Consider the following 72,089-nt stretch of genomic DNA (forward strand, 5'->3'; position numbering starts at 1 on the left):
CAGGCACAAAGTGAACCTCCCCCCACACCGTTCCATCACACACTCCCGGGGTCAGACACATGGTGAAACTCCCTCCACACCGTCCCATCACACACTCCCGGGGTCAGACATAGAGTGAACCTCCCCCCACACTGTTCCATCACACACTCCCGGGGTTAGACACAGAATGGAGTTCCCTCCAAACGGACCCATCACACATGTCCGGTGTCAGACACAGAGTGAATCTCCCTCCACACCGTCCCATCAAATACTCCCGGGGTCGGGCACTGAGTGAATCTCCCTCCACACCGTTGCATCAGACATTCCCGGTGTTAGACACAGAGTGAATCTCCCTCCACACGGTCCCATCACACCCTCCCGGGGTCAGAAACAGAATGATTCTCCCTCCACACCTTCCCATCACACACTCCCGCGGTCAGACACAGAGTGAATCTCCCTCCACACCGGACCATCACACTCTCCCGGGGTTAGACACAGTGTGGAGTTCCCTCCACACGGTCCCATCACACCCTCCCGGGGTCAGAAACAGAATGATTCTTCCTCCACACCTTCCCATCACACACTCCCGGTGTCAGACACAGAGTGAATCTCCCTCCACACCGGTCCATCACACACTCCCGGGGTCAGACACATGGTGAAACTCCCTTCACACAGTTCCATCACACACTCCCGCGTTCAGACACATGCTGAATCTCCCTCCACACCGTCCCATCACACACTCCCGGGGTCAGACACAGAGTGAATCTCCCTCCACACGGTCCCATCACACCCTCCCGGGGTCAGAAACAGAATGATTCTCCCTCCACACCTTCCCATCACACACTCCCGCGGTCAGACACAGAGTGAATCTCCCTCCACACGGTCTCATCACACACTCCCGGGGTTAGACACAGAGTGAATCTCCCTCCACACCGGACCATCACACTCTCCCGGGGTTAGACACAGTGTGGAGTTCCCTCCACACGGACCCATCACACCCTCCCGGGTTCAGGCACAAAGTGAACCTCCCCCCACACCGTTCCATCACACACTCCCGGGGTCAGACACATGGTGAAACTCCCTCCACACCGTCCCATCACACACTCCCGGGGTCAGACATAGAGTGAACCTCCCCCCACACTGTTCCATCACACACTCCCGGGGTTAGACACAGAATGGAGTTCCCTCCAAACGGTCCCATCACACATGTCCGGTGTCAGACACAGAGTGAATCTCCCTCCACACCGTCCCATCAAATACTCCCGGGGTCGGGCACTGAGTGAATCTCCCTCCACACCGTTGCATCAGACATTCCCCGTGTTAGACACAGAGTGAATCTCCCTCGACACCCTCCCATCACACACTCCCGGGGTCAGACACATGGTGAAACTCCCTCCACACCGTCCCATCACACACTCCCGGGGTCAGATATAGAGTGAAGCTCCCCCCACACTGTTCCATCACACACTCCCGGGGTTAGACACAGAATGGAGTTCCCTCCAAACGGTCCCATCACACCCTCCCGGTGTCAGACGCATGGTGAAAATCCCTCCACACGGTCTCATCACACACTCCCGGAGTTAGACACAGAGTGAATCTCCCTCCACACTGTCCCATCACACACTCCCGGGGTGAGACACAGAGTGAAGCTTCCCCCACACCTTTCCATCACAGACTCCCGGGGTCAAACACATGGTGAAACTCCCTCCACACCGTCCCATCATACACTCCCGGGGTCAGACACAGAGTGAATCTCCCTCCAAACCGTCCCATCACACACTCCCGGGGTCAGACACAGAGTGAATCTCCCTCCACACGGTCCCATCACACCCTCCCGGGGTCAGAAACAGAATGATTCTCCCTCCACACCTTCCCATCACACACTCCCGCGGTCAGACACAGAGTGAATCTCCCTCCACACCGGACCATCACACTCTCCCGGGGTTAGACACAGTGTGGAGTTCCCTCCACACGGTCCCATCACACCCTCCCGGGGTCAGAAACAGAATGATTCTTCCTCCACACCTTCCCATCACACACTCCCGGTGTCAGACACAGAGTGAATCTCCCTCCACACCGGTCCATCACACACTCCCGGGGTCAGACACATGGTGAAACTCCCTTCACACAGTTCCATCACACACTCCCGCGTTCAGACACATGCTGAATCTCCCTCCACACCGTCCCATCACACACTCCCGGGGTCAGACACAGAGTGAATCTCCCTCCACACTGTCTCATCACACACTCCCGGGGTCAGACACAGGGTGAATCTCCCTACACACCGTCCCATCACACACTCCCGGGGTCAGACACAGAATGGAGTTCCCTCCAAACGGACCCATCACACCCTCCCGGGGTCAGACACAGAGTGAACCTCCCCCCACACCGTCCCATGACACAGCACCGGGGTCAGACACAGAGTGAATCTCCCTCCACACCGTCCCATGACGCACCTCCGGGGTCAGACACAGGGTGAATCTCCCTACACACCGTCCCATCACACACTCCCGGGGTCAGACACAGAATGGAGTTCCCTCCAAACGGACCCATCACACCCTCCCGGGGTCAGACACATGGTGAATCTCCCTCCACACCGTCCCATCACACACTCCCGGGGTCAGACACAGAGTGAATCTCCCTCCACACGGTCTCATCACACACTACCGGGGTCAGACACAGGGTGCATCTCCCTACACACCGTCCCATCACACACTCCCGTGATCAGACACAGAATGGAGTTCCCTCCAAACGGACGCATCACACCCTCCCGGGGTCAGACACAGAGTGAATCTCCCTCCACACCGTCCAATGACGCACCTCCGGGGTCAGAAACATGGTGAATCTACCTACACACCGTCCCATCACACACTCCCTGGGTCAGTCACAGAGTTAATCTCCCTACATACCGTCCCATTACACAGCTCCGGGGTCAGACACAGAGTGGATCTCCCTCCACACCTTCCCATCACACACTCCCGGGGTCAGTCACACAGTTAATCTCCATACATACCGTCCCATGACGCACCTCCGGGGTCAGACACAGAGTGAATCTCCCTCCACACCGTCCCATGACGCACCTCCGGGGTCAGAATCAGAGTGAATCTCCCTCCGAACCGTCCCATCACACACACCCGGGGTCAGACACAGAGTGAATCTCCCTCCGCACCGTCCCATCAAACACTCCCGGGGTCAGACACAGAGTGAAGCTCCCTCCACGCCGAAACATCACACAATCCCGGGGCCAGACAAAGAGTGAAACTCCCTCCACACCGTTCCATCACACACTCCCGGGGTTAGACACAGAATGGAGTTCCCTCCAAACGTTCCCATCACACCCTCCCGGGGTCAGACACAGAGTGAACCTCCCCCCACACCGTTCCATCACACACTCCCGGGGTTAGACACAGAAAGGAGTTCCCTCCAAACTGTCCCATCACACCCTCCCGGTGTCAGACGCATGGTGAAAATCCCTCCACACGGTCTCATCACACACTCCCGGGGTTAGACACAGAGTGAATCTCCCTCCACACGGTCTCATCACACACTCCCGGGGTCAGACACAGAGTGCATCTCCCGCCACACGGTCTCATCACACACTTCCGGGGTTAGACACAGAGTGAATCTCCCTCCACACCGGACCATCACACTCTCCCGGGGTTAGACACAGTGTGGAGTTCCCTCCACACGGTCCCATCACACCCTCCCGGGGTCAGAAACAGAATGATTCTCCCTCCACACCTTCCCATCACACACTCCCGGTGTCAGACACAGAGTGAATCTCCCTCCACACCGGTCCATCCCACACTCCCGGGGTCAGACACATGGTGAAACTCCCTTCACACCGTTCCATCACACACTCCTGCGTTCAGACACAGAGTGAATCTCCCTCCACACGGTCTCATCACACACTCCCGGGGTCAGACACAGGGTGAATCTCCCTACACACCGTCCCATCACACACTCCCGGGGTCAGACACAGAATGGAGTTCCCACCAAACGGACCCATCACACCGTCCCGGGGTCAGACACAGAGTGAATCTCCCTCCACACGGTCCCATGACACAGCTCCGGGGTCAGACACAGAGTGAATCTCCCTCCACACCGTCCCATCACACGCTCCCGTGGCCAGACACAGAGTGAAACTCCCTCCACACCGTCCCATGACGCACGTCCGTGGTCAGACACAGGGTGAATCTCCCTACACACAGTCCCATCACACCCTCCCGGGGTCAGGCACAAAGTGAAGCTCCCCCCACACCGTTCCATCACACACTCCCGGGGTCAGACACATGGTGAAACTCCCTCCACACCGTCCCATCACACACTCCCGGGGTCAGACATAGAGTGAACCTCCCCCCACACTGTTCCATCACACACTCCCGGGGTTAGACACAGAATGGAGTTCCCTCCAAACGGACCCATCACACATGTCCGGTGTCAGACACAGAGTGAATCTCCCTCCACACCGTCCCATCAAATACTCCCGGGGTCGGGCACTGAGTGAATCTCCCTCCACACCGTTGCATCAGACATTCCCGGTGTTAGACACAGAGTGAATCTCCCTCCACACGGTCCCATCACACCCTCCCGGGGTCAGAAACAGAATGATTCTCCCTCCACACCTTCCCATCACACACTCCCGCGGTCAGACACAGAGTGAATCTCCCTCCACACCGGACCATCACACTCTCCCGGGGTTAGACACAGTGTGGAGTTCCCTCCACACGGTCCCATCACACCCTCCCGGGGTCAGAAACAGAATGATTCTTCCTCCACACCTTCCCATCACACACTCCCGGTGTCAGACACAGAGTGAATCTCCCTCCACACCGGTCCATCACACACTCCCGGGGTCAGACACATGGTGAAACTCCCTTCACACAGTTCCATCACACACTCCCGCGTTCAGACACATGCTGAATCTCCCTCCACACCGTCCCATCACACACTCCCGGGGTCAGACACAGAGTGAATCTCTCTCCACACGGTCCCATCACACCCTCCCGGGGTCAGAAACAGAATGATTCTCCCTCCACACCTTCCCATCACACACTCCCGCGGTCAGACACAGAGTGAATCTCCCTCCACACGGTCTCATCACACACTCCCGGGGTTAGACACAGAGTGAATCTCCCTCCACACCGGACCATCACACTCTCCCGGGGTTAGACACAGTGTGGAGTTCCCTCCACACGGACCCATCACACCCTCCCGGGTTCAGGCACAAAGTGAACCTCCCCCCACACCGTTCCATCACACACTCCCGGGGTCAGACACATGGTGAAACTCCCTCCACACCGTCCCATCACACACTCCCGGGGTCAGACATAGAGTGAACCTCCCCCCACACTGTTCCATCACACACTCCCGGGGTTAGACACAGAATGGAGTTCCCTCCAAACGGTCCCATCACACATGTCCGGTGTCAGACACAGAGTGAATCTCCCTCCACACCGTCCCATCAAATACTCCCGGGGTCGGGCACTGAGTGAATCTCCCTCCACACCGTTGCATCAGACATTCCCCGTGTTAGACACAGAGTGAATCTCCCTCGACACCCTCCCATCACACACTCCCGGGGTCAGACACATGGTGAAACTCCCTCCACACCGTCCCATCACACACTCCCGGGGTCAGATATAGAGTGAAGCTCCCCCCACACTGTTCCATCACACACTCCCGGGGTTAGACACAGAATGGAGTTCCCTCCAAACGGTCCCATCACACCCTCCCGGTGTCAGACGCATGGTGAAAATCCCTCCACACGGTCTCATCACACACTCCCGGAGTTAGACACAGAGTGAATCTCCCTCCACACTGTCCCATCACACACTCCCGGGGTGAGACACAGAGTGAAGCTTCCCCCACACCTTTCCATCACAGACTCCCGGGGTCAAACACATGGTGAAACTCCCTCCACACCGTCCCATCACACACTCCCGGGGTCAGACACAGAGTGAATCTCCCTCCAAACCGTCCCATCACACACTCCCGGGGTCAGACACAGAGTGAATCTCCCTCCACACGGTCCCATCACACCCTCCCGGGGTCAGAAACAGAATGATTCTCCCTCCACACCTTCCCATCACACACTCCCGCGGTCAGACACAGAGTGAATCTCCCTCCACACCGGACCATCACACTCTCCCGGGGTTAGACACAGTGTGGAGTTCCCTCCACACGGTCCCATCACACCCTCCCGGGGTCAGAAACAGAATGATTCTTCCTCCACACCTTCCCATCACACACTCCCGGTGTCAGACACAGAGTGAATCTCCCTCCACACCGGTCCATCACACACTCCCGGGGTCAGACACATGGTGAAACTCCCTTCACACAGTTCCATCACACACTCCCGCGTTCAGACACATGCTGAATCTCCCTCCACACCGTCCCATCACACACTCCCGGGGTCAGACACAGAGTGAATCTCCCTCCACACTGTCTCATCACACACTCCCGGGGTCAGACACAGGGTGAATCTCCCTACACACCGTCCCATCACACACTCCCGGGGTCAGACACAGAATGGAGTTCCCTCCAAACGGACCCATCACACCCTCCCGGGGTCAGACACAGAGTGAACCTCCCCCCACACCGTCCCATGACACAGCACCGGGGTCAGACACAGAGTGAATCTCCCTCCACACCGTCCCATGACGCACCTCCGGGGTCAGACACAGGGTGAATCTCCCTACACACCGTCCCATCACACACTCCCGGGGTCAGACACAGAATGGAGTTCCCTCCAAACGGACCCATCACACCCTCCCGGGGTCAGACACATGGTGAATCTCCCTCCACACCGTCCCATCACACACTCCCGGGGTCAGACACAGAGTGAATCTCCCTCCACACGGTCTCATCACACACTACCGGGGTCAGACACAGGGTGCATCTCCCTACACACCGTCCCATCACACACTCCCGTGATCAGACACAGAATGGAGTTCCCACCAAACGGACCCATCACACCCTCCCGGGGTCAGACACAGAGTGAATCTCCCTCCACACCGTCCCATGACACAGCTCCGGGGTCAGACACAGAGTGAATCTCCCTCCACACCGTCCCATCACACGCTCCCGGGGTCAGACACACAGTGAATCTCCCTCCACACCGTCCCATGACGCACCTCCGGGGTCAGACACAGGGTGAATCTCCCTACACACCGTTTCATCACACACTCCCGGGGTCAGACACAGAATGGAGTTCCCTCCAAACGGACCCATCACACCCTCCCGGGGTCAGACACAGAGTGAACCTCCCCCCACACCGTTCCATCACACACTCCCGGGGTCAGACACATGGTGAAATTCCCTCCACACCGTCCCATCACACACTCCCGGGGTCAGACATAGAGTGAACCTCCCCCCACACTGTTCCATCACACACTCCCGGGGTTAGACACAGAATGGAGTTCCCTCCAAACGGTCCCATCACACCCTCCCGGGGTCAGACACAGAGTGAATATCCCTCCACATCGTCTCATCACACTATACCGGGGTCAGACACAGAGTGAACTCCCCCCACACCGTCCCATCACACATGTCCGGTGTCAGACACAGAGTGAATCTTCCTCCACACCGTCCCATCAAATACTCCCGGGGTCGGGCACTGAGTGAATCTCCCTCCACACCGTCCCATCAGACATACCCGGTGTTAGACACAGAGTGAATCTCCCTCCACACCCTCCCATCACACACTCCCGGGGTCAGACACATGGTGAAACTCCCTCCGCACCGTCCCATCACACACTCCCGGGGTCAGACATAGAGTGAACCTCCCCCCACACTGTTCCATCACACACTCCCGGGGTTAGACACAGAATGGAGTTCACTCCAAACGGTCCCATCACACCCTCCCGGTGTCAGACGCATGGTGAAAATCCCTCCACACGGTCTCATCACACACTCCCGGGGTCAGACACAGGGTGCATCTCCCTACACACCGTCCCATCACACACTCCCGTGATCAGACACAGAATGGAGTTCCCACCAAACGGACCCATCACACCCTCCCGGGGTCAGACACAGAGTGAATCTCCCTCCACACCGTCCCATGACACAGCTCCGGGGTCAGACACAGAGTGAATCTCCCTCCACACCGTCCCATCACACGCTCCCGGGGTCAGACACAGAGTGAATCTCCCTCCACACCGTCCCATGACGCACCTCCGGGGTCAGACACAGGGTGAATCTCCCTACACACCGTCCCATCACACACTCCCGTGATCAGACACAGAATGGAGTTCCCACCAAACGGACCCATCACACCCTCCCGGGATCAGACACAGAGTGAATCTCCCTCCACACCGTCCCATCACACACTCCCGGGGCCAGACACAGAGTGAATCTCCCTCCACACCGTCCCATCACACACTCCCGGGGTCAGACACAGAGTGAATCTTCCTCCACACCGTCCCATCACACACTCCCGGGGTCAGACACAGATTGAAACTCCCTCCACACCATCCAGTCACAAGGTCTCAAGGTCAGACAGAGGGTAAAGCTCCCTCCACAGCGTTGCTGTTATTTCTGCTCACTTCCACCGGATGTCGATCTCAGTTTCTCTACGTCTCTTCGAGTACAGGTCAGTCGTGTGGTTTCTCAACGCTTCCAGCCGGTGACTGCAAAGTCACACCCCTCCACAGCCCGAGCTGCCCTTCCCCTCTCTCCACTGTTTGACCTCTGGTCTCACACACGTATTATCTCTGAGAGAGAGACACTGTTGGAGTCGACAGGAAGTGAAAAACTGGTGATTTGTGAGAGGGAGAGAAAAGGGAGATTCGTTCTGTTTCTGAAACCGTTACTGTGTTATCGGATTGTGAGGCGGCAGATTAACTTTGTGTCTGACCCCGGGACCGTGTGACTAGACGGTGTGGAGGGAGCTTCACTCTTTGTCTGATCCCGGGTGTGTGTGATGGGGCGGTGTGGACGGGAGCTTAATGCTGTGTTTGATCCGGGAAGAGGGTGGTGGGACAGTGCGCAGGAAATCTTCGTTCCGTGTCTGACACCGCAAGTGTGTGATGGAACGGTTTGGAGGGAAGTTTACTATGTGTCTGATATGGGCTGTATGTGACGGGACGGTGTGGAGGGAATTTCACTCCGAGTTTGGCCCCGGGAGTATGTGATGGGAGTTTGACTCTGTGCTTAACCCCTGGTGTGTGAGATGGGACGGTGTGGAAGCAACTTTACTCTGTGTCTAAAGCTGTTTTTTCGAGCTAGGACTGTGCTTTGGGATGTTGACTCTGTGTCTGATCCCGGGAATGTGTTTGGGAAAAAGTGTTTTGGGATCTTCTATTTATGTTTGACAACAGGATTATTTGACAGGGCAGTGCAGAGGTAGTTTCGCTCTGTCTCCAACCCAGCGAGTCTGTGAAATCGGACGGGAGGAGTATATCTTCACTTTAGAACTGAAGCCGTGAATGTGTGTTGGGCCGGTGGGAACGATTCCCTCAACCCTGTCTGACTACAGGCGGATGTAATGGACGCTGTTCAGAGAGATTCACTGTCCATTGGTCCTATTTTCCAGAGCAGACGATGGGCCGAAGCAGCATTGCACTAACTCAGCTTCAAAGCGTCTTGAAATAAGTTCAAAAGAGAAAGAGGTATGTGTGAACTACAACAGACTGAAGCTCCCTCCACTCCATCCCATCACATAATTCGGGTATCAGACGCATAGAGAAGCTCCCCCTATACCATACCGTCCTATCACGTACTCCCGGGGCCAGTCACACCGCGAAGCTCCCTCCACACGGTTCCACGACACACTCCCGGGGTCAGACAAAGGGAGAAGCTCCTTTCACAACGTCACATTACACAATCCCGGTGACTAACACAGGGTGCAACTCCCTCGGTACCGTCCGATCACACATTCCCTGTGTCTGTCACACTGAGAAGCTCCCTCCACACGGTTCCACGACACAATCCCGAGGTTAGACACAGGGTGAATCTCCCTCCACACAGTCCCATCACACACTCCCGGGGTCCGACACAGAGTGAATCTCCCTCCGCACCGTCCCATCACACACTCCCGGGGTCAGACACAGAGTGAATCTCCCTCCAAACCGTCCCATCACACACTCCCGGGGTCAGACACAGAGTGAATCTCCCTACACACCGTCCCATGACGCACCTCCGGGGTCACACACAGGGTGCATCTCCCTCCACACAGTCCCATCACACACTCCCGGGGTCAGACACAGAGTGAATCTCCCTACACACCGTCCCATGACGCACCTCCGGGGTCGCACACAGGGTGCATCTCCCTCCACACAGTCCCATCACACACTCCCGGGGTCAGACACATGGTGAAACTCCCTTCACACCGTTCCATCACACACTCCCGCGTTCAGACACATGGTGAATCTCCCTCCACACCGTCCCATCACACACACCCGGGGTCAGACACAGAGTGAATCTCCCTCCACACTGTCTCATCACACACTCCCGGGGTCAGACACAGGGTGAATCTCCCTACACACCGTCCCATCACACACTCCCGGGGTCAGACACAGAATGGAGTTCCCTCCAAACGGACCCATCACACCCTCCCGGGGTCAGACAAAGAGTGAAACTCCCCCCACACCGTCCCAAGACACAGCTCCGGGGTCAGACACAGAGTGAATCTCCCTCCACACCGTCCCATGACGCACCTCCGGGGTCAGACACATGGTGAATCTCCATCCACACCGTCCCATCACAGACTCCCGGGGTCAGACACAGGGTGAATCTCCCTACACACCGTCCCATCACACACTCCCGGGGTCAGACACAGAATGGAGTTCCCACCAAACGGTCCCATCACACCGTCCCGGGGTCAGACACAGAGTGAATCTCCCTCCACACGGTCCCATGACACAGCTCCGGGGTCAGACACAGGGTGAATCTCCCTCCACACGGTCCCATGACACAGCTCCGGGGTCAGACACAGAGTGAATCTCCCTCCACACCGTCCCATGACGCACCTCCGGGGTCAGACACAGGGTGAATCTCCCTACACACCGTCCCATCACACCGTCCCGGGGTCAGACACAGAGTGAATCTCCCTCCACACGGTCCCATGACACAGCTCCGGGGTCAGACACAGAGTGAATCTCCCTCCACACCGTCCCATCACACGCTCCCGGGGCCAGACACATGGTGAAATTCCCTCCACACCGTCCCATCACACACTCCCGGGGTCAGACATAGAGTGAACCTCCCCCCACACTGTTCCATCACACACTCCCGGGGTTAGACACAGAATGGAGTTCCCTCCAAACGGTCCCATCACACATGTCCGGTGTCAGACACAGAGTGAATCTCCCTCCACACCGTCCCATCAAATAATCCCGGGGTCGGGCACTGAGTGAATCTCCCTCCACACCGTTGCATCAGACATTCCCGGTGTTAGACACAGAGTGAATCTCCCTCGACACCCTCCCATCACACACTCCCGGGGTCAGACATAGAGTGAAGCTCCCCCCACACTGTTCCATCACACACTCCCGGGGTTAGACACAGAATGGAGTTCCCTCCAAACGGTCCCATCACACCCTCCCGGTGTCAGACGCATGGTGAAAATCCCTCCACACGGTCTCATCACACACTCCCGGAGTTAGACACAGAGTGAATCTCCCTCCACACTGTCCCATCACACACTCCCGGGGTGAGACACAGAGTGAAGCTTCCCCCACACCTTTCCATCACAGACTCCCGGGGTCAAACACATGGTGAAACTCCCTCCACACCGTCCCATCACACACTCCCGGGGTCAGACACAGAGTGAATCTCCCTCCACACGGTCCCATCACACCCTCCCGGGGTCAGAAACAGAATGATTCTCCCTCCACACCTTCCCATCACACACTCCCGCGGTCAGACACAGAGTGAATCTCCCTCCACACGGTCTCATCACACACTCCCGGGGTTAGACACAGAGTGAATCTCCCTCCACACCGGACCATCACACTCTCACGGGGTTAGACACAGTGTGGAGTTCCCTCCACACGGTCCCATCACACCCTCCCGGGGTCAGAAACAGAATGATTCTCCCTCCACACCTTCCCATCACACACTCCCGGTGTCAGACACAGAGTGAATCTCCCTCCACCCCGGTCCATCACACACTCCCGGGGTCAGACACATGGTGAAACTCCCTTCACACCGTTCCATCACACACTCCCGCGTTCAGACACATGGTGAATCTCCCTCCACACCGTCCCATCACACACTGCCGGGGTCAGACACAGAGTGAATCTCCCTCCACACTGTCTCATCACACACTCCCGGGGTCAGACACAGGGTGATTCTCCCTACACACCGTCCCATCACACACTCCCGGGGTCAGACACAGAATGGAGTTCCCTCCAAACGGACCCATCACACCCTCCCGGGGTCAGACACAGAGTGAATCTCCCTCCACACCGTCCCATGACGCACCTCCGGGGTCAGAAACATGGTGAATCTACCTACACACCGTCCCATCACACACTCCCGGGGTCAGTCACAGAGTTAATCTCCCTACATACCGTCCCATTACACAGCTCCGGGGTCAGACACAGAGTGAATCTCCCTCCACACCTTCCCATCACACACTCCCGGGGTCAGTCACAGAGTTAATCTCCCTACATACCGTCCCATGACGCACCTCCGGGGTCAGACACAGAGTGAATCTCCCTCCACACCGTCCCATGACGCACCTCCGGGGTCAGACACAGAGTGAATCTCCCTCCGAACCGTCCCATCACACACACCCGGGGTCAGACACAGAGTGAATCTCCCTCCGCACCGTCCCATCAAACACTCCCGGGGTCAGACACAGAAAGGAGTTCCCTCCAAACTGTCCCATCACACCCTCCCGGTGTCAGACGCATGGTGAAAATCCCTCCACACGGTCTCATCACACACTCCCGTGGTTAGACACAGAGTGAATCTCCCTCCACACGGTCTCATCACACACTCCCGGGGTCAGACACAGAGTGAATCTCCCTCCACACCGGACCATCACACTCTCCCGGGGTTAGACACAGTGTGGAGTTCCCTCCACACGGTCCCATCACACCCTCCCGGTGTCAGAAACAGAATGATTCTCCCTCCACACCTTCCCATCACACACTCCCGGTGTCAGACACAGAGTGAATCTCCCTCCACACCGGTCCATCCCACACTCCCGGGGTCAGACACATGGTGAAACTCCCTTCACACCGTTCCATCACACACTCCTGCGTTCAGACACAGAGTGAATCTCCCTCCACACGGTCTCATCACACACTCCCGGGGTCAGACACAGGGTGAATCTCCCTACACACCGTCCCATCACACACTCCCGGGGTCAGACACAGAATGGAGTTCCCACCAAACGGACCCATCACACCGTCCCGGGGTCAGACACAGAGTGAATCTCCCTCCACACGGTCCCATGACACAGCTCCGGGGTCAGACACAGAGTGAATCTCCCTCCACACCGTCCCATCACACGCTCCCGTGGCCAGACACAGAGTGAATCTCCCTCCACACCGTCCCATGACGCACCTCCGTGGTCAGACACAGGGTGAATCTCCCTACACACAGTCCCATCACACCCTCCCGGGGTCAGGCACAAAGTGAACCTCCCCCCACACCGTTCCATCACACACTCCCGGGGTCAGACACATGGTGAAACTCCATCCACACCGTCCCATCACACACTCCCGGGGTCAGACATAGAGTGAACCTCCCCCCACACTGTTCCATCACACACTCCCGGGGTTAGACACAGAATGGAGTTCCCTCCAAACGGTCCCATCACACATGTCCGGTGTCAGACACAGAGTGAATCTCCCTCCACACCGTCCCATCAAATACTCCCGGGGTCGGGCACTGAGTGAATCTCCCTCCACACCGTTGCATCAGACATTCCCGGTGTTAGACACAGAGTGAACCTCCCTCGACACCCTCCCATCACACACTCCCGGGGTCAGACACATGGTGAAACTCCCTCCACACCGTCCCATCACACACTCCCGGGGTCAGACATAGAGTGAAGCTCCCCCCACACTGTTCCATCACACACTCCCGGGGTTAGACACAGAATGGAGTTCCCTCCAAACGGTCCCATCACACCCTCCCGGTGTCAGACGCATGGTGAAAATCCCTCCACACGGTCTCATCACACACTCCCGGAGTTAGACACAGAGTGAATCTCCCTCCACACTGTCCCATCACACACTCCCGGGGTGAGACACAGAGTGAAGCTTCCCCCACATCTTTCCATCACAGACTCCCGGGGTCAAACACATGGTGAAACTCCCTCCACACCGTCCCATCACACACTCCCGGGGTCAGACACAGAGTGAATCTCCCTCCACACCGGACCATCACACACTCCCGGGGTCAAACACATGGTGAATCTCCCTCCACACCGTCCCATCACACACTCCCGGGGTCAGACACAGAGTGAATCTCCCTCCACACCGTCCCATCACACACTCCCGTGATCAGACACAGAATGGAGTTCCCACCAAACGGACCCATCACACCCTCCCGGGGTCAGACACAGAGTGAATCGCCCTCCACACCGTCCCATGACACAGCTCCCGGGTCAGACACAGAGTGAATCTCCCTCCACACCGTCCCATCACACGCTCCCGGGGTCAGACACAGAGTGAATCTCCCTCCACACCGTCCCATGACGCACCTCCGGGGTCAGACACAGGGTGAATCTCCCTACACACCGTCCCATCACACACTCCCGGGGTCAGACACAGAATGGAGTTCCCTCCAAACGGACCCATCACACCCTCCCGGGGTCAGACACAGAGTGAACCTCCCCCCACACCGTTCCATCACACACTCCCGGGGTCAGACACATGGTGAAACTCCCTCCACACCGTCCCATCACACACTCCCGGGGTCAGACATAGAGTGAACCTCCCCCCACACTGTTCCATCACACACTCCCGGGGTTAGACACAGAATGGAGTTCCCTCCAAACGGTCCCATCACACCCTCCCGGGGTCAGACACAGAGTGAATATCCCTCCACATCGTCTCATCACACTATACCGGGGTCAGACACAGAGTGAACTCCCCCCACACCGTCCCATCACACATGTCCGGTGTCAGACACAGAGTGAATCTTCCTCCACTCCGTCCCATCAAATACTCCCGGGGTCGGGCACTGAGTGAATCTCACTCCACACCGTCCCATCAGACATACCCGGTGTTAGACACAGAGTGAATCTCCCTCCACACCCTCCCATCACACACTCCCGGGGTCAGACACATGGTGAAACTCCCTCCGCACCGTCCCATCACACACTCCCGGGGTCAGACATAGAGTGAACCTCCCCCCACACTGTTCCATCACACAACCCCGGGGTTAGACACAGAATGGAGTTCACTCCAAACGGTCCCATCACACCCTCCCGGTGTCAGACGCATGGTGAAAATCCCTCCACACGGTCTCATCACACACTCCCGGGGTCAGACACAGGGTGCATCTCCCTACACACCGTCCCATCACACACTCCCGTGATCAGACACAGAATGGAGTTCCCACCAAACGGACCCATCACACCCTCCCGGGGTCAGACACAGAGTGAATCTCCCTCCACACCGTCCCATGACACAGCTCCGGGGTCAGACACAGAGTGAATCTCCCTCCACACCGTCCCATCACACGCTCCCGGGGTCAGACACAGAGTGAATCTCCCTCCACACCGTCCCATGACGCACCTCCGGGGTCAGACACAGGGTGAATCTCCCTACACACCGTCCCATCACACACTCCCGTGATCAGACACAGAATGGAGTTCCCACCAAACGGACCCATCACACCCTCCCGGGGTCAGACACAGAGTGAATCTCCCTCCACACCGTCCCATGACACAGCTCCGGGGTCAGACACAGAGTGAATCTCCCTCCACACCGTCCCATCACACGCTCCCGGGGTCAGACACATGGTGAAACTCCCTCCACACCGTCCCATCACACACTCCCGGGGTCTGACATAGAGTGAACCTCCCCCCACACTGTTCCATCACACACTCCCGGGGTTAGACACAGAATGGAGTTCCCTCCAAACGGTCCCATCACACCCTCCCGGGGTCAGACACAGAGTGAATATCCCTCCACATCGTCTCATCACACTATACCGGGGTCAGACACAGAGTGAACTCCCCCCACACCGTCCCATCACACATGTCCGGTGTCAGACACAGAGTGAATCTTCCTCCACACCGTCCCATCAAATACTCCCGGGGTCGGGCACTGAGTGAATCTCCCTCCACACCGTCCCATCAGACATACCCGGTGTTAGACACAGAGTGAATCTCCCTCCACACCCTCCCATCACACACTCCCGGGGTCAGACACATGGTGAAACTCCCTCCGCACCGTCCCATCACACACTCCCGGGGTCAGACATAGAGTGAACCTCCCCCCACACTGTTCCATCACACACTCCCGGGGTTAGACACAGAATGGAGTTCCCTCCAAACGGTCCCATCACAGCCTCCCGGTGTCAGACGCATGGTGAAAATCCCTCCACACGGTCTCCTCACACACTCCCGGGGTCAGACACAGGGTGCATCTCCCTACACACCGCCCCATCACACACTCCCGTGATCAGACACAGAATGGAGTTCCCACCAAACGGACCCATCACACCCTCCCGGGGTCAGACACAGAGTAAATCTCCCTCCACACCGTCCCATGACGCACCTCCGGGGTCAGACACAGGGTGAATCTCCCTACACACCGTCCCATCACACACTCCCGGGGTCAGACACAGAATGGAGTTCCCTCCAAACGGACCCATCACACCCTCCCGGGGTCAGACACAGAGTGAACCTCCCCCCACACCGTTCCATCACACACTCCCGGGGTCAGACACATGGTGAAACTCCCTCCACACCGTCCCATCACACACTCCCGGGGTCAGACATAGAGTGAACCTCCCCCCACACTGTTCCATCACACACTCCCGGGGTTAGACACAGAATGGAGTTCCCTCCAAACGGTCCCATCACACCCTCCCGGGGTCAGACACAGAGTGAATATCCCTCCACATCGTCTCATCACACTATACCGGGGTCAGACACAGAGTGAACTCCCCCCACACCGTCCCATCACACATGTCCGGTGTCAGACACAGAGTGAATCTTCCTCCACACCGTCCCATCAAATACTCCCGGGGTCGGGCACTGAGTGAATCTCACTCCACACCGTCCCATCAGACATACCCGGTGTTAGACACAGAGTGAATCTCCCTCCACACCCTCCCATCACACACTCCCGGGGTCAGACACATGGTGAAACTCCCTCCGCACCGTCCCATCACACACTCCCGGGGTCAGACATAGAGTGAACCTCCCCCCACACTGTTCCATCACACAACCCCGGGGTTAGACACAGAATGGAGTTCACTCCAAACGGTCCCATCACACCCTCCCGGTGTCAGACGCATGGTGAAAATCCCTCCACACGGTCTCATCACACACTCCCGGGGTCAGACACAGGGTGCATCTCCCTACACACCGTCCCATCACACACTCCCGTGATCAGACACAGAATGGAGTTCCCACCAAACGGACCCATCACACCCTCCCGGGGTCAGACACAGAGTGAATCTCCCTCCACACCGTCCCATGACACAGCTCCGGGGTCAGACACAGAGTGAATCTCCCTCCACACCGTCCCATCACACGCTCCCGGGGTCAGACACAGAGTGAATCTCCCTCCACACCGTCCCATGACGCACCTCCGGGGTCAGACACAGGGTGAATCTCCCTACACACCGTCCCATCACACACTCCCGTGATCAGACACAGAATGGAGTTCCCACCAAACGGACCCATCACACCCTCCCGGGGTCAGACACAGAGTGAATCTCCCTCCACACCGTCCCATGACACAGCTCCGGGGTCAGACACAGAGTGAATCTCCCTCCACACCGTCCCATCACACGCTCCCGGGGTCAGACACATGGTGAAACTCCCTCCACACCGTCCCATCACACACTCCCGGGGTCTGACATAGAGTGAACCTCCCCCCACACTGTTCCATCACACACTCCCGGGGTTAGACACAGAATGGAGTTCCCTCCAAACGGTCCCATCACACCCTCCCGGGGTCAGACACAGAGTGAATATCCCTCCACATCGTCTCATCACACTATACCGGGGTCAGACACAGAGTGAACTCCCCCCACACCGTCCCATCACACATGTCCGGTGTCAGACACAGAGTGAATCTTCCTCCACACCGTCCCATCAAATACTCCCGGGGTCGGGCACTGAGTGAATCTCCCTCCACACCGTCCCATCAGACATACCCGGTGTTAGACACAGAGTGAATCTCCCTCCACACCCTCCCATCACACACTCCCGGGGTCAGACACATGGTGAAACTCCCTCCGCACCGTCCCATCACACACTCCCGGGGTCAGACATAGAGTGAACCTCCCCCCACACTGTTCCATCACACACTCCCGGGGTTAGACACAGAATGGAGTTCCCTCCAAACGGTCCCATCACAGCCTCCCGGTGTCAGACGCATGGTGAAAATCCCTCCACACGGTCTCCTCACACACTCCCGGGGTCAGACACAGGGTGCATCTCCCTACACACCGCCCCATCACACACTCCCGTGATCAGACACAGAATGGAGTTCCCACCAAACGGACCCATCACACCCTCCCGGGGTCAGACACAGAGTAAATCTCCCTCCACACCGTCCCATGACGCACCTCCGGGGTCAGACACAGGGTGAATCTCCCTACACACCGTCCCATCACACACTCCCGGGGTCAGACACAGAATGGAGTTCCCTCCAAACGGACCCATCACACCCTCCCGGGGTCAGACACAGAGTGAACCTCCCCCCACACCGTTCCATCACACACTCCCGGGGTCAGACACATGGTGAAACTCCCTCCACACCGTCCCATCACACACTCCCGGGGTCAGACATAGAGTGAACCTCCCCCCACACTGTTCCATCACACACTCCCGGGGTTAGACACAGAATGGAGTTCCCTCCAAACGGTCCCATCACACCCTCCCGGGGTCAGACACAGAGTGAATATCCCTCCACATCGTCTCATCACACTATACCGGGGTCAGACACAGAGTGAACTCCCCCCACACCGTCCCATCACACATGTCCGGTGTCAGACACAGAGTGAATCTTCCTCCACACCGTCCCATCAAATACTCCCGGGGTCGGGCACTGAGTGAATCTCACTCCACACCGTCCCATCAGACATACCCGGTGTTAGACACAGAGTGAATCTCCCTCCACACCCTCCCATCACACACTCCCGGGGTCAGACACATGGTGAAACTCCCTCCGCACCGTCCCATCACACACTCCCGGGGTCAGACATAGAGTGAACCTCCCCCCACACTGTTCCATCACACAACCCCGGGGTTAGACACAGAATGGAGTTCACTCCAAACGGTCCCATCACACCCTCCCGGTGTCAGACGCATGGTGAAAATCCCTCCACACGGTCTCATCACACACTCCCGGGGTCAGACACAGGGTGCATCTCCCTACACACCGTCCCATCACACACTCCCGTGATCAGACACAGAATGGAGTTCCCACCAAACGGACCCATCACACCCTCCCGGGGTCAGACACAGAGTGAATCTCCCTCCACACCGTCCCATGACACAGCTCCGGGGTCAGACACAGAGTGAATCTCCCTCCACACCGTCCCATCACACGCTCCCGGGGTCAGACACAGAGTGAATCTCCCTCCACACCGTCCCATGACGCACCTCCGGGGTCAGACACAGGGTGAATCTCCCTACACACCGTCCCATCACACACTCCCGTGATCAGACACAGAATGGAGTTCCCACCAAACGGACCCATCACACCCTCCCGGGGTCAGACACAGAGTGAATCTCCCTCCACACCGTCCCATGACACAGCTCCGGGGTCAGACACAGAGTGAATCTCCCTCCACACCGTCCCATCACACGCTCCCGGGGTCAGACACATGGTGAAACTCCCTCCACACCGTCCCATCACACACTCCCGGGGTCTGACATAGAGTGAACCTCCCCCCACACTGTTCCATCACACACTCCCGGGGTTAGACACAGAATGGAGTTCCCTCCAAACGGTCCCATCACACCCTCCCGGGGTCAGACACAGAGTGAATATCCCTCCACATCGTCTCATCACACTATACCGGGGTCAGACACAGAGTGAACTCCCCCCACACCGTCCCATCACACATGTCCGGTGTCAGACACAGAGTGAATCTTCCTCCACACCGTCCCATCAAATACTCCCGGGGTCGGGCACTGAGTGAATCTCCCTCCACACCGTCCCATCAGACATACCCGGTGTTAGACACAGAGTGAATCTCCCTCCACACCCTCCCATCACACACTCCCGGGGTCAGACACATGGTGAAACTCCCTCCGCACCGTCCCATCACACACTCCCGGGGTCAGACATAGAGTGAACCTCCCCCCACACTGTTCCATCACACACTCCCGGGGTTAGACACAGAATGGAGTTCCCTCCAAACGGTCCCATCACAGCCTCCCGGTGTCAGACGCATGGTGAAAATCCCTCCACACGGTCTCCTCACACACTCCCGGGGTCAGACACAGGGTGCATCTCCCTACACACCGCCCCATCACACACTCCCGTGATCAGACACAAAATGGAGTTCCCACCAAACGGACCCATCACACCCTCCCGGGGTCAGACACAGAGTAAATCTCCCTCCACACCGTCCCATGACACAGCTCCGGGGTCAGACACAGAGTGAATCTCCCTCCACACCGTCCCATCACACGCTCCCGGGGTCAGACACAGAGTGAAACTCCCTCCGCACCGTCCCATCACACACTCCCGGGGTCAGACATAGAGTAAACCTCCCCCCACACTGTTCCATCACACACTCCCGGGGTTAGACACAGAATGGAGTTCCCTGCAAACGGTCACATCACACCCTCCCGGGGTCAAACACAGAGTGAATATCCCTCCACATCGTCTCATCACACTATACCGGGGTCAGACACAGAGTGAACTCCCCCCACACCGTCCCATCACACATGTCCGGTGTCAGACACAGAGTGAATCTCCCTCCACACTGTCCCATCAAATACTCCCGGGGTGAGACACAGAGTGAAGCTTCACCCACACCTTTCCATCACAGACTCCCGGGGTCAGACACATGGTGAAACTTCCTCCACACCGTCCCATCACACACTCCCGGGGTCAGACACAGAGTGAATCTCCCTCCACACCGCACCATCACACTCACCCGGGGTTAGACACAGAATGGAGTTCCCTCCAAACGGACCCATCACACCCTCCCGGGGTCAGACACAGAGTGACCCTCCCCCCACACCGTCCCATGACACAGCTCCGGGGTCAGACACAGAGTGAATCTCCCTCCACACCGTCCCATGACGCACCTCCGGGGTCAGACACAGGGTGAATCTCCCCCCACACCGTCCCATGACACAGCTCCGGGGTCAGACACAGAGTGAATCTCCCTCCACACCGTCCCATGACGCACCTCCGGGGTCAGACACAGGGTGAATCTCCCTACACACCGTCCCATCACACACTCCCGGGGTCAGACACAGAATGGAGTTCCCTCCAAACGGACCCATCACACCCTCCCGGGGTCAGACACATGGTGAATCTCCCTCCACACCGTCCCATCACACACTCCCGGGGTCAGACACAGAGTGAATCTCCCTCCACACGGTCTCATCACACACTCCCGGGGTCAGACACAGGGTGCATCTCCCTACACACCGTCCCATCACACACTACCGTGATCAGACACAGAATGGAGTTCCCACCAAATGGACCCATCACACCCTCCCGGGGTCAGACACAGAGTGAATCTCCCTCCACACCGTCCCATGACACAGCTCAGGGGTCAGACACAGTGTGAATCTCCCTCCACACCGTCCCATCACACGCTCCCGGGGTCAGACACAGAGTGAATCTCCCTCCACACAGTCCCATGGAACACCTCCGGGGTCAGACACAGGGTGAATCTCGCTACACACCGTCCCATCACACACTCCCGGGGTCAGACACAGAATGGAGTTCCCTCCAAACGGACCCATCACACCCTCCCGGGGTCAGACACAGAGTGAACCTCCCCCCACACCGTTCCATCACACACTCCCGGGGTTAGACACAGAATGGAGTTCCCTCCAAACGGTCCCATCACACCCTCCCGGTGTCAGACGCATGGTGAAAATCCCTCCACACGGTCTCATCACACACTCCCGGGGTTAGACACAGAGTGAATCTCCCTCCACACTGTCCCATCACGCACTCCCGGGGTCTGACACAGAATGGAGTTCCCTCCAAACGGACCCATCACACCCTCCCGGGGTCAGACACAGAGTGAACCTCCCCCCACACCGTTCCATCACACACTCCCGGGGTCAGACACATGGTGAAACTCCCTCCACACCGTCCCATCACACACTCCCGGGGTCAGACATAGAGTGAACCTCCCCCCACACTGTTCCATCACACACTCCCGGGGTTAGACACAGAATGGAGTTCCCTCCAAACGGTCCCATCACACCCTCCCGGGGTCAGACACAGAGTGAATATCCCTCCACATCGTCTCATCACACTATACCGGGGTCAGACACAGAGTGAACTCCCCCCACACCGTCCCATCACACATGTCCGGTGTCAGACACAGAGTGAATCTTCCTCCACACCGTCCCATCAAATACTCCCGGGGTCGGGCACTGATTGAATCTCCCTCCACACCGTCCCATCAGACATTCCCGGTGTTAGACACAGAGTGAATCTCCCTCCACACCCTCCCATCACACACTCCCGGGGTCAGACACATGGTGAAACTCCCTCCGCACGGTCTCATCACACACTCCCGGGGTTAGACACAGAGTGAATCTCCCTCCACACTGTCCCATCACGCACTCCCGGGGTGAGACACAGAGTGAAGCTTCACCCACACCGTCCCATCACACACTCCCGGGGTCAGACACAGAGTGAATCTCCCTCCACACCGGACCATCACACTCACCCGGGGTTAGACACAGAGTTGAGTATCCTCCACAGGGTCCCATCACACCCTCCCGGGGTCAGAAACAGAATGATTCTCCCTCCACACCTTCCCATCACACACTCCCGGTGTCAGACACAGAGTGAATCTCCCTCCACACCGGTCCATCACACACTTCCGGGGTCAGACACATGGTGAAACTCCCTTCACACCGTTCCATCACACACTCCCGCGTTCAGACACAGAGTGAATCTCCCTCCACACCGGTCCATCACACACTTCCGGGGTCAGACACAGAGTGAATCTCCCTCCACACTGTCTCATCACACACTCCCGGGGTCAGACACAGGGTGAATCTCCCTACACACCGTCCCGTCACACACTCCCGGGGTCACACACAGAATGGAGTTCCCTCCAAACGGACCCATCACACCCTCCCGGGGTCAGACACAGAGTGAAACTGCCCCCACACCCTCCCATGACACAGCTCCGGGGTCAGACACAGAGTGAATCTCCCTCCACACTGTCTCATCACACTCTCCCGGGGTTAGACACAGTGTGGAGTTCCCTCCACACGGTCCCATCACACCCTCCCGGGGTCAGAAACAGAGTGAATCTCCCTCCACACCGTCCCATGACGCACCTCCGGTGTCAGACACAGTGTGAATCTCCCTACACACCGTCCCATCACACACTCCCGGGGTCAGACACATGGTGAATCTCCCTCCACACCGTCCCATCACACACTGCCGGGGTCAGACACAGAGTGAATCTCCCTCCACACCGTCCCATGACGCACCTCCGGTGTCAGACACAGTGTGAATCTCCCTACACACCGTCCCATCACACGCTCCCGGGGTCAGACACATGGTGAATCTCCCTCCACACCGTCCCATCACACACTCCCGGGGTCAGACACAGAGTGAATCTCCCTCCACACGGTCTCATCACACACTCCCGGGGTCAGACACAGGTTGAATATCCCTACACACCGTCCCATCACACACTCCCGGGGTCAGACACAGAGTGAATCTCCCTCCACACGGTCTCATCACACACTCCCGGGGTCAGACACAGGTTGAATATCCCTACACACCGTCCCATCACACACTCCCGGGGTCAGACACAGAGTGAACCTCCCCCCACACCTTTCCATCACACACTCCCGGGGTCAGACACATGGTGAATATCCCTACACACCGTCCCATCACACACTCCCGGGGTCAGACACAGAATGGAGTTCCCTCCAAACGGACCCATCACACACTCCCGGGGTCAGACACAGAGTGACTCTCCCTCCACACCGTCCCATGACGCACCTCCGGTGTCAGACACAGTGTGAATCTCCCTACACACCGTCCCATCACACACTCCCGGGGTCAGACACATGGTGAATCTCCCTCCACACCGTCCCATCACACACTCCCGGGGTCAGACACAGAGTGAATCTCCCTCCACACGGTCTCATCACACACTCCCGGGGTCAGACACAGGTTGAATATCCCTACACACCGTCCCATCACACACTCCCGGGGTCAGACACATGGTGAATCTCCCTCCACACCGACCCATCACACACTCCCGGGGTCAGACACAGAGTGAAACTCCCTCCACACCGTCCCATGACGCACCTCCGGTGTCAAACACAGTGTGATTCTCCCTACACACCGTCCCATCACACGCTCCCGGGGTCAGACACATGGTGAATCTCCCTCCACACCGTCCCATCACACACTCCCGGGGTCAGACACAGAGTGAATCTCCCTCCACACGGTCTCATCACACACTCCCGGGGTCAGACACAGGTTGAATATCCCTACACCCCGTCCCATCACACACTCCCGGGGTCAGACACAGAGTGAATCTCCCTCCACACCGTCCCATGACGCACCTCCGGTGTCAGACACAGTGTGAATCTCCCTACACACCGTCCCATCACACGCTCCCGGGGTCAGACACATGGTGAATCTCCCTCCACACCGTCCCATCACACACTCCCGGGGTCAGACACAGAGTGAATCTCCCTCCACACGGTCTCATCACACACTCCCGGGGTCAGACACAGGTTGAATATCCCTACACACCGTCCCATCACACACTCCCGGGGTTAGACACAGAATGGAGTTCCCTCCAAACGGTCCCATCACACCCTCCCGGTGTCAGACGCATGGTGAAAATCCCTCCACACGGTCTCATCACACACTCCCGGAGTTAGACACAGAGTGAATCTCCCTCCACACTGTCCCATCACACACTCCCGGGGTGAGACACAGAGTGAAGCTTCCCCCACATCTTTCCATCACAGACTCCCGGGGTCAAACACATGGTGAAACTCCCTCCACACCGTCCCATCACACACTCCCGGGGTCAGACACAGAGTGAATCTCCCTCCACACCGGACCATCACACTCACCCGGGGTTAGACACAGAATGGAGTTCCCTCCAAACGGACCCATCACACCCTCCCGGGGTCAGACACATGGTGAATCTCCCTCCACACCGTCCCATCACACACTCCCGGGGTCAGACACAGAGTGAATCTCCCTCCACACGGTCTCATCACACACTCCCGGGGTCAGACACAGGGTGCATCTCCCTACACACCGTCCCATCACACACTCCCGTGATCAGACTCAGAATGGAGTTCCCACCAAACGGACCCATCACACCCTCCCGGGGTCAGACACAGAGTGGATCTCCCTCCACACCGTCCCATGACACAGCTCCGGGGTCAGGCACAGAGTGAATCTCCCTCCACACCGTCCCATCACACGCTCCCGGGGTCAGACACAGAGTGAATCTCCCTCCACACCGTCCCATGACGCACCTCCGGGGTCAGACACAGGGTGAATCTCCCTACACACCGTCCCATCACACACTCCCGGGGTCAGACACAGAATGGAGTTCCCTCCAAACGGACCCATCACACCCTCCCGGGGTCAGACACAGAGTGAACCTCCCCCCACACCGTTCCATCACACACTCCCGGGGTCAGACACATGGTGAAACTCCCTCCACACCGTCCCATCACACACTCCCGGGGTCAGACATAGAGTGAACCTCCCCCCACACTGTTCCATCACACACTCCCGGGGTTAGACACAGAATGGAGTTTCCTCCAAACGGTCCCATCACACCCTCCCGGGGTCAGACACAGAGTGAATGTCCCTCCACATCGTCTCATCACACTATACCGGGGTCAGACACAGAGTGAACTCCCCCCACACCGTCCCATCACACATGTCCGGTGTCAGACACAGAGTGAATCTTCCTCCACACCGTCCCATCAAATACTCCCGGGGTCGGGCACTGAGTGAATCTCCCTCCACACCGTCCCATCAGACATACCCGGTGTTAGACACAGAGTGAATCTCCCTCCACACCCTCCCATCACACTCTCCCGGGGTCAGACACATGGTGAAACTCCCTCCGCACCGTCCCATCACACACTCCCGGGGTCAGACATAGAGTGAACCTCCCCCCACACTGTTCCATCACACACTCCCGGGGTTAGACACAGAATGGAGTTCACTCCAAACGGTCCCATCACACCCTCCCGGTGTCAGACGCATGGTGAAAATCCCTCCACACGGTCTCATCACACACTCCCGGGGTCAGACACAGGGTGCATCTCCCTACACACCGTCCCATCACACACTCCCGTGATCAGACACAGAATGGAGTTCCCACCAAACGGACCCATCACACCCTCCCGGGGTCAGACACAGAGTGAATCTCCCTCCACACCGTCCCATGACACAGCTCCGGGGTCAGACACAGAGTGAATCTCCCTCCACACCGTCCCATCACACGCTCCCGGGGTCAGACACATGGTGAAACTCCCTCCACACCGTCCCATCACACACTCCCGGGGTCAGACATAGAGTGAACCTCCCCCCACACCGTCCCATCACACACTCCCGGGGTTAGACACAGAATGGAGTTCCCTCCAAACGGTCTCATCACACACTCCCGGGGTCAGACACAGGTTGAATATCCCTACACCCCGTCCCATCACACACTCCCGGGGTCAGACACAGAGTGAATCTCCCTCCACACCGTCCCATGACGCACCTCCGGTGTCAGACACAGTGTGAATCTCCCTACACACCGTCCCATCACACGCTCCCGGGGTCAGACACATGGTGAATCTCCCTCCACACCGTCCCATCACACACTCCCGGGGTCAGACACAGAGTGAATCTCCCTCCACACGGTCTCATCACACACTCCCGGGGTCAGACACAGGTTGAATATCCCTACACACCGTCCCATCACACACTCCCGGTGTTAGACACAGAATGGAGTTCCCTCCAAACGGTCCCATCACACCCTCCCGGTGTCAGACGCATGGTGAAAATCCCTCCACACGGTCTCATCACACACTCCCGGAGTTAGACACAGAGTGAATCTCCCTCCACACTGTCCCATCACACACTCCCGGGGTGAGACACAGAGTGAAGCTTCCCCCACATCTTTCCATCACAGACTCCCGGTGTCAAACATATGGTGAAACTCCCTCCACACCGTCCCATCACACACTCCCGGGGTCAGACACAGAGTGAATCTCCCTCCACACCGGACCATCACACTCACCCGGGGTTAGACACAGAATGGAGTTCCCTCCAAACGGACCCATCACACCCTCCCGGGGTCAGACACATGGTGAATCTCCCTCCACACCGTCCCATCACACACTCCCGGGGTCAGACACAGAGTGAATCTCCCTCCACACGGTCTCATCACACGCTCCCGGGGTCAGACACAGAGTGAATCTCCCTCCACACAGTCCCATGGAACACCTCCGGGGTCAGACACAGGGTGAATCTCGCTACACACCGTCCCATCACACACTCCCGGGGTCAGACACAGAATGGAGTTCCCTCCAAACGGACCCATCACACCCTCCCGGGGTCAGACACAGAGTGAACCTCCCCCCACACCGTTCCATCACACACTCCCGGGGTTAGACACAGAATGGAGTTCCCTCCAAACGGTCCCATCACACCCTCCCGGTGTCAGACGCATGGTGAAAATCCCTCCACACGGTCTCATCACACACTCCCGGGGTTAGACACAGAGTGAATATCCCTCCACACTGTCCCATCACGCACTCCCGGGGTCTGACACAGAATGGAGTTCCCTCCAAACGGACCCATCACACCCTCCCGGGGTCAGACACAGAGTGAACCTCCCCCCACACCGTTCCATCACACACTCCCGGGGTCAGACACATGGTGAAACTCCCTCCACACCGTCCCATCACACACTCCCGGGGTCAGACATAGAGTGAACCTCCCCCCACACTGTTCCATCACACACTCCCGGGGTTAGACACAGAATGGAGTTCCCTCCAAACGGTCCCATCACACCCTCCCGGGGTCAGACACAGAGTGAATATCCCTCCACATCGTCTCATCACACTATACCGGGGTCAGACACAGAGTGAACTCCCCCCACACCGTCCCATCACACATGTCCGGTGTCAGACACAGAGTGAATCTTCCTCCACACCGTCCCATCAAATACTCCCGGGGTCGGGCACTGATTGAATCTCCCTCCACACCGTCCCATCAGACATTCCCGGTGTTAGACACAGAGTGAATCTCCCTCCACACCCTCCCATCACACACTCCCGGGGTCAGACACATGGTGAAACTCCCTCCGCACGGTCTCATCACACACTCCCGGGGTTAGACACAGAGTGAATCTCCCTCCACACTGTCCCATCACGCACTCCCGGGGTGAGACACAGAGTGAAGCTTCACCCACACCGTCCCATCACACACTCCCGGGGTCAGACACAGAGTGAATCTCCCTCCACACCGGACCATCACACTCACCCGGGGTTAGACACAGAGTTGAGTATCCTCCACAGGGTCCCATCACACCCTCCCGGGGTCAGAAACAGAATGATTCTCCCTCCACACCTTCCCATCACACACTCCCGGTGTCAGACACAGAGTGAATCTCCCTCCACACCGGTCCATCACACACTTCCGGGGTCAGACACATGGTGAAACTCCCTTCACACCGTTCCATCACACACTCCCGCGTTCAGACACAGAGTGAATCTCCCTCCACACCGGTCCATCACACACTTCCGGGGTCAGACACAGAGTGAATCTCCCTCCACACTGTCTCATCACACACTCCCGGGGTCAGACACAGGGTGAATCTCCCTACACACCGTCCCGTCACACACTCCCGGGGTCACACACAGAATGGAGTTCCCTCCAAACGGACCCATCACACCCTCCCGGGGTCAGACACAGAGTGAAACTGCCCCCACACCCTCCCATGACACAGCTCCGGGGTCAGACACAGAGTGAATCTCCCTCCACACTGTCTCATCACACTCTCCCGGGGTTAGACACAGTGTGGAGTTCCCTCCACACGGTCCCATCACACCCTCCCGGGGTCAGAAACAGAGTGAATCTCCCTCCACACCGTCCCATGACGCACCTCCGGTGTCAGACACAGTGTGAATCTCCCTACACACCGTCCCATCACACACTCCCGGGGTCAGACACATGGTGAATCTCCCTCCACACCGTCCCATCACACACTGCCGGGGTCAGACACAGAGTGAATCTCCCTCCACACGGTCTCATCACACACTCCCGGGGTCAGACACAGGTTGAATATCCCTACACCCCGTCCCATCACACACTCCCGGGGTCAGACACAGAGTGAATCTCCCTCCACACCGTCCCATGACGCACCTCCGGTGTCAGACACAGTGTGAATCTCCCTACACACCGTCCCATCACACGCTCCCGGGGTCAGACACATGGTGAATCTCCCTCCACACCGTCCCATCACACACTCCCGGGGTCAGACACAGAGTGAATCTCCCTCCACACGGTCTCATCACACACTCCCGGGGTCAGACACAGGTTGAATATCCCTACACACCGTCCCATCACACACTCCCGGGGTCAGACACAGAGTGAATCTCCCTCCACACGGTCTCATCACACACTCCCGGGGTCAGACACAGGTTGAAAATCCCTACACACCGTCCCATCACACACTCCCGGGGTCAGACACAGAGTGAACCTCCCCCCACACCGTTCCATCACACACTCCCGGGGTCAGACACATGGTGAATATCCCTACACACCGTCCCATCACACACTCCCGGGGTCAGACACAGAATGGAGTTCCCTCCAAACGGACCCATCACACCCTCCCGGGGTCAGACACAGAGTGAAACTCCCCCCACACCCTCCCATGACACAGCTCCGGGGTCAGACACAGAGTGACTCTCCCTCCACACCGTCCCATGACGCACCTCCGGTGTCAGACACAGTGTGAATCTCCCTACACACCGTCCCATCACACACTCCCGGGGTCAGACACATGGTGAATCTCCCTCCACACCGTCCCATCACACACTCCCGGGGTCAGACACAGAGTGAATCTCCCTCCACACGGTCTCATCACACACTCCCGGGGTCAGACACAGGTTGAATATCCCTACACACCGTCCCATCACACACTCCCGGGGTCAGACACATGGTGAATCTCCCTCCACACCGACCCATCACACACTCCCGGGGTCAGACACAGAGTGAAACTCCCTCCACACCGTCCCATGACGCACCTCCGGTGTCAAACACAGTGTGATTCTCCCTACACACCGTCCCATCACACGCTCCCGGGGTCAGACACATGGTGAATCTCCCTCCACACCGTCCCATCACACACTCCCGGGGTCAGACACAGAGTGAATCTCCCTCCACACGGTCTCATCACACACTCCCGGGGTCAGACACAGGTTGAATATCCCTACACCCCGTCCCATCACACACTCCCGGGGTCAGACACAGAGTGAATCTCCCTCCACACCGTCCCATGACGCACCTCCGGTGTCAGACACAGTGTGAATCTCCCTACACACCGTCCCATCACACGCTCCCGGGGTCAGACACATGGTGAATCTCCCTCCACACCGTCCCATCACACACTCCCGGGGTCAGACACAGAGTGAATCTCCCTCCACACGGTCTCATCACACACTCCCGGGGTCAGACACAGGTTGAATATTCCTACACACCGTCCCATCACACACTCCCGGGGTTAGACACAGAATGGAGTTCCCTCCAAACGGTCCCATCACACCCTCCCGGTGTCAGACGCATGGTGAAAATCCCTCCACACGGTCTCATCACACACTCCCGGAGTTAGACACAGAGTGAATCTCCCTCCACACTGTCCCATCACACACTCCCGGGGTGAGACACAGAGTGAAGCTTCCCCCACATCTTTCCATCACAGACTCCCGGGGTCAAACACATGGTGAAACTCCCTCCACACCGTCCCATCACACACTCCCGGGGTCAGACACAGAGTGAATCTCCCTCCACACCGGACCATCACACTCACCCGGGGTTAGACACAGAATGGAGTTCCCTCCAAACGGACCCATCACACCCTCCCGGGGTCAGACACATGGTGAATCTCCCTCCACACCGTCCCATCACACACTCCCGGGGTCAGACACAGAGTGAATCTCCCTCCACACGGTCTCATCACACACTCCCGGGGTCAGACACAGGGTGCATCTCCCTACACACCGTCCCATCACACACTCCCGTGATCAGACTCAGAATGGAGTTCCCACCAAACGGACCCATCACACCCTCCCGGGGTCAGACACAGAGTGGATCTCCCTCCACACCGTCCCATGACACAGCTCCGGGGTCAGACACAGAGTGAATCTCCCTCCACACCGTCCCATCACACGCTCCCGGGGTCAGACACAGAGTGAATCTCCCTCCACACCGTCCCATGACGCACCTCCGGGGTCAGACACAGGGTGAATCTCCCTACACACCGTCCCATCACACACTCCCGGGGTCAGACACAGAATGGAGTTCCCTCCAAACGGACCCATCACACCCTCCCGGGGTCAGACACAGAGTGAACCTCCCCCCACACCGTTCCATCACACACTCCCGGGGTCAGACACATGGTGAAACTCCCTCCACACCGTCCCATCACACACTCCCGGGGTCAGACATAGAGTGAACCTCCCCCCACACTGTTCCATCACACACTCCCGGGGTTAGACACAGAATGGAGTTTCCTCCAAACGGTCCCATCACACCCTCCAGGGGTCAGACACAGAGTGAATGTCCCTCCACATCGTCTCATCACACTATACCGGGGTCAGACACAGAGTGAACTCCCCCCACACCGTCCCATCACACATGTCCGGTGTCAGACACAGAGTGAATCTTCCTCCACACCGTCCCATCAAATACTCCCGGGGTCGGGCACTGAGTGAATCTCCCTCCACACCGTCCCATCAGACATACCCGGTGTTAGACACAGAGTGAATCTCCCTCCACACCCTCCCATCACACTCTCCCGGGGTCAGACACATGGTGAAACTCCCTCCGCACCGTCCCATCACACACTCCCGGGGTCAGACATAGAGTGAACCTCCCCCCACACTGTTCCATCACACACTCCCGGGGTTAGACACAGAATGGAGTTCACTCCAAACGGTCCCATCACACCCTCCCGGTGTCAGACGCATGGTGAAAATCCCTCCACACGGTCTCATCACACACTCCCGGGGTCAGACACAGGGTGCATCTCCCTACACACCGTCCCATCACACACTCCCGTGATCAGACACAGAATGGAGTTCCCACCAAACGGACCCATCACACCCTCCCGGGGTCAGACACAGAGTGAATCTCCCTCCACACCGTCCCATGACACAGCTCCGGGGTCAGACACAGAGTGAATCTCCCTCCACACCGTCCCATCACACGCTCCCGGGGTCAGACACATGGTGAAACTCCCTCCACACCGTCCCATCACACACTCCCGGGGTCAGACATAGAGTGAACCTCCCCCCACACCGTCCCATCACACACTCCCGGGGTTAGACACAGAATGGAGTTCCCTCCAAACGGTCTCATCACACACTCCCGGGGTCAGACACAGGTTGAATATCCCTACACCCCGTCCCATCACACACTCCCGGGGTCAGACACAGAGTGAATCTCCCTCCACACCGTCCCATGACGCACCTCCGGTGTCAGACACAGTGTGAATCTCCCTACACACCGTCCCATCACACGCTCCCGGGGTCAGACACATGGTGAATCTCCCTCCACACCGTCCCATCACACACTCCCGGGGTCAGACACAGAGTGAATCTCCCTCCACACGGTCTCATCACACACTCCCGGGGTCAGACACAGGTTGAATATCCCTACACACCGTCCCATCACACACTCCCGGTGTTAGACACAGAATGGAGTTCCCTCCAAACGGTCCCATCACACCCTCCCGGTGTCAGACGCATGGTGAAAATCCCTCCACACGGTCTCATCACACACTCCCGGAGTTAGACACAGAGTGAATCTCCCTCCACACTGTCCCATCACACACTCCCGGGGTGAGACACAGAGTGAAGCTTCCCCCACATCTTTCCATCACAGACTCCCGGGGTCAAACATATGGTGAAACTCCCTCCACACCGTCCCATCACACACTCCCGGGGTCAGACACAGAGTGAATCTCCCTCCACACCGGACCATCACACTCACCCGGGGTTAGACACAGAATGGAGTTCCCTCCAAACGGACCCATCACACCCTCCCGGGGTCAGACACATGGTGAATCTCCCTCCACACCGTCCCATCACACACTCCCGGGGTCAGACACAGAGTGAATCTCCCTCCACACGGTCTCATCACACACTCCCGGGGTCAGACACAGGGTGCATCTCCCTACACACCGTCCCATCACACACTCCCGTGATCAGACTCAGAATGGAGTTCCCACCAAACGGACCCATCACACCCTCCCGGGGTCAGACACAGAGTGGATCTCCCTCCACACCGTCCCATGACACAGCTCCGGGGTCAGACACAGAGTGAATCTCCCTCCACACCGTCCCATCACACGCTCCCGGGGTCAGACACAGAGTGAATCTCCCTCCCCACCGTCCCATGACGCACCTCCGGGGTCAGACACAGGGTGAATCTCCCTACACACCGTTCCATCACACACTCCCGGGGTCAGACACATTGTGAAACTCCCTCCACACCGTCCCATCACACACTCCCGGGGTCAGACATAGAGTGAACCTCCCCCCACACTGTTCCATCACACACTCCCGGGGTTAGACACAGAATGGAGTTTCCTCCAAACGGTCCCATCACACCCTCCCGGGGTCAGACACAGAGTGAATATCCCTCCACATCGTCTCATCACACTATACCGGGGTCAGACACAGAGTGAACTCCCCCCACACCGTCCCATCACACATGTCCGGTGTCAGACACAGAGTGAATCTTCCTCCACACCGTCCCATCAAATACTCCCGGGGTCGGGCACTGAGTGAATCTCCCTCCACACCGTCCCATCAGACATACCCGGTGTTAGACACAGAGTGAATCTCCCTCCACACCCTCCCATCACACTCTCCCGGGGTCAGACACATGGTGAAACTCCCTCCGCACCGTCCCATCACACACTCCCGGGGTCAGACATAGAGTGAACCTCCCCCCACACTGTTCCATCACACACTCCCGGGGTTAGACACAGAATGGAGTTCACTCCAAACGGTCCCATCACACCCTCCCGGTGTCAGACGCATGGTGAAAATCCCTCCACAAGGTCTCATCACACACTCCCGGGGTCAGACACAGGGTGCATCTCCCTACACACCGTCCCATCACACACTCCCGTGATCAGACACAGAATGGAGTTCCCACCAAACGGACCCATCACACCCTCCCGGGGTCAGACACAGAGTGAATCTCCCTCCACACCGTCCCATGACACAGCTCCGGGGTCAGACACAGAGTGAATCTCCCTCCACACCGTCCCATCACACGCTCCCGGGGTCAGACACATGGTGAAACTCCCTCCACACCGTCCCATCACACACTCCCGGGGTCAGACATAGAGTGAACCTCCCCCCACACTGTTCCATCACACACTCCCGGGGTTAGACACAGAATGGAGTTCCCTCCAAACGGTCCCATCACACCCTCCCGGGGTCAGACACAGAGTGAATATCCCTCCACATCGTCTCATCACACTATACCGGGGTCAGACACAGAGTGAACTCCCCCCACACCGTCCCATCACACATGTCCGGTGTCAGACACAGAGTGAATCTTCCTCCACACCGTCCCATCAAATACTCCCGGGGTCGGGCACTGAGTGAATCTCCCTCCACACCGTCCCATCAGACATACCCGGTGTTAGACACAGAGTGAATCTCCCTGCACACCCTCATATCACACACTCCCGGGGTCAGACACATGGTGAAACTCCCTCCGCACCGTCCCATCACACACTCCCGGGGTCAGACATAGAGTGAACCTCCCCCCACACTGTTCCATCACACACTCCCGGGGTTAGACACAGAATGGAGTTCCCTCCAAACGGTCCCATCACACCCTCCCGGTGTCAGACGCATGGTGAAAATCCCTCCACACGGTCTCCTCACACACTCCCGGGGTCAGACACAGGATGCATCTCCCTACACACCGTCCCATCACACACTCCCGTGATCAGACACAGAATGGAGTTCCCACCAAACGGACCCATCACACCCTCCCGGGGTCAGACACAGAGTGAATCTCCCTCCACACCGTCCCATGACACAGCTCCGGGGTCAGATACACAGTGAATCTCCCTCCACACCGTCCCATCACACGCTCCCGGGGTCAGACACAGAGTGAAACTCCCTCCGCACCGTCCCATCACACACTCCCGGGGTCAGACATAGAGTGAACCTCCCCCCACACTGTTCCATCACACACTCCCGGGGTTAGACACAGAATGGAGATCCCTGCAAACGGTCACATCACACCCTCCCGGGGTCAAACACAGAGTGAATATCCCTCCACATCGTCTCATCACACTATACCGGGGGTCAAACACAGAGTGAACTCCCCCCACACCATCCCATCACACATGTCCGGTGTCAGACACAGAGTGAATCTCCCTCCACACTGTCCCATCAAATACTCCCGGGGTGAGACACAGAGTGAAGCTTCACCCACACCTTTCCATCACAGACTCCCGGGGTCAGACACATGGTGAAACTCCCTCCACACCGTCCCATCACACACTCCCGGGGTCAGACACAGAGTGAATCTCCCTCCACACCGCACCATCACACTCACCCGGGGTTAGACACAGAATGGAGTTCCCTCCAAACGGACCCATCACACCCTCCCGGGGTCAGACACAGAGTGACCCTCCCCCCACACCGTCCCATGACACAGCTCCGGGGTCAGACACAGAGTGAATCTCCCTCCACACCGTCCCATGACGCACCTCCGGGGTCAGACACAGGGTGAATCTCCCCCCACACCGTCCCATGACACAGCTCCCGGGTCAGACACAGAGTGAATCTCCCTTCACACCGTCCCATGACGCACCTCCGGGGTCAGACACAGGGTGAATCTCCCTACACACCGTCCCATCACACACTCCCGGGGTCAGACACAGAATGGAGTTCCCTCCAAACGGACCCATCACACCCTCCCGGGGTCAGACACATGGTGAATCTCCCTCCACACCGTCCCATCACACACTCCCGGGGTCAGACACAGAGTGAATCTCCCTCCACACGGTCTCATCACACACTCCCGGGGTCAGACACAGGGTGCATCTCCCTACACACCGTCCCATCACACACTCCCGTGATCAGACACAGAATGGAGTTCCCACCAAACGGACCCATCACACCCTCCCGGGGTCAGACACAGAGTGAATCTCCCTCCACACCGTCCCATGACACAGCTCAGGGGTCAGACACAGAGTGAATCTCCCTCCACACCGTCCCATCACACGCTCCCGGGGTCAGACACAGAGTGAATCTCCCTCCACACAGTCCCATGGAACACCTCCGGGGTCAGACACAGGGTGAATCTCGCTACACACCGTCCCATCACACACTCCCGGGGTCAGACACAGAATGGAGTTCCCTCCAAACGGACCCATCACACCCTCCCGGGGTCAGACACAGAGTGATCCTCCCCCCACACCGTTCCATCACACACTCCTGGGGTTAGACACAGAATGGAGTTCCCTCCAAACGGTCCCATCACACCCTCCCGGTGTCAGACGCATGGTGAAAATCCCTCCACACGGTCTCATCACACACTCCCGGGGTTAGACACAGAGTGAATCTCCCTCCACACTGTCGAATCACGCACTCCCGGGGTCTGACACAGAATGGAGTTCCCTCCAAACGGACCCATCACACCCTCCCGGGGTCAGACACAGAGTGAACCTCCCCCCACACCGTTCCATCACACACTCCCGGGGTCAGACACATGGTGAAACTCCCTCCACACCGTCCCATCACACACTCCCGGGGTCAGACATAGAGTGAAACTCCCCCCACACTGTTCCATCACACACTCCCGGGGTTAGACACAGAATGGAGTTCCCTCCAAACGGTCCCATCACACCCTCCCGGGGTCAGACACAGAGTGAATATCCCTCCACATCGTCTCATCACACAATACCGGGGTCAGACACAGAGTGAACTCCCCCCACACCGTCCCATCACACATGTCCGGTGTCAGACACAGAGTGAATCTTCCTCCACACCGTCATATCAAATACTCCCGGGGTCGGGCACTGATTGAATCTCCCTCCACACCGTCCCATCAGACATTCCCGGTGTTAGACACAGAGTGAATCTCCCTCCACACCCTCCCATCACACACTCCCGGGGTCAGACACATGGTGAAACTCCCTCCGCACCGTCCCATCACACACTCCCGGGGTCAGACATAGAGTGAACCTCCCCCCACACTGTTCCATCACACACTCCCGGGGTTAGACACAGAATGGAGTTCCCTCCAAACGGTCCCATCACAGCCTCCCGGTGTCAGACGCATGGTGAAAATCCCTCCACACGGTCTCATCACACACTCCCGGTGTTAGACACAGAGTGAATCTCCCTCCACACGGTCCCATCACGCACTCCCGGGGTGAGACACAGAGTGAAGCTTCACCCACACCTTTCCATCACAGACTCCCGGGGTCAGACACAGAGTGAATCTCCCTCCACACCGGACCATGACACTCACCCGGGGTTAGACACAGAGTTGAGTATCCTCCACAGGGTCCCATCACACCCTCCCGGGGTCAGAAACAGAATGATTCTCCCTCCACACCTTCCCATCACACACTCCCGGTGTCAGACACAGAGTGAATCTCCCTCCACACCGGTCCATCACACACTTCCGGGGTCAGACACATGGTGAAACTCCCTTCACACCGTTCCATCACACACTCCCGCGTTCAGACACAGAGTGAATCTCCCTCCACACCGGTCCATCACACACTTCCGGGGTCAGACACAGAGTGAATCTCCCTCCACACTGTCTCATCACACACTCCCGGGGTCAGACACAGGGTGAATCTCCCTACACACCGTCCCATCACACACTCCCGGGGTCAGACACAGAATGGAGTTCCCTCCAAACGGACCCATCACACCCTCCCGGGGTCAGACACAGAGTGAAACTGCCCCCACACCCTCCCATGACACAGCTCCGGGGTCAGACACAGAGTGAATCTCCCTCCACACTGTCTCATCACACTCTCCCGGGGTTAAACACAGTGTGGAGTTCCCTCCACACGGTCCCATCACACCCTCCCGGGGTCAGAAACAGAGTGAATCTCCCTCCACACCGTCCCATGACGCACCTCCGGTGTCAGACACAGTGTGAATCTCCCTACACACCGTCCCATCACACGCTCCCGGGGTCAGACACATGGTGAATCTCCCTCCACACCGTCCCATGACGCACCTCCGGTGTCAGACACAGTGTGAATCTCCCTACACACCGTCCCATCACACGCTCCCGGGGTCAGACACATGGTGAATCTCCCTCCACACCGTCCCATCACACACTCCCGGGGTCAGACACAGAGTGAATCTCCCTCCACACGGTCTCATCACACACTCCCGGGGTCAGACACAGGTTGAATATCCCTACACACCGTCCCATCACACACTCCCGGGGTCAGACACAGAATGGAGTTCCCTCCAAACGGACCCATCACACCCTCCCGGGGTCAGACACTGAGTGAAACTCCCCCCACACCCTCCCATGACACAGCTCCGGGGTCAGACACAGAGTGAATCTCCCTCCACACCGTCCCATGACGCACCTCCGGTGTCAGAAACAGTGTGAATCTCCCTACACACCGTCCCATCACACACTCCCGGGGTCAGACACATGGTGAATCTCCCTCCACACCGTCCCATCACACACTCCCGGGGTCAGACACAGAGTGAATCTCCCTCCACACGGTCTCATCACACACTCCCGGGGTCAGACACAGGTTGAATATCCCTACACACCGTCCCATCACACACTCCCGGGGTCAGACACATGGTGAATCTCCCTCCACACCGACCCATCACACACTCCCGGGGTCAGACACAGAGTGAAACTCCCTCCACACCGTCCCATGACGCACCTCCGGTGTCAGACACAGTGTGATTCTCCCTACACACCGTCCCATCACACGCTCCCGGGGTCAGACACATGGTGAATCTCCCTCCACACCGTCCCATCACACACTCCCGGGGTCAGACACAGAGTGAATCTCCCTCCACACGGTCTCATCACACACTCCCGGGGTCAGACACAGGTTGAATATCCCTACACCCCGTCCCATCACACACTCCCGGGGTCAGACACGGAGTGAATCTCCCTCCACACCGTCCCATGACGCACCTCCGGTGTCAGACACAGTGTGAATCTCCCTACACACCGTCCCATCACACGCTCCCGGGGTCAGACACATGGTGAATCTCCCTCCACACCGTCCCATCACACACTCCCGGGGTCAGACACAGAGTGAATCTCCCTCCACACGGTCTCATCACACACTCCCGGGGTCAGACACAGGTTGAATATCCCTACACACCGTCCCATCACACATTCCCGGGGTCAGACACAGAATGGAGTTCCCTCCAAACGGACCCATCACACCCTCCCGGGGTCAGACACAGGTTGAATATCCCTACACACCGTCCCATCACACACTCCCGGGGTCAGACACAGAGTGAATCTCCCTACACACCGTCCCATCAAGCACTCCCGGGGTGAGACACAGAGTGAATCTCCCTCCACACCGGACCATGACACTCACCCGGGGTTAGACACAGAGTTGAGTATCCTCCACAGGGTCCCATCACACCCTCCCGGGGTCAGAAACAGAATGATTCTCCCTCCACACCTTCCCATCACACACTCCCGGTGTCAGACACAGAGTGAATCTCCCTCCACACCGGTCCATCACACACTTCCGGGGTCAGACACATGGTGAAACTCCCTTCACACCGTTCCATCACACACTCCCGCGTTCAGACACAGAGTGAATCTCCCTCCACACCGGTCCATCACACACTTCCGGGGTCAGACACAGAGTGAATCTCCCTCCACACTGTCTCATCACACACTCCCGGGGTCAGACTTTGGGTGAATCTCCCTACACACCGTCCCATAACACACTCCCGGGGTCAGACACAGAATGGAGTTCCCTCCAAACGGACCCATCACACCCTCCCGGGGTCAGACACAGAGTGAAACTGCCCCCACACCCTCCCATGACACAGCTCCGGGGTCAGACACAGAGTGAATCTCCCTCCACACTGTCTCATCACACTCTCCCGGGGTTAGACACAGTGTGGAGTTCCCTCCACACGGTCCCATCACACCCTCCCGGGGTCAGAAACAGAGTGAATCTCCCTCCACACCGTCCCATGACGCACCTCCGGTGTCAGACACAGTGTGAATCTCCCTACACACCGTCCCATCACACACTCCCGGGGTCAGACACATGGAGAATCTCCCTCCACACCGTCCCATCACACACTGCCGGGGTCAGACACAGAGTGAATCTCCCTCCACACGGTCTCATCACACACTCCCGGGGTCAGACACAGGTTGAATATCCCTACACACCGTCCCATCACACACTCCCGGGGTCAGACACAGAGTGAATCTCCCTCCACACCGTCCCATGACGCACCTCCGGTGTCAGACACAGTGTGAATCTCCCTACACACCGTCCCATCACACGCTCCCGGGGTCAGACACATGGTGAATCTCCCTCCACACCGTCCCATCACACACTCCCGGGGTCAGACACAGAGTGAATCTCCCTCCACACGGTCTCATCACACACTCCCGGGGTCAGACACAGGTTGAATATCCCTACACACCGTCCCATCACACACTCCCGGGGTCAGACACAGAGTGAAGCTCCCTCCACACCGTCCCATGACGCACCTCCGGTGTCAGACACAGTGTGAATCTCCCTACACACCGTCCCATCACACGCTCCCGGGGTCAGACACATGGTGAATCTCCCTCCACACCGTCCCATCACACACTCCCGGGGTCAGACACAGAGTGAATCTCCCTCCACACGGTCTCATCACACACTCCCGGGGTCAGACACAGGTTGAATATCCCTACACACCGTCCCATCACACACTCCCGGGGTCAGACACAGAATGGAGTTCCCTCCAAACGGACCCATCACACCCTCCCTGGGTCAGACAAAGAGTGAAACTCCCCCCACACCCTCCCATGACACAGCTCCGGGGTCAGACACAGAGTGAATCTCCCTCCACACCGTCCCATGACGCACCTCCGGTGTCAGACACAGTGTGAATCTCCCTACACACCGTCCCATCACACACTCCCGGGGTCAGACACATGGTGAATCTCCCTCCACACCGTCCCATCACACACTCCCGGGGTCAGACACAGAGTGAATCTCCCTCCACACGGTCTCATCACACACTCCCGGGGTCAGACACAGGTTGAATATCCCTACACACCGTCCCATCACACACTCCCGGGGTCAGACACATGGTGAATCTCCCTCCACACCGACCCATCACACACTCCCGGGGTCAGACACAGAGTGAAACTCCCTCCACACCGTCCCATGACGCACCTCCGGTGTCAGACACAGTGTGATTCTCCCTACACACCGTCCCATCACACGCTCCCGGGGTCAGACACATGGTGAATCTCCCTCCACACCGTCCCATCACACACTCCCGGGGTCAGACACAGAGTGAATCTCCCTCCACACGGTCTCATCACACACTCCCGGGGTCAGACACAGGTTGAATATCCCTACACCCCGTCCCATCACACACTCCCGGGGTCAGACACAGAGTGAATCTCCCTCCACACCGTCCCATGACGCACCTCCGGTGTCAGACACAGTGTGAATCTCCCTACACACCGTCCCATCACACGCTCCCGGGGTCAGACACATGGTGAATCTCCCTCCACACCGTCCCATCACACACTCCCGGGGTCAGACACAGAGTGAATCTCCCTCCACACGGTCTCATCACACACTCCCGGGGTCAGACACAGGTTGAATATCCCTACACACCGTCCCATCACACACTCCCGGGGTCAGACACAGAATGGAGTTCCCTCCAAACGGACCCATCACACCCTCCCGGGGTCAGACACAGAGTGAAACTCCCCCCACACCCTCCCATGACAAAGCTCCGGGGTCAGACACAGAGTGAATCTCCCTCCACACGGTCTCATCACACACTCCCGGGGTCAGACATAGAGTGAACCTCCCCCCACACTGTTCCATCACACACTCCCGGGGTTAGACACAGAATGGAGTTTCCTCCAAACGGTCCCATCACACCCTCCCGGGGTCAGACACAGAGTGAATGTCCCTCCACATCGTCTCATCACACTATACCGGGGTCAGACACAGAGTGAACTCCCCCCACACCGTCCCATCACACATGTCCGGTGTCAGACACAGAGTGAATCTTCCTCCACACCGTCCCATCAAATACTCCCGGGGTCGGGCACTGAGTGAATCTCCCTCCACACCGTCCCATCAGACATACCCGGTGTTAGACACAGAGTGAATCTCCCTCCACACCCTCCCATCACACTCTCCCGGGGTCAGACACATGGTGAAATTCCCTCCGCACCGTCCCATCACACACTCCCGGGGTCAGACATAGAGTGAACCTCCCCCCACACTGTTCCATCACACACTCCCGGGGTTAGACACAGAATGGAGTTCACTCCAAACGGTCCCATCACACCCTCCCGGTGTCAGACGCATGGTGAAAATCCCTCCACACGGTCTCATCACACACTCCCGGGGTCAGACACAGGGTGCATCTCCCTACACACCGTCCCATCACACACTCCCGTGATCAGACACAGAATGGAGTTCCCACCAAACGGACCCATCACACCCTCCCGGGGTCAGACACAGAGTGAATCTCCCTCCACACCGTCCCATGACACAGCTCCGGGGTCAGACACAGAGTGAATCTCCCTCCACACCGTCCCATCACACGCTCCCGGGGTCAGACACATGGTGAAACTCCCTCCACACCGTCCCATCACACACTCCCGGGGTCAGACATAGAGTGAACCTCCCCCTACACCGTCCCATCACACACTCCCGGGGTTAGACACAGAATGGAGTTCCCTCCAAACGGTCTCATCACACACTCCCGGGGTCAGACACAGGTTGAATATCCCTACACCCCGTCCCATCACACACTCCCGGGGTCAGACACAGAGTGAATCTCCCTCCACACCGTCCCATGACGCACCTCCGGTGTCAGACACAGTGTGAATCTCCCTACACACCGTCCCATCACACGCTCCCGGGGTCAGACACATGGTGAATCTCCCTCCACACCGTCCCATCACACACTCCCGGGGTCAGACACAGAGTGAATCTCCCTCCACACGGTCTCATCACACACTCCCGGGGTCAGACACAGGTTGAATATCCCTACACACCGTCCCATCACACACTCCCGGTGTTAGACACAGAATGGAGTTCCCTCCAAACGGTCCCATCACACCCTCCCGGTGTCAGACGCATGGTGAAAATCCCTCCACACGGTCTCATCACACACTCCCGGAGTTAGACACAGAGTGAATCTCCCTCCACACTGTCCCATCACACACTCCCGGGGTGAGACACAGAGTGAAGCTTCCCCCACATCTTTCCATCACAGACTCCCGGGGTCAAACATATGGTGAAACTCCCTCCACACCGTCCCATCACACACTCCCGGGGTCAGACACAGAGTGAATCTCCCTCCACACCGGACCATCACACTCACCCGGGGTTAGACACAGAATGGAGTTCCCTCCAAACGGACCCATCACACCCTCCCGGGGTCAGACACATGGTGAATCTCCCTCCACACCGTCCCATCACACACTCCCGGGGTCAGACACAGAGTGAATCTCCCTCCACACGGTCTCATCACACACTCCCGGGGTCAGACACAGGGTGCATCTCCCTACACACCGTCCCATCACACACTCCCGTGATCAGACTCAGAATGGAGTTCCCACCAAACGGACCCATCACACCCTCCCGGGGTCAGACACAGAGTGGATCTCCCTCCACACCGTCCCATGACACAGCTCCGGGGTCAGACACAGAGTGAATCTCCCTCCACACCGTCCCATCACACGCTCCCGGGGTCAGACACAGAGTGAATCTCCCTCCCCACCGTCCCATGACGCACCTCCGGGGTCAGACACAGGGTGAATCTCCCTACACACCGTCCCATCACACACTCCCGTGGTCAGACACAGAATGGAGTTCCCTCCAAACGGACCCATCACACCCTCCCGGGGTCAGACACAGAGTGAACCTCCCCCCACACCGTTCCATCACACACTCCCGGGGTCAGACACATTGTGAAACTCCCTCCACACCGTCCCATCACACACTCCCGGGGTCAGACATAGAGTGAACCTCCCCCCACACTGTTCCATCACACACTCCCGGGGTTAGACACAGAATGGAGTTTCCTCCAAACGGTCCCATCACACCCTCCCGGGGTCAGACACAGAGTGAATATCCCTCCACATCGTCTCATCACACTATACCGGGGTCAGACACAGAGTGAACTCCCCCCACACCGTCCCATCACACATGTCCGGTGTCAGACACAGAGTGAATCTTCCTCCACACCGTCCCATCAAATACTCCCGGGGTCGGGCACTGAGTGAATCTCCCTCCACACCGTCCCATCAGACATACCCGGTGTTAGACACAGAGTGAATCTCCCTCCACACCCTCCCATCACACTCTCCCGGGGTCAGACACATGGTGAAACTCCCTCCGCACCGTCCCATCACACACTCCCGGGGTCAGACATAGAGTGAACCTCCCCCCACACTGTTCCATCACACACTCCCGGGGTTAGACACAGAATGGAGTTCACTCCAAACGGTCCCATCACACCCTCCCGGTGTCAGACGCATGGTGAAAATCCCTCCACATCGTCTCATCACACTATACCGGGGTCAGACACAGAGTGAATCTCCCTCCACAAGGTCTCATCACACACTCCCGGGGTCAGACACAGAATGGAGTTCCCACCAAACGGACCCATCACACCCTCCCGGGGTCAGACACAGAGTGAATCTCCCTCCACACCGTCCCATGACACAGCTCCGGGGTCAGACACAGAGTGAATCTCCCTCCACACCGTCCCATCACACGCTCCCGGGGTCAGACACATGGTGAAACTCCCTCCACACCGTCCCATCACACACTCCCGGGGTCAGACATAGAGTGAACCTCCCCCCACACTGTTCCATCACACACTCCCGGGGTTAGACACAGAATGGAGTTCCCTCCAAACGGTCCCATCACACCCTCCCGGGGTCAGACACAGAGTGAATATCCCTCCACATCGTCTCATCACACTATACCGGGGTCAGACACAGAGTGAACTCCCCCCACACCGTCCCATCACACATGTCCGGTGTCAGACACAGAGTGAATCTTCCTCCACACCGTCCCATCAAATACTCCCGGGGTCGGGCACTGAGTGAATCTCCCTCCACACCGTCCCATCAGACATACCCGGTGTTAGACACAGAGTGAATCTCCCTGCACACCCTCATATCACACACTCCCGGGGTCAGACACATGGTGAAACTCCCTCCGCACCGTCCCATCACACACTCCCGGGGTCAGAAATAGAGTGAACCTCCCCCCACACTGTTCCATCACACACTCCCGGGGTTAGACACAGAATGGAGTTCCCTCCAAACGGTCCCATCACACCCTCCCGGTGTCAGACGCATGGTGAAAATCCCTCCACACGGTCTCCTCACACACTCCCGGGGTCAGACACAGGATGCATCTCCCTACACACCGTCCCATCACACTCTCCCGTGATCAGACACAGAATGGAGTTCCCACCAAACGGACCCATCACACCCTCCCGGGGTCAGACACAGAGTGAATCTCCCTCCACACCGTCCCATGACACAGCTCCGGGGTCAGACACACAGTGAATCTCCCTCCACACCGTCCCATCACACGCTCCCGGGGTCAGACACAGAGTGAAACTCCCTCCGCACCGTCCCATCACACACTCCCGGGGTCAGACATAGAGTGAACCTCCCCCCACACTGTTCCATCACACACTCCCGGGGTTAGACACAGAATGGAGTTCCCTGCAAACGGTCACATCACACCCTCCCGGGGTCAAACACAGAGTGAATATCCCTCCACATCGTCTCATCACACTATACCGGGGGTCAAACACAGAGTGAACTCCCCCCACACCGTCCCATCACACATGTCCGGTGTCAGACACAGAGTGAATCTCCCTCCACACTGTCCCATCAAATACTCCCGGGGTGAGACACAGAGTGAAGCTTCACCCACACCTTTCCATCACAGACTCCCGGGGTCAGACACATGGTGAAACTCCCTCCACACCGTCCCATCACACACTCCCGGGGTCAGACACAGAGTGAATCTCCCTCCACACCGCACCATCACACTCACCCGGGGTTAGACACAGAATGGAGTTCCCTCCAAACGGACCCATCACACCCTCCCGGGGTCAGACACAGAGTGACCCTCCCCCCACACCGTCCCATGACACAGCTCCGGGGTCAGACACAGAGTGAATCTCCCTCCACACCGTCCCATGACGCACCTCCGGGGTCAGACACAGGGTGAATCTCCCCCCACACCGTCCCATGACACAGCTCCCGGGTCAGACACAGAGTGAATCTCCCTTCACACCGTCCCATGACGCACCTCCGGGGTCAGACACAGGGTGAATCTCCCTACACACCGTCCCATCACACACTCCCGGGGTCAGACACAGAATGGAGTTCCCTCCAAACGGACCCATCACACCCTCCCGGGGTCAGACACATGGTGAATCTCCCTCCACACCGTCCCATCACACACTCCCGGGGTCAGACACAGAGTGAATCTCCCTCCACACGGTCTCATCACACACTCCCGGGGTCAGACACAGGGTGCATCTCCCTACACACCGTCCCATCACACACTCCCGTGATCAGACACAGAATGGAGTTCCCACCAAACGGACCCATCACACCCTCCCGGGGTCAGACACAGAGTGAATCTCCCTCCACACCGTCCCATGACACAGCTCAGGGGTCAGACACAGAGTGAATCTCCCTCCACACCGTCCCATCACACGCTCCCGGGGTCAGACACAGAGTGAATCTCCCTCCACACAGTCCCATGGAACACCTCCGGGGTCAGACACAGGGTGAATCTCGCTACACACCGTCCCATCACACACTCCCGGGGTCAGACACAGAATGGAGTTCCCTCCAAACGGACCCATCACACCCTCCCGGGGTCAGACACAGAGTGAACCTCCCCCCACACCGTTCCATCACACACTCCTGGGGTTAGACACAGAATGGAGTTCCCTCCAAACGGTCCCATCACACCCTCCCGGTGTCAGACGCATGGTGAAAATCCCTCCACACGGTCTCATCACACACTCCCGGGGTTAGACACAGAGTGAATCTCCCTCCACACTGTCGAATCACGCACTCCCGGGGTCTGACACAGAATGGAGTTCCCTCCAAACGGACCCATCACACCCTCCCGGGGTCAGACACAGAGTGAACCTCCCCCCACACCGTTCCATCACACACTCCCGGGGTCAGACACATGGTGAAACTCCCTCCACACCGTCCCATCACACACTCCCGGGGTCAGACATAGAGTGAAACTCCCCCCACACTGTTCCATCACACACTCCCGGGGTTAGACACAGAATGGAGTTCCCTCCAAACGGTCCCATCACACCCTCCCGGGGTCAGACACAGAGTGAATATCCCTCCACATCGTCTCATCACACAATACCGGGGTCAGACACAGAGTGAACTCCCCCCACACCGTCCCATCACACATGTCCGGTGTCAGACACAGAGTGAATCTTCCTCCACACCGTCATATCAAATACTCCCGGGGTCGGGCACTGATTGAATCTCCCTCCACACCGTCCCATCAGACATTCCCGGTGTTAGACACAGAGTGAATCTCCCTCCACACCCTCCCATCACACACTCCCGGGGTCAGACACATGGTGAAACTCCCTCCGCACCGTCCCATCACACACTCCCTGGGTCAGACATAGAGTGAACCTCCCCCCACACTGTTCCATCACACACTCCCGGGGTTAGACACAGAATGGAGTTCCCTCCAAACGGTCCCATCACAGCCTCCCGGTGTCAGACGCATGGTGAAAATCCCTCCACACGGTCTCATCACACACTCCCGGTGTTAGACACAGAGTGAATCTCCCTCCACACGGTCCCATCACGCACTCCCGGGGTGAGACACAGAGTGAAGCTTCACCCACACCTTTCCATCACAGACTCCCGGGGTCAGACACAGAGTGAATCTCCCTCCACACCGGACCATGACACTCACCCGGGGTTAGACACAGAGTTGAGTATCCTCCACAGGGTCCCATCACACCCTCCCGGGGTCAGAAACAGAATGATTCTCCCTCCACACCTTCCCATCACACACTCCCGGTGTCAGACACAGAGTGAATCTCCCTCCACACCGGTCCATCACACACTTCCGGGGTCAGACACATGGTGAAACTCCCTTCACACCGTTCCATCACACACTCCCGCGTTCAGACACAGAGTGAATCTCCCTCCACACCGGTCCATCACACACTTCCGGGGTCAGACACAGAGTGAATCTCCCTCCACACTGTCTCATCACACACTCCCGGGGTCAGACACAGGGTGAATCTCCCTACACACCGTCCCATCACACACTCCCGGGGTCAGACACAGAATGGAGTTCCCTCCAAACGGACCCATCACACCCTCCCGGGGTCAGACACAGAGTGAAACTGCCCCCACACCCTCCCATGACACAGCTCCGGGGTCAGACACAGAGTGAATCTCCCTCCACACTGTCTCATCACACTCTCCCGGGGTTAAACACAGTGTGGAGTTCCCTCCACACGGTCCCATCACACCCTCCCGGGGTCAGAAACAGAGTGAATCTCCCTCCACACCGTCCCATGACGCACCTCCGGTGTCAGACACAGTGTGAATCTCCCTACACACCGTCCCATCACACGCTCCCGGGGTCAGACACATGGTGAATCTCCCTCCACACCGTCCCATGACGCACCTCCGGTGTCAGACACAGTGTGAATCTCCCTACACACCGTCCCATCACACGCTCCCGGGGTCAGACACATGGTGAATCTCCCTCCACACCGTCCCATCACACACTCCCGGGGTCAGACACAGAGTGAATCTCCCTCCACACGGTCTCATCACACACTCCCGGGGTCAGACACAGGTTGAATATCCCTACACACCGTCCCATCACACACTCCCGGGGTCAGACACAGAATGGAGTTCCCTCCAAACGGACCCATCACACCCTCCCGGGGTCAGACACTGAGTGAAACTCCCCCCACACCCTCCCATGACACAGCTCCGGGGTCAGACACAGAGTGAATCTCCCTCCACACCGTCCCATGACGCACCTCCGGTGTCAGAAACAGTGTGAATCTCCCTACACACCGTCCCATCACACACTCCCGGGGTCAGACACAGAGTGAATCTCCCTCCACACGGTCTCATCACACACTCCCGGGGTCAGACACAGGTTGAATATCCCTACACACCGTCCCATCACACACTCCCGGGGTCAGACACATGGTGAATCTCCCTCCACACCGACCCATCACACACTCCCGGGGTCAGACACAGAGTGAAACTCCCTCCACACCGTCCCATGACGCACCTCCGGTGTCAGACACAGTGTGATTCTCCCTACACACCGTCCCATCACACGCTCCCGGGGTCAGACACATGGTGAATCTCCCTCCACACCGTCCCATCACACACTCCCGGGGTCAGACACAGAGTGAATCTCCCTCCACACGGTCTCATCACACACTCCCGGGGTCAGACACAGGTTGAATATCCCTACACCCCGTCCCATCACACACTCCCGGGGTCAGACACAGAGTGAATCTCCCTCCACACAGTCCCATGACGCACCTCCGGTGTCAGACACAGTGTGAATCTCCCTACACACCGTCCCATCACACGCTCCCGGGGTCAGACACATGGTGAATCTCCCTCCACACCGTCCCATCACACACTCCCGGGGTCAGACACAGAGTGAATCTCCCTCCACACGGTCTCATCACACACTCCCGGGGTCAGACACAGGTTGAATATCCCTACACACCGTCCCATCACACATTCCCGGGGTCAGACACAGAATGGAGTTCCCTCCAAACGGACCCATCACACCCTCCCGGGGTCAGACACAGGTTGAATATCCCTACACACCGTCCCATCACACACTCCCGGGGTCAGACACAGAGTGAATCTCCCTACACACCGTCCCATCACGCACTCCCGGGGTGAGACACAGAGTGAAGCTTCACCCACACCTTTCCATCACAGACTCCCGGGGTCAGACACAGAGTGAATCTCCCTCCACACCGGACCATGACACTCACACGGGGTTAGACACAGAGTTGAGTATCCTCCACAGGGTCCCATCACACCCTCCCGGGGTCAGAAACAGAATGATTCTCCCTCCACACCTTCCCATCACACACTCCCGGTGTCAGACACAGAGTGAATCTCCCTCCACACCGGTCCATCACACACTTCCGGGGTCAGACACATGGTGAAACTCCCTTCACACCGTTCCATCACACACTCCCGCGTTCAGACACAGAGTGAATCTCCCTCCACACCGGTCCATCACACACTTCCGGGGTCAGACACAGAGTGAATCTCCCTCCACACTGTCTCATCACACACTCCCGGGGTCAGACTTTGGGTGAATCTCCCTACACACCGTCCCATAACACACTCCCGGGGTCAGACACAGAATGGAGTTCCCTCCAAACGGACCCATCACACCCTCCCGGGGTCAGACACAGAGTGAAACTGCCCCCACACCCTCCCATGACACAGCTCCGGGGTCAGACACAGAGTGAATCTCCCTCCACACTGTCTCATCACACTCTCCCGGGGTTAGACACAGTGTGGAGTTCCCTCCACACGGTCCCATCACACCCTCCCGGGGTCAGAAACAGAGTGAATCTCCCTCCACACCGTCCCATGACGCACCTCCGGTGTCAGACACAGTGTGAATCTCCCTACACACCGTCCCATCACACACTCCCGGGGTCAGACACATGGAGAATCTCCCTCCACACCGTCCCATCACACACTGCCGGGGTCAGACACAGAGTGAATCTCCCTCCACACGGTCTCATCACACACTCCCGGGGTCAGACACAGGTTGAATATCCCTACACACCGTCCCATCACACACTCCCGGGGTCAGACACAGAGTGAATCTCCCTCCACACCGTCCCATGACGCACCTCCGGTGTCAGACACAGTGTGAATCTCCCTACACACCGTCCCATCACACGCTCCCGGGGTCAGACACATGGTGAATCTCCCTCCACACCGTCCCATCACACACTCCCGGGGTCAGACACAGAGTGAATCTCCCTCCACACGGTCTCATCACACACTCCCGGGGTCAGACACAGGTTGAGTATCCCTACACACCGTCCCATCACACACTCCCGGGGTCAGACACAGAGTGAAGCTCCCTCCACACCGTCCCATGACGCACCTCCGGTGTCAGACACAGTGTGAATCTCCCTACACACCGTCCCATCACACGCTCCCGGGGTCAGACACATGGTGAATCTCCCTCCACACCGTCCCATCACACACTCCCGGGGTCAGACACAGAGTGAATCTCCCTCCACACGGTCTCATCACACACTCCCGGGGTCAGACACAGGTTGAATATCCCTACACACCGTCCCATCACACACTCCCGGGGTCAGACACAGAATGGAGTTCCCTCCAAACGGACCCATCACACCCTCCCTGGGTCAGACAAAGAGTGAAACTCCCCCCACACCCTCCCATGACACAGCTCCGGGGTCAGACACAGAGTGAATCTCCCTCCACACCGTCCCATGACGCACCTCCGGTGTCAGACACAGTGTGAATCTCCCTACACACCGTCCCATCACACACTCCCGGGGTCAGACACATGGTGAATCTCCCTCCACACCGTCCCATCACACACTCCCGGGGTCAGACACAGAGTGAATCTCCCTCCACACGGTCTCATCACACACTCCCGGGGTCAGACACAGGTTGAATATCCCTACACACCGTCCCATCACACACTCCCGGGGTCAGACACATGGTGAATCTCCCTCCACACCGACCCATCACACACTCCCGGGGTCAGACACAGAGTGAAACTCCCTCCACACCGTCCCATGACGCACCTCCGGTGTCAGACACAGTGTGATTCTCCCTACACACCGTCCCATCACACGCTCCCGGGGTCAGACACATGGTGAATCTCCCTCCACACCGTCCCATCACACACTCCCGGGGTCAGACACAGAGTGAATCTCCCTCCACACGGTCTCATCACACACTCCCGGGGTCAGACACAGGTTGAATATCCCTACACCCCGTCCCATCACACACTCCCGGGGTCAGACACAGAGTGAATCTCCCTCCACACCGTCCCATGACGCACCTCCGGTGTCAGACACAGTGTGAATCTCCCTACACACCGTCCCATCACACGCTCCCGGGGTCAGACACATGGTGAATCTCCCTCCACACCGTCCCATCACACACTCCCGGGGTCAGACACAGAGTGAATCTCCCTCCACACGGTCTCATCACACACTCCCGGGGTCAGACACAGGTTGAATATCCCTACACACCGTCCCATCACACACTCCCGGGGTCAGACACAGAATGGAGTTCCCTCCAAACGGACCCATCACACTCTCCCGGGGTCAGACACAGAGTGAAACTCCCCCCACACCCTCCCATGACAAAGCTCCGGGGTCAGACACAGAGTGAATCTCCCTCCACACCGTCCCATGACGCACCTCCGGTGTCAGACACAGTGTGAATCTCCCTACACATCGTCCCATCACACACTCCCGGGGTCAGACACATGGTGAATCTCCCTCCACACCGTCCCATCATACACTCCCGGGGTCAGACACATGGTGAATCTCCCTCCACACGGTCTCATCACACACTCCCGGGGTCAGACACAGGTTGAATATCCCTACACACCGTCCCATCACACACTGCCGGGGTCAGACACAGAGTGAATCTCCCTCCACACCGTCCCATGACGCACCTCCGGTGTCAGACACAGTGTGAATCTCCCTACACACCGTCCCATCACACGCTCCCGGGGTCAGACACATGGTGAATCTCCCTCCACACCGTCCCATCACACACTCCCGGGGTCAGACACAGAGTGAATCTCCCTCCACACGGTCTCATCACACACTCCCGGGGTCAGAAACAGGGTGAATCTCCCTACACACCGTCCCATCACACACTCCCGGGGTCAGACACAGAATGGAGTTCACTCCAAACGGACCCATCACACCCTCCCGGGGTCAGACACAGAGTGAACCTCCCCCCACACCGTTCCATCACACACTCCCGGGGTCAGACATAGAGTGAACCTCCCCCCACACTGTTCCATCACACACTCCCGGGGTTAGACGCAGAATGGAGTTCCCTCCAAACGGTCCCATCACACCCTCCCGGGGTCAGACACAGAGTGAATATCCCTCCACATCGTCTCATCACACTATACCGGGGTCAGACACAGAGTGAACTCCCCCCAAACCGTCCCATCACACATGTCCGGTGTCAGACACAGAGTGAATCTCCCTCCACACCGTCCCATCAAATACTCCCGGGGTCGGGCACTGAGTGAATCTCCCTCCACACCGTCCCATCAGACATTCCCGGTGTTAGACACAGAGTGAATCTCCCTCCACACCGGACCATCACACTCACCCGTGGTTAGCCACAGAGTTGAGTATCCTCCACAGGGTCCCATCACACCCTCCCGGGGTTGGAAACAGAATGATTCTCCCTCCACACCTTCCCATCACATACTCCCGCGGTCAGACACAGAGTGAATCTCCCTCCACACGGTCTCATCACACACTCCCGGGGTCAGACACAGGTTGAATATCCCTACACACCGTCCCATCACACACTCCCGGGGTCAGACACAGAATGGAGTTCACTCCAAACGGACCCATCACACCCTCCCGGGGTCAGACACAGAGTGAACCTCCCCCCACACCGTTCCATCACACACTCCCGGGGTCAGACACATGGTGAAACTCCCTCCACACCGTCCCATCACACACTCCCGGGGTCAGTCACAGAGTGAATCTCCCTCCACACCGTCCCATCACACACTCCCGGGGTCAGACACAGAGTGAATCTCCCTCCACACCGGACCATCACACTCACCCGGGGTTAGACACAGAGTTGAGTATCCTACACAGGGTCCCATCACACCCTCCCGGGGTTGGAAACAGAATGATTCCTCCTACACACCTTCCCATCACACACTCCCGGGGTTAGACGCAGAATGGAGTTCCCTGCAAACGGTCCCATCACACCCTCCCGGGGTCAGACACAGAGTGAATATCCCTCCACATCGTCTCATCACACTATACCGGGGTCAGACACAGAGTGAACTCCCCCCACACCGTCCCATCACACATGTCCGGTGTCAGACACAGAGTGAATCTTCCTCCACACCGTCCCATCAAATACTCCCGGGGTCGGGCACTGAGTGAATCTCCCTCCACACCGTCCCATCAGACATACCCGGTGTTAGACACAGAGTGAATCTCCCTCCACACCCTCCCATCACACTCTCCCGGGGTCAGACACATGGTGAAACTCCCTCCGCACCGTCCCATCACACACTCCCGGGGTCAGACATAGAGTGAACCTCCCCCCACACTGTTCCATCACACACTCCCGGGGTTAGACACAGAGTGAATCTCCCTCCACACTGTCCCATCACGCACTCCCGGGGTGAGACACAGAGTGAAGCTTCCCCCAGACCTTTCCATCACAGACTCCCGGGGTCAAACACATGGTGAAACTCCCTCCACACCGTCGCATCACACAGTCCCGGGGACAGACACAGAGTGATTCTCCCTCCACACCTTCCCATCACACACTCCCGCGGTCAGACACAGAGTGAATCTCCCTCCACAAGGTCTCATCACACTCTCCCGGGGTTAGACACAGAGTGAATCTCCCTCCACACCGGACCATCACACTCTCCCGGGGTTAGACACAGTGTGGAGTTCCCTCCACACGGTCCCATCACACCCTCCCGGGGTCAGAAACAGAATGATTCTCCCTCCACACCTTCCCATCACACACTCCCGGTGTCAGACACAGAGTGAATCTCCCTCCACACCGGTCCATCACACACTCCCGGGGTCAGACACATGGTGAAACTCCCTTCACACCGTTCCATCACACACTCCCGGGGTCAGACACAGAGTGAATCTCCCTCCACACTGTCTCATCACACACTCCCGTGGTCAGACACAGGGTGAATCTCCCTACACACAGTCCCATCACACACTCCCGGGTTCAGACACAGAATGGAGTTCCCTCCAAACGGACCCATCACACCCTCCCGGGGTCAGACACAGAGTGAACCTCCCCCCACACGGTCCCATGACACAGCTCCGGGGTCAGACACAGAGTGAATCTCCCTCCACACCGTCCCATGACGCACCTCCGGGGTCAGACACAGGGTGAATCTCCCTACACACCGTCCCATCACACACTCCCGGGGTCAGACACAGAATGGAGTTCCCTCCAAACGGACCCATCACACCCTCCCGGGGTCAGACACATGGTGAATCTCCCTCCACACCGTCCCATCACACACTCCCGGGGTCAGACACAGAGTGAATCTCCCTACACCCCGTCCCATCACACACTCCCGGGGTCAGACACAGAGTGAATCTCCCTCCACACCGTCCCATGACGCACCTCCGGTGTCAGACACAGTGTGAATCTCCCTACACACCGTCCCATCACACGCTCCCGGGGTCAGACACATGGTGAATCTCCCTCCACACCGACCCATCACACACTCCCGGGGTCAGACACAGAGTGAATCTCCCTCCACACGGTCTCATCACACACTCCCGGGGTCAGACACAGGTTGAATATCCCTACACACCGTCCCATCACACACTCCCGGGGTCAGACACAGAATGGAGTTCCCACCAAACGGACCCATCACACCCTCCCGGGGTCAGATACAGAGTGAATCTCCCTCCAAACCGTCCCATGACACAGCTCCGGTGTCAGACACAGAGTGAATCTCCCTCCACACCGTCCCATCACACGCTCCCGGGGCCAGACACAGAGTGAATCTCCATCCACACCGTCCCATGACGCACCTCCGGGGTCAGACACAGGGTGAATCTCCCTACACACCGTCCCATCACACACTCCCGGGGTCAGACACAGAATGGAGTTCACTCCAAACGGACCCATCACACCCTCCCGGGGTCAGACACAGAGTGCACCTCCCCCCACAACGTTCCATCACACACTCCCGGGGTCAGACACATGGTGAAACTCCCTCCACACCGTCCCATCACACACTCCCGGGGTCAGACATAGAGTGAACATCCCCCCACACTGTTCCATCACACACTCCCTGGGTTAGACGCAGAATGGAGTTCCCTCCACACCGTCCCATCAAATACTCCCGGGGTCGGGCACTGAGTGAATCTCCCTCCACACCGTCCCATCAGACATTCCCGGTGTTAGACACAGAGTGAATCTCCCTCCACACCCTCCCATCACACACTCCCGGGGACAGACACAGAGAGAATCTCCCTCCACACTGTCCCATCACGCACTCCCGTGGTGAGACACAGAGTGAAGCTTCCCCCACACCTTTCCATCACACACTCCCGGGGTCAGACACAGAGTGAATCTCCCTCCACACGGTCCCATCACTCCCTCCCGGGGTCAGAAACAGAATGATTCTCCCTCCACAACTTCCCATCACACACTCCCGCGGTCAGACACATGGTGAAACTCCCTCCACACCGTCCCATCACACACTCCCAGGGTCAGACACAGAGTGAATCTCCCTCCACACCGGACCATCACACACTCCCGGGGTCAGACACAGAGTGAATCTCCCTCCCCACCGTCCCATCACACACTCCCGGGGTCAGACACAGAGTGAATCTCCCTCCACACGGTCCCATCACACCCTCCCGGGGTCAGAAACAGAATGATTCTCCCTCCACAACTTCCCATCACACACTCCCGCGGTCAGACACATGGTGAAACTCCCTCCACACCTTCCCATCACACACTCCCGGGGTCAGACACAGAGTGAATCTCCCTCCACACCGTCCCATCACACACTCCCGGGGTCAGACACAGAGTGAATCTCCCTCCACACGGACTCATCACACACTCCCGGGGTTAGACACAGAGTGAATCTCCCTCCAAACCGTCCCATCACACACTCCCGGGTTAGACACAGAGTGGAGTGCCCTACAAACGGTCCCATCACACCCTACCGGGGTCAGACACAGAGTGAACATTCCCCCACACCGTTCCATCACACACTCCCGGGGTTAGACAGAGAATGGAGTTCCCTCCAAACGGTCCCATCACACCCTCCCGGGGTCAGACACAGAGTGAACGTCACCCCACACCGTTCCATCACACACTCCCGGGGTTAGACACAGAATGGAGTTCCCTCCAAACGGTCCCATCACACCCTCCCGGTGTCAGACGCATGGTGAAAATCCCTCCACACCGTCCCATCGCACACTCCCGGGGTCAGACACAGAGTGAATCTCCCTCCACACGGTCCCGTCACACCCTCCCGGGGTCAGAAACAGAATGATTCTCCCTCCACACCTTCCCGTCACACACTCCCGGGGTGAGACACAGAGTGAATCTCCCTCCACACCGGACCATCACACTCTCCCGGGGTTAGACACAGTGTGGAGTTCCCTCCACACGGTCCCATCACACCCTCCCGGGGTCAGAAACAGAATGATTCTCCCTCCACACCTTCCCATCACACACTCCCGGTGTCAGACACAGAGTGAATCTCCCTCCACACCGTCCCATCACACACTCCCGGGGTCAGACACAGAGTGAATCTCCCTCCCCACCGGTCCATCACACACTCCCGGGGTTAGACACATGGTGAAACTCCCTTCACACCGTTCCATCACACACTCCCGCGTTCAGACACATGGTGAATCTCCCTCCACACCGTCCCATCACACACTCCCGGGGTCAGACACAGAGTGAATCTCCCTCCACACTGTCTCATCACACACTCCCGGGGTCAGACACATGGTGAAACTCCCTCCACACTGTCCCATCACACACTCCCGGGGTCAGACATAGAGTGAACCTCCCCCCACACTGTTCCATCACACACTCCCGGGGTTAGACACAGAATGGAGTTCCCTCCAAACGGTCCCATCACACCCTCCCGGGGTCAAACACAGAGTGAATCTCCCTCCACACTGTCCCATCACGCACTCCCGTTGTGAGACACAGAGTGAAGCTTCCCCCACACCTTTCCATCACAGACTCCCGGGGTCAGACACATGGTGAAACTCCCTCCACACCGTCCCATCACACACTCCCGGGGTCAGACACAGAGTGAATCTCCCTCCACACCGGACCATCACACTCACCCGGGGTTAGACACAGAGTGAATCCCCCTCCACACGGTCCCATCACACCCTCCCGTGGTCAGAAACAGAATGATTCTCCCTCCACAACTTCCCATCACACACTCCCGCGGTCAGACACATGGTGAAACTCCCTCCACACCGTCCCATCACACACTCCCGGGGTCAGACACAGAGTGAATCTCCCTCCACACCGTTCCATAACACACTCTCGGCGTTCGACACAGAGTGGAGTTCCCTCCAAACGGTCCCATCACACCCTCCCGGTGTCAGACGCATGGTGAAACTCCCTCAACACCTTCCCATCACACACTCCCGGGGTCAGACACAGAGTGAATCTCCCCCCACACCGTCCCATCACACACTCCCGGGGTCAGACACAGAATGGAGTTCCCTCCAAACGGACCCATCACACCCTCCCGGGGTCAGACACATGGTGAATCTCCCTCCACACCGTCCCATCACACACTCCCGGGGTCAGACACAGAGTGAATCTCCCTCCACACGGTCTCATCACACACTCCCGGGGTCAGACACAGGGTGCATCTCCCTACACACCGTCCCATCACACACTCCCGTGGTCAGACACAGAATGGAGTTCCCATCAAACGGACCCATCACACCCTCCCAAGGTCAGACACAGAGTGAATCTCCCTCCACACCGTCCCATGACACAGCTCCGGGGTCAGACACAGAGTGAATCTCCCTCCACACCGTCCCATCACACGCTCCCGGGGTCAGACACAGAGTGAATCTCACTCCACACCGTCCCATGACGCACCTCCGGGGTCAGACACAGGGTGAATCTCCCTACACACCGTCCCATCACACACTCCCGGGTTCAGACACAGAATGGAGTTCCCTCCAAACGCTCCCATCACACCCTCCCGGGGTCAGACACAGAGTGAATATCCCTCCACATCGTCTCTTCACACTATACCGGGGTCAGACACAGAGTGAACTCCCCCCACACCGTCCCATCACACATGTCCGGTGTCAGACACAGAGTGAATCTTCCTCCACACCGTCCCATCAAATACTCCCGGGGTCGGGCAATGAGTGAATCTCCCTCCACACCGTCCCATCAGACATTCCCGGTGTTAGACACAGAGTGAATCTCCCTCCACACCCTCCCATCACACACTCCCGGGTTCAGACACATGGTGAAACTCCCTCCGCACCGTCCCATCACACGCTCCCGGGGTCAGACATAGAGTGAACCTCCCCCCACACTGTTCCATCACACACTCCCGGTGTTAGACACAGAATGGAGTTCCCTCCAAACGGTCCCATCACACCCTCCCGGTGTCAGACGCATGGTGAAAATCCCTCCACACGGTCTCATCACACACTCCCGGGGTTAGACTCAGAGTGAATCTCCCTCCACCCCGTCCCATCACACACTCCCGGGGTCAGACACAGAGTGAATCTCCCTCCACACCGTCCCATCACACCCTCCCGGGGTCAGAAACAGAATGATTCTCCCTCCACACCTTCCCATCACACACTCCCGGTGTCAGACACAGAGTGAATATCCCTCCACACCGGTCCATCACACACTCCCGGGGTCAGACACATGGTGAAACTCCCTTCACACCATTCCATCACACACACCCGCGTTCAGACACATGGTGAATCTCCCTCCACACCGTCCCATCACACACTCCCGGGGTCAGACACAGAGTGAATCTCCCTCCACACTGTCTCATCACACACTCCCGGGGTCAGACACAGGGTGAATCTCCCTACACACCGTCCTATCACACACTCCCGGGGTCAGACACAGAATGGAGTTCCCTCCAAACGGACCCATCACACCCTCCCGGGGTCAGACACAGAGTGAACCTCCCCCCACTCCGTCCCATGACACAGCTCCGGGGTCAGACACAGAGTGAATCTCCCTCCACACCATCCCATGACGCACCTCCGTGGTCAGACACATGGTGAATCTCTCTCCACACCGTCCCATCACACACTCCCGGGGTCAGACACAGAGTGAATCTCCCTCCACACGGTCTCATCACACACTCCCGGGGTCAGACACAGGTTGAATCTCCCTACACACCGTCCCATCACACACTCCCGGGGTCAGACACAGAATGGAGTTCCCACCAAACGGACCCATCACACCCTCCCGGGATCAGACACAGAGTGAATCTCCCTCCAAACCGTCCCATGACACAGCTCCGGGTCAGACACAGAGTGAATCTCCCTCCACACCGTCCCATCACACGCTCCCGGGGCCAGACACAGAGTGAATCTCCCTCCACACCGTCCCATGACGCACCTCCGGGGTGAGGCACAGGGTGAATCTCCCTACACACCGTCCCATCACACACTCCCGGGGTCAGACACAGAATGGAGTTCACTCCAAACGCACCCATCACACCCTCCCGCGGTCAGACACAGAGTGAACCTCCCCCCACACCGTTCCATCACACACTCACGGGGTCAGACACATGGTGAAACTCCCTCCACACTGTTCCATCACACACTCCCGGGGTTAGACGCAGAATGGAGTTCCCTCCAAACGGTCCCATCACACCCTCCCGGGGTCAGACACAGAGTGAATATCCCTCCACATCGTCTCATCACACTATACCGGGGTCAGACACAGAGTGAACTCCCCCCAAACCGTCCCATCACACATGTCCGGTGTCAGACACAGAGTGAATCTCCCTCCACACCGTCCCATCAGACATTCCCGGTGTTAGACACAGAGTGAATCTCCCTCCACACGCTCCCATCACACACTCCCGGGGTCAGACACATGGTGAAACTCCCTCCACACCGTCCCATCACACACTCCCGGGGTCAGACAGAGAGTGAATCTCCCTACACACCGTCCTATGACGCACCTCCGGGGTCAGACACAGGGTGAATCTCCCTCCACACCGTCCAATCACACACTCCCGGGGTCAGACACAGAGTGAATCTCCCTCCACACCGGTCCATCACACACTTCCGGGGTCAGACACAGAGTGAATCTCCCTCCACACTGTCTCATCACACACTCCCGGGGTCAGAAACATGGTGAATCTACCTACACACCGTCCCATCACACACTCCCGGGGTCAAACACAGAATGGAGTTCCCTCCAAACGGACACATCACACCCTCCCGGGGTCAGACACAGAGTGAAACTCCCCCCACACCCTCCCATGACACAGCTCCGGGGTCAGACACAGAGTGAAACTCCCCCCACACCCTCCCATGACACAGCTCCGTGGTCAGAAACAGAGTGAATCTCCCTCCACACCGTCCCATGACGCACCTCCGGTGTCAGACACAGTGTGAATCTCCCTACACACCGTTCCATCACACACTCCCGGGGTCAGACACATGGTGAATCTCCCTCCACACCGTCCCATGACGCACCTCCGGTGTCAGACACAGAGTGAATCTCCCTCCACACGGTCTCATCACACACTCCCGGGGTCAGACACAGGTTGAATATCCCTACACACCGACCCATCACACACTCCCGGGGTCAGACACAGAGTGAATCTCCCTCCACACCGTCCCATGACGCACCTCCGGTGTCAGACAGAGTGTGAATCTCCCTACACACCGTCCCATCACACGCTCCCGGAGTCAGACACATGGTGAATCTCCCTCCACACCGTCCCATCACACACTCCCGGGGTCAGACACAGAGTGAATCTCCCTCCACACGGACCCATCACACACTCCCGGGGTCAGACACAGGTTGAATATCCCTACACACCGTCCCATCACACACTCCCGGGGTCAGACACAGAGTGAATCTCCCTCCACACCGTCCCATGACGCACCTCCGGTGTCAGACACAGTGTGAATCTCCCTACACTCCGTCCCATCACACGCTCCCGGGGTCAGACATATGGTGAATCTCCCTCCACACCGTCCCATCACACACTCCCGGGGTCAGACACAGAGTGAATCTCCCTCCACACGGTCTCATCACACATTCCCGGGGTCAGACACAGGTTGAATATCCCTACACACCGTCCCATCACACACTCCCGGGGTTAGACACAGAATGGAGTTCCCTCCAAACGGACCCATCACACCCTCCCGGGGTCAGACACAGAGTGAATCTCCCTCCACACGGTCTCATCACACACTCCCGGGGTCAGACACAGGTTGAATATCCCTACACACCGTCCCATCACACACTCCCGGGGTCAGACACAGAGTGAATCTCCCTCCACACCCTCCCATCACACACTCCCGGGGACAGACACAGAGAGAATCTCCCTCCACACTGTCCCATCACGCACTCCCGTGGTGAGACACAGAGTGAAGCTTCCCCCACACCTTTCCATCACACACTCCCGGGGTCTGACACAGAGTGAATCTCCCTTCACACGGTCCCATCACTCCCTCCCGGGGTCAGAAACAGAATGATTCTCCCTCCACAACTTCCCATCACACACCCCACGCGGTCAGACACATGGTGAAACTCCCTCCACACCGTCCCATCACACACTCCCGGGGTCAGACACAGAGTGAATCTCCCTCCACACCGGACCATCACACACTCCCGGGGTCAGACACAGAGTGAATCTCCCTCCCCACCGTCCCATCACACACTCCCGGGGTCAGACACAGAGTGAATCTCCCTCCACACGGTCCCATCACACCCTCCCGGGGTCAGAAACAGAATGATTCTCCCTCCACAACTTCCCATCACACACTCCCGCGGTCAGACACATGGTGAAACTCCCTCCACACCTTCCCATCACACACTCCCGGGGTCAGACACAGAGTGAATCTCCCTCCACACAGTCCCATCACACACTCCCGGGGTCAGACACAGAGTGAATCTCCCTCCACACGGACTCATCACACACTCCCGGGGTTAGACACAGAGTGAATCTCCCTCCAAACCGTCCCATCACACACTCCCGGGTTAGACACAGAGTGGAGTGCCCTACAAACGGTCCCATCACACCCTACCGGGGTCAGACACAGAGTGAACATTCCCCCACACCGTTCCATCACACACTCCCGGGGTTAGACAGAGAATGGAGTTCCCTCCAAACGGTCCCATCACACCCTCCCGGGGTCAGACACAGAGTGAACGTCACCCCACACCGTTCCATCACACACTCCCGGGGTTAGACACAGAATGGAGTTCCCTCCAAACGGTCCCATCACACCCTCCCGGTGTCAGACGCATGGTGAAAATCACTCCATACGGTCTCATCACACACTCCCGGGGTTAGACACAGAGTGAATCTCCCTCCACACTGTCCCATCACGCACTCCCGGGGTGAGACACAGAGTGAAGCTTCACCCACACCTTTCCATCACAGACTCCCGGGGTCAGACACATGGTGAAACTCCCTCCACACCGTCCCATCACACACTCCCGGGGTCAGACACAGAGTGAATCTCCCTCCACACGGTCCCGTCACACCCTCCCGGGGTCAGAAACAGAATGATTCTCCCTCCACACCTTCCCGTCACACACTCCCGCGGTCAGACACAGAGTGAATCTCCCTCCACACGGTCCCATCACACCCTCCCGGGGTCAGACACAGGTTGAATATCCCTACACACCGTCCCATCACACACTCCCGGGGTCAGACACAGAGTGAATCTCCCTCCACACCGTCCCATGACGCACCTCCGGTGTCAGACACAGTGTGAATCTCCCTACACTCCGTCCCATCACACGCTCCCGGGGTCAGACATATGGTGAATCTCCCTCCACACCGTCCCATCACACACTCCCGGGGTCAGACACAGAGTGAATCTCCCTCCACACGGTCTCATCACACATTCCCGGGGTCAGACACAGGTTGAATATCCCTACACACAGTCCCATCACACACTCCCGGGGTCAGACACAGTGTGAATCTCCCTCCACACCGTCCCATGACGCACCTCCGGTGTCAGACACAGTGTGAATCTCCCTACACACCGTCCCATCACACGCTCCCGGGGTCAGACACATGGTGAATCTCCCTCCACACCGTCCCATCACACACTCCCGGGGTCAGACACAGAGTGAATCTCCCTCCACACGGTCTCATCACACACTCCCGGGGTCAGACACAGGTTGAATATCCCTACACACCGTCCCATCACACACTCCCGGGGTCAGACACAGAATGGAGTTCCCACCAAGCGGACCCATCACACCCTCCCGGGGTCAGATACAGAGTGAATCTCCCTCCAAACCGTCCCATGACACAGCTCCGGTGTCAGACACAGAGTGAATCTCCCTCCACACCGTCCCATCACACGCTCCCGGGGCCAGACACCGAGTGAATCTCCATCCACACCGTCCCATGACGCACCTCCGGGGTCAGACACAGGGTGAATCTCCCTACACACCGTCCCATCAGACACTCCCGGGGTCAGACACAGAATGGAGTTCACTCCAAACGGACCCATCACACCCTCCCGGGGTCAGACACAGAGTGAACCTCCCCCCACACCGTTCCATCACACACTCCCGGGGTCAGACACATGGTGAAACTCCCTCCACACCGTCCCATCACACACTCCCGGGGTCAGACATAGAGTGAACCTCCCACCACACTGTTCCATCACACACTCCCTGGGTTAGACGCAGAATGGAGTTCCCTCCACACCGTCCCATCAAATACTCCCGGGGTCGGGCACTGAGTGAATCTCCCTCCACACCGTCCCATCAGACATTCCCGGTGTTAGACACAGAGTGAATCTCCCTCCACACCCTCCCATCACACACTCCCGGGGACAGACACAGAGAGAATCTCCCTCCACACTGTCCCATCACGCACTCCCGTGGTGAGACACAGAGTGAAGCTTCCCCCACACCTTTCCATCACACACTCCCGGGGTCAGACACAGAGTGAATCTCCCTCCACACGGTCCCATCACTCCCTCCCGGGGTCAGAAACAGAATGATTCTCCCTCCACAACTTCCCATCACACACTCCCGCGGTCAGACACATGGTGAAACTCCCTCCACACCGTCCCATCACACACTCCCGGGGTCAGACACAGAGTGAATCTCCCTCCACACCGGACCATCACACACTCCCGGGGTCAGACACAGAGTGAATCTCCCTCCCCACCGTCCCATCACACACTCCCGGGGTCAGACACAGAGTGAATCTCCCTCCACACGGTCCCATCACACCCTCCCGGGGTCAGAAACAGAATGAATCTCCCTCCACAACTTCCCATCACACACTCCCGGGGTCAGACACAGAGTGAATCTCCCTCCACACGGACTCATCACACACTCCCGGGGTTAGACACAGAGTGAATCTCCCTCCAAACCGTCCCATCACACACTCCCGGGTTAGACACAGAGTGGAGTGCCCTACAAACGGTCCCATCACACCCTACCGGGGTCAGACACAGAGTGAACATTCCCCCACACTGTTCCATCACACACTCCCGGGGTTAGACAGAGAATGGAGTTCCCTCCAAACGGTCCCATCACACCCTCCCGGGGTCAGACACAGAGTGAACGTCACCCCACACCGTTCCATCACACACTCCCGGGGTTAGACACAGAATGGAGTTCCCTCCAAACGGTCCCATCACACCCTCCCGGTGTCAGACGCATGGTGAAAATCCCTCCACACGGTCTCATCACACACTCCCGGGGTTAGACACAGAGTGAATCTCCCTCCACACTGTCCCATCACGCACTCCCGGGGTGAGACACAGAGTGAAGCTTCACCCACAGCTTTCCATCACAGACTCCCGGGGTCAGACACATGGTGAAACTCCCTCCACACCGTCCCATCGCACACTCCCGGGGTCAGACACAGAGTGAATCTCCCTCCACACGGTCCCGTCACACCCTCCCGGGGTCAGAAACAGAATGATTCTCCCTCCACACCTTCCCGTCACACACTCCCGCGGTCAGACACAGAGTGAATCTCCCTCCACACGGTCTCATCACACACTCCCTGGGTGAGACACAGAGTGAATCTCCCTCCACACCGGACCATCACACTCTCCCGGGGTTAGACACAGTGTGGAGTTCCCTCCACACGGTCCCATCACACCCTCCCGGGGTCAGAAACAGAATGATTCTCCCTCCACACCTTCCCATCACACACTCCCGGTGTCAGACACAGAGTGAATCTCCCTCCACACAGTCCCATCACACACTCCCGGGGTCAGACACAGAGTGAATCTCCCTCCACACCGGTCCATCACACACTCCCGGGGTTAGACACATGGTGAAACTCCCCTCACACCGTTCCATCACACACTCCCGCGTTCAGACACATGGTGAATCTCCCTCCACACCATCCCATCACACACTCCAGGGGTCAGACACAGAGTGAATCTCCCTCCACACTGTCTCATCACACACTCCCGGGGTCAGACACATGGTGAAACTCCCTCCACACTGTCCCATCACACACTCCCGGGGTCAGACATAGAGTGAACCTCCCCCCACACTGTTCCATCACGCACTCCCGGGGTTAGACACAGAATGGAGTTCCCTCCAAACGGTCCCATCACACCCTCCCGGGGTCAAACACAGAGTGAATCTCCCTCCACACTGTCCCATCACGCACTCCCGTGGTGAGACACAGAGTGAAGCTTCCCCCACACCTTTCCATCACAGACTCCCGGGGTCAGACACATGGTGAAACTCCCTCCACACCGTCCCATCACACACTCCCGGGGTCAGACACAGAGTGAATCTCCCTCCACACCGGACCATCACACGCTCCCGGGGCCAGACACAGAGTGAATCTCCATCCACACCGTCCCATGACGCAACTCCGGGGTCAGACACAGGGTGAATCTCCCTACACACCGTCCCATCAGACACTCCCGGGGTCAGACACAGAATGGAGTTCACTCCAAACGGACCCATCACACCCTCCCGGGGTCAGACACAGAGTGAACCTCCCCCCACACCGTTCCATCACACACTCCCGGGGTCAGACACATGGTGAAACTCCCTCCACACCGTCCCATCACACACTCCCGGGGTCAGACATAGAGTGAACCTCCCCCCACACTGTTCCATCACACACTCCCTGGGTTAGACGCAGAATGGAGTTCCCTCCACACCGTCCCATCAAATACTCCCGGGGTCGGGCACTGAGTGAATCTCCCTCCACACCGTCCCATCAGACATTCCCGGTGTTAGACACAGAGTGAATCTCCCTCCACACCCTCCCATCACACACTCCCGGGGACAGACACAGAGAGAATCTCCCTCCACACTGTCCCATCACGCACTCCCGTGGTGAGACACAGAGTGAAGCTTCCCCCACACCTTTCCATCACACACTCCCGGGGTCAGACACAGAGTGAATCTCCCTCCACACGGTCCCATCACTCCCTCCCGGGGTCAGAAACAGAATGATTCTCCCTCCACAACTTCCCATCACACACTCCCGCGGTCAGACACATGGTGAAACTCCCTCCACACCGTCCCATCACACACTCCCGGGGTCAGACACAGAGTGAATCTCCCTCCACACCGGACCATCACACACTCCCGGGGTCAGACACAGAGTGAATCTCCCTCCCCACCGTCCCATCACACACTCCCGGGGTCAGACACAGAGTGAATCTCCCTCCACACGGTCCCATCACACCCTCCCGGGGTCAGAAACAGAATGATTCTCCCTCCACAACTTCCCATCACACCCTACCGGGGTCAGACACAGAGTGAACATTCCCCCACACTGTTCCATCACACACTCCCGGGGTTAGACAGAGAATGGAGTTCCCTCCAAACGGTCCCATCACACCCTCCCGGGGTCAGACACAGAGTGAACGTCACCCCACACCGTTCCATCACACACTCCCGGGGTTAGACACAGAATGGAGTTCCCTCCAAACGGTCCCATCACACCCTCCCGGTGTCAGACGCATGGTGAAAATCCCTCCACACGGTCTCATCACACACTCCCGGGGTTAGACACAGAGTGAATCTCCCTCCACACTGTCCCATCACGCACTCCCGGGGTGAGACACAGAGTGAAGCTTCACCCACAGCTTTCCATCACAGACTCCCGGGGTCAGACACATGGTGAAACTCCCTCCACACCGTCCCATCGCACACTCCCGGGGTCAGACACAGAGTGAATCTCCCTCCACACGGTCCCGTCACACCCTCCCGGGGTCAGAAACAGAATGATTCTCCCTCCACACCTTCCCGTCACACACTCCCGCGGTCAGACACAGAGTGAATCTCCCTCCACACGGTCTCATCACACACTCCCTGGGTGAGACACAGAGTGAATCTCCCTCCACACCGGACCATCACACTCTCCCGGGGTTAGACACAGTGTGGAGTTCCCTCCACACGGTCCCATCACACCCTCCCGGGGTCAGAAACAGAATGATTCTCCCTCCACACCTTCCCATCACACACTCCCGGTGTCAGACACAGAGTGAATCTCCCTCCACACAGTCCCATCACACACTCCCGGGGTCAGACACAGAGTGAATCTCCCTCCACACCGGTCCATCACACACTCCCGGGGTTAGACACATGGTGAAACTCCCCTCACACCGTTCCATCACACACTCCCGCGTTCAGACACATGGTGAATCTCCCTCCACACCATCCCATCACACACTCCAGGGGTCAGACACAGAGTGAATCTCCCTCCACACTGTCTCATCACACACTCCCGGGGTCAGACACATGGTGAAACTCCCTCCACACTGTCCCATCACACACTCCCGGGGTCAGACATAGAGTGAACCTCCCCCCACACTGTTCCATCACGCACTCCCGGGGTTAGACACAGAATGGAGTTCCCTCCAAACGGTCCCATCACACCCTCCCGGGGTCAAACACAGAGTGAATCTCCCTCCACACTGTCCCATCACGCACTCCCGTGGTGAGACACAGAGTGAAGCTTCCCCCACACCTTTCCATCACAGACTCCCGGGGTCAGACACATGGTGAAACTCCCTCCACACCGTCCCATCACACACTCCCGGGGTCAGACACAGAGTGAATCTCCCTCCACACCGGACCATCACACGCTCCCGGGGCCAGACACAGAGTGAATCTCCATCCACACCGTCCCATGACGCAACTCCGGGGTCAGACACAGGGTGAATCTCCCTACACACCGTCCCATCAGACACTCCCGGGGTCAGACACAGAATGGAGTTCACTCCAAACGGACCCATCACACGCTCCCGGGGTCAGACACAGAGTGAACCTCCCCCCACACCGTTCCATCACACACTCCCGGGGTCAGACACATGGTGAAACTCCCTCCACACCGTCCCATCACACACTCCCGGGGTCAGACATAGAGTGAACCTCCCCCCACACTGTTCCATCACACACTCCCTGGGTTAGACGCAGAATGGAGTTCCCTCCACACCGTCCCATCAAATACTCCCGGGGTCGGGCACTGAGTGAATCTCCCTCCACACCGTCCCATCAGACATTCCCGGTGTTAGACACAGAGTGAATCTCCCTCCACACCCTCCCATCACACACTCCCGGGGACAGACACAGAGAGAATCTCCCTCCACACTGTCCCATCACGCACTCCCGTGGTGAGACACAGAGTGAAGCTTCCCCCACACCTTTCCATCACACACTCCCGGGGTCAGACACAGAGTGAATCTCCCTCCACACGGTCCCATCACTCCCTCCCGGGGTCAGAAACAGAATGATTCTCCCTCCACAACTTCCCATCACACACTCCCGCGGTCAGACACATGGTGAAACTCCCTCCACACCGTCCCATCACACACTCCCGGGGTCAGACACAGAGTGAATCTCCCTCCACACCGGACCATCACACACTCCCGGGGTCAGACACAGAGTGAATCTCCCTCCCCACCGTCCCATCACACACTCCCGGGGTCAGACACAGAGTGAATCTCCCTCCACACGGTCCCATCACACCCTCCCGGGGTCAGAAACAGAATGATTCTCCCTCCACAACTTCCCATCACACCCTACCGGGGTCAGACACAGAGTGAACATTCCCCCACACTGTTCCATCACACACTCCCGGGGTTAGACAGAGAATGGAGTTCCCTCCAAACGGTCCCATCACACCCTCCCGGGGTCAGACACAGAGTGAACGTCACCCCACACCGTTCCATCACACACTCCCGGGGTTAGACACAGAATGGAGTTCCCTCCAAACGGTCCCATCACACCCTCCCGGTGTCAGACGCATGGTGAAAATCCCTCCACACGGTCTCATCACACACTCCCGGGGTTAGACACAGAGTGAATCTCCCTCCACACTGTCCCATCACGCACTCCCGGGGTGAGACACAGAGTGAAGCTTCACCCACAGCTTTCCATCACAGACTCCCGGGGTCAGACACATGGTGAAACTCCCTCCACACCGTCCCATCGCACACTCCCGGGGTCAGACACAGAGTGAATCTCCCTCCACACGGTCCCGTCACACCCTCCCGGGGTCAGAAACAGAATGATTCTCCCTCCACACCTTCCCGTCACACACTCCCGCGGTCAGACACAGAGTGAATCTCCCTCCACACGGTCTCATCACACACTCCCTGGGTGAGACACAGAGTGAATCTCCCTCCACACCGGACCATCACACTCTCCCGTTGTCAGACACAGAGTGAATCTCCCTCCACACAGTCCCATCACACACTCCCGGGGTCAGACACAGAGTGAATCTCCCTCCACACCGGTCCATCACACACTCCCGGGGTTAGACACATGGTGAAACTCCCCTCACACCGTTCCATCACACACTCCCGCGTTCAGAGACATGGTGAATCTCCCTCCACACCATCCCATCACACACTCCAGGGGTCAGACACAGAGTGAATCTCCCTCCACACTGTCTCATCACACACTCCCGGGGTCAGACACATGGTGAAACTCCCTCCACACTGTCCCATCACACACTCCCGGGGTCAGACATAGAGTGAACCTCCCCCCACACTGTTCCATCACGCACTCCCGGGGTTAGACACAGAATGGAGTTCCCTCCAAACGGTCCCATCACACCCTCCCGGGGTCAAACACAGAGTGAATCTCCCTCCACACTGTCCCATCACGCACTCCCGTGGTGAGACACAGAGTGAAGCTTCCCCCACACCTTTCCATCACAGACTCCCGGGGTCAGACACATGGTGAAACTCCCTCCACACCGTCCCATCACACACTCCCGGGGTCAGA

Source organism: Hemitrygon akajei, unplaced genomic scaffold, assembly GCF_048418815.1.
Source record: "Hemitrygon akajei unplaced genomic scaffold, sHemAka1.3 Scf000043, whole genome shotgun sequence".
In the NCBI taxonomy this organism is placed as follows: domain Eukaryota; kingdom Metazoa; phylum Chordata; class Chondrichthyes; order Myliobatiformes; family Dasyatidae; genus Hemitrygon; species Hemitrygon akajei.